Source organism: Helicoverpa armigera, chromosome 18, assembly GCF_030705265.1.
Source record: "Helicoverpa armigera isolate CAAS_96S chromosome 18, ASM3070526v1, whole genome shotgun sequence".
NCBI lineage: Eukaryota > Metazoa > Arthropoda > Insecta > Lepidoptera > Noctuidae > Helicoverpa > Helicoverpa armigera.
The window spans coordinates 2449292-2521380 of NC_087137.1; the positions used below are offsets into that span (position 1 = coordinate 2449292).

General features: G+C 35.0%; 4 protein-coding genes across 4 annotated transcripts; 1 reads left to right on the plus strand and 3 right to left on the minus strand.

The window, feature by feature from the left end:
- Positions 1 to 1514: 1514 nt before the first annotated feature.
- LOC126054897 (uncharacterized) lies at positions 1515 to 2270 on the minus strand. The gene has a single exon (XM_049841788.2). The coding sequence runs from the start codon at positions 2268 to 2270 to the stop codon at positions 1515 to 1517; it is 756 nt and encodes a 251-aa protein (XP_049697745.2).
- A 12396-nt stretch (positions 2271 to 14666) lies between these two features.
- LOC110375829 (zinc finger protein 277) lies at positions 14667 to 16798 on the minus strand. Its single transcript, XM_021334092.3, has 2 exons — positions 16457 to 16798; positions 14667 to 15966 (listed from the first exon to the last, which is right to left on the minus strand). Exons 1-2 carry the CDS (start codon positions 16704 to 16706, stop codon positions 14921 to 14923), a joined length of 1296 nt encoding a protein of 431 aa, XP_021189767.3. The 5' UTR covers positions 16707 to 16798; the 3' UTR covers positions 14667 to 14920.
- Positions 16799 to 17057: 259 nt separating this feature from the next.
- Positions 17058 to 47218, minus strand: LOC110375811 (uncharacterized). The gene is made up of 13 exons (XM_064039241.1): positions 46573 to 47218; positions 32167 to 32340; positions 30148 to 30260; positions 29550 to 29638; positions 27897 to 28015; positions 23092 to 23366; positions 22917 to 23008; positions 22462 to 22620; positions 22117 to 22228; positions 21680 to 21849; positions 21193 to 21338; positions 20835 to 20936; positions 17058 to 18080 (listed from the first exon to the last, which is right to left on the minus strand). The coding sequence occupies exons 1-13, from the start codon at positions 46575 to 46577 to the stop codon at positions 17942 to 17944; spliced, it is 1695 nt and encodes a 564-aa protein (XP_063895311.1). The 5' UTR covers positions 46578 to 47218; the 3' UTR covers positions 17058 to 17941.
- A 20228-nt stretch (positions 47219 to 67446) lies between these two features.
- On the plus strand, positions 67447 to 71741 carry LOC110375812 (trypsin-1). The gene is made up of 6 exons (XM_021334070.3): positions 67447 to 67750; positions 68787 to 68964; positions 69396 to 69512; positions 70348 to 70514; positions 70917 to 71068; positions 71523 to 71741. Exons 1-6 carry the CDS (start codon positions 67687 to 67689, stop codon positions 71736 to 71738), a joined length of 894 nt encoding a protein of 297 aa, XP_021189745.3. The 5' UTR covers positions 67447 to 67686; the 3' UTR covers positions 71739 to 71741.
- The last annotated feature ends 348 nt before the right edge of the window (positions 71742 to 72089 follow it).

The window sequence follows — 72089 nt, forward strand, 5'->3', positions numbered from 1 at the left end:
TTTCCATAGCAATTTGGGGTCCCGTGCCTGATGGTTGATATTGTGCGTGAAATAAGCAGATTTCTCCCGATATAATGACACATTAACCAGAGACTTAAGCTCACTGTAGCAAGCTTTCTTGCCTTCAGTTTTATATTCCCGGTATTCGTCATTAGCCTCGTTCCTCAAGCGAATCATTAATTTAATGGTGTCAGTTATCCAAGGATAAGAACGCTCTCTTATAGTACATGTTTTCTTTGGTGCGTGAACATCAAATAACGCAACTAGAAATGAATTAAACGTATTAACCATTTCATTAACGTCACGTAATTCAGTTATAGCCTGCCAGTTGAAAGATTCAAGTCTTGTTCAATTTCTTCCTTTGAAACTTGATTTAAAGGTCTATAACAGATTGTCTTAGGAAGTATTTTTGGTCTTTTGAAATTCATCTCACACGTCACGAGTGCGTGCGCACCCAAATCAGGTATAGCTTCCACAGCCACAGAGCGGGCCTTAACATTTGTGCAAATAACATCAATCAGTGTGTCTCCATGTACCGTGGTATGTGTCGGTGTAGTCACTAATTGTTTTAGGTTCATACAATCTAGAAAGGACTGTAACTTGCCTGTTTTTGGGTCAGAGTCATTTGTCAAGTTAATATTAAAATCGCCCATCAATATTATAAAGTCACACTGAGTTACACTATTTAATGAGCAAGATATGGCATCCAAAAATAAATCAACATCCTGCCAAGGCGGGCGGTATGCTGTGCCTATTGCGAGTTTAGCCCCACAAACGCTGAGCGTGAGCCACATTTGTTCCACAGAGGCATATAATGGATCAGTAGGATGCGTATGTCTACGCACAGTGAGACCGCGTTTGATATAGAAACCAACGCCTCCACCCCTGCCCCCCCTTACCGACAATGGTCGTGGTATATGGCGTAGTCTATATCCAGGAATCACGGGTGCACGCCCCTCTTCACCGACCCGCAACCAGGTCTCATTAATGGCCATGATGTCTACATCGCGCTGTAGCACAGCCACCGTAAGCTCATCGTGTTTAGTTCCCAAGGAGCCAGCATTCCAAAGCCCAACTTTGAGTAATTTTATTGTCATTTTATTTTTGCCCTTAAGACTGTAAATGTGTTATATAAATATATACAGATTTTGTGACGTGTAACTCTTAACATAAATATATTATAAATTAAATCAGAACAAAGAAAGCGATCAACACCGTGGGCTACATACAGTAATGGAAATACACAATAGTTAGAACAGACAGCAACAGCAAACATAATAATGCAACAGTACCTATAAGCAAATATGCGTGTACACACTAGGCAAATACAAAAATAAGTTATTTTGTGCACATACAATATCATAAAAATATCATTTAAAACCTAAAAGTAGCAAAATTCACGAAACATATTGCAAAGCATTTAAACAAAGTTATAATTCTAATACACTGACAATATTCGAGAAGTACCACATAACTATAAATTCCGGTAATTATGTTAGAAGATGATAGCCAACTTATTTGACGGGGAAAAAACGTTCAATGTCGGATTGCATTCTAACTTGCACCACCGATTTGCCCTCTTCCTTGCGAGCAAGTATACGCCCATCTCTTGTCCACGAATATTTCCATCCGCAACGAGTCGCAGCCTGACGTGTCATGTAGAACAATTGCCTGTTAGATTTTGTCAGGCGCTCGTTCACATAGATCCGTTGTGATGCCCCGGGCAACTCAATGTCAGCAGTGCATAGATTCCGACGAACACGCGCGGCGTTCAGGATACTGTCACGAGTAGTGCGCCTTGCCAACCTGGCAACAATAATGCGATGGCGAGAAGCATCCTCTCCCTCGACGCGGTCTCGCAGCACATTACCCACGCGCCTTACAAATACCACGTCACGCTCATCAAGCGACACGCCTAATTTAATGGCCAGGACGTTCAGTAGCTGGGTTGTGTTCTCCCCCTTAGTCTCCGGCACACCGGAAACTTGCACGTCATTGAGTAGCGACTCCTGCTCACGCTCATTGAGCTGCAGCTTAAGTTCACCAACAGTCGTTTCTAACTCTGCAAGACGAGGAGAGACCGTTTGCTCGATTTTTTCCTCCACCGTAGTAACTCGGACTTCCAGTGCGTCGACTCTGCCCATCAACTCCTCGCGGAACTCACGGACCTCAGTCCTTAACGCATTAACTTCGTTCCGAAGACAACGTATCTCTAAGGCAATTGAGAGTGAGTCTTCCAGGTTATCACGGCCTGGTGAATCACTCGCCATGCGTTTGTAAGCGCGAGATTGGGTATTTACATGCGTAACGTCAATCGCTGCTGGTGTAAAGATGGGCAGACAGGTGTGTTGGTGTTATGGAGTGGTGTTTTAGCCCAACAAGAAGGACAAACCCAGTTTTCATTTGATTTAGCGGAGTCTGGTGTTACATATACGCAGACCGGGTGATAGTTTTCTCACACCGTTTACATTTAATTGATCTGTTCGAAGATATATCTTCACTACAAACATCACAAATCATATTCATTTTGAATTATCGCAAAACAACGTTAGCGTTCGTGAACAAAGGCAGTGACTCAGCTAGCAAGCGGCACGGCGAGTACATGCGCCGAGTGAGTGGCGGTGCGTGATATATGAGCAAGCAGCGCAGCAATAGGCCGTACGTATGGAAGCGGCGGCGACAGCGATAGTGTGACCGGTAGACTGGACGGCGCGCGCGATGACTCACCTGTCACAAGCAGCTGATCACTGTTTATTAGATTTCGGTATCACTAAAAACAGCGATATCTTCGTAATCCGCTTTCGATTTAATTGAACAATATCACAGAGCACAGAACTTTGATCGAGCTTTAAACTTATGTAACTTTTGTCCATATAAGTACACTATAGACTTCTTCTATGAATTTTAAAGACGGAGAGCGTAAGTAGTAATGCACACACGAACGAGTCGAGCGAACGAATCGGAGATGAAAGATGGCATGTTCTTTGTTTGTTCCATGGTTCCTCTTTATGTTCTTTTGGGGGTAGTTCGCGGGAATTTATTGCTTCTTAAGTAGTGGGTAACGTGAAATTATTTTGGTATGGCACAATAATTTATCATTATCCCCTTGGATAGTTTTTTGCTCGAATCGGAATGTCCATTCATTGTAGGGTTAAGTGTCCACTTACGGCTAACATATTAGTGGTTTTACGCACTGAGTTACTTGCCCAATTCTGAACCACAAGAGAAAAACAACATCCAAGAAGCTTCCCGCTTTATAGTAAAAACAGTTGTCATTTCGCTGAACGATTACAGAAATCATCATCATTTGGACAATCCAACTTAGATTTTAGTTTAGAGACCATTGACCAATGTCCATAGCAAATACCCATAGATATCTTAATCACAGAGTAATTTCATCTCTTCGGTAGCTATCAAAATTAGGTGAGTATTGTCCTGGCGAAAATTACGTAGGCGTCTAAATATTTTTGTCATGACGTCAATATGATCCTTTGGACAGAGACGCATCATTGACCTGTTGGAGGTCAAATTCTTCGCATTTTGACCTTCGACGCAAAATTTATTTTCAGCAGATTTGTTAGGAAAGCCATATATTTATAAATAAATCTAAATAGAAGATTGAGCATTTATCGAAGTAAAAAGTTTTCTTTTTTATTAAGCTTTTGTGCTGCATAATAAATGAAGATGAATTCCTTACGTATTTTTTCTACTAGAATGTGATTCGGGATGAAAATAGCTTTCTAGGCATCGGGATTTAATATTAAAATTCTTAGATGGGTTCTGGATGACATACTAAGTAGGTACCAAAATAGATGAAAACTCGATGGATTTCAGATTGATAAATAAAGTATTGAATTGGAATAAAAATAGCATGTTTTCTTCTGTGCACTCGGCACATTTTGGTACATTTTGCCATGGTATTGAGACCATGGACTCTGTATCAAGGATCCTATTTTCATATTTTGTGCTGCAACTGTAAGGCACAGTTTTAAAGCAAATTAACAAAACCTAAGATACCTAAACATAAAAGAAAAATCTTAGGTAAATTATACGCAGTTAGGGACGGGAAATTCAAACAAACATTGGATTTATTTATCCAAACAACTTTTCATGTTAAACACGTCATTATCCTTTATATTTCAAAACAATGTGCCCGGGTTCCGTAGAATGTATTACAGAATAATATTAATGATACTGCAAAACATTTATAACCATTTTCGTTCACGTCAAGTCCTATAAGGAAATGCGGGATTGGGCCGTTTTTGTTTGTAATATTTTTTGTGAAAATTTAAGTAAGATAATTGGAGTTATTTCGTTTGAAAATTAATCCTGTGTATTAAGCAAATTGTGTATCTACATATGGGTGAGAGAGAAGTAGCTTTTTATTGTACAAAACTAAAACCTTAAATTGCAATTTAAGGGACTAGTCCCTTATACGCAATATAAAGGTGGACTCAGATTTATCCGAATCGAACGTGCTGCACGAAATTCTTTATATGAAAACTTATATACTGGCAGCGACGAATCGTCCGAACATGCCTTCTACTTTTCAAGTACGAGGTGCGGTTTTGTATAGGTACAGGTAAGTACCAAAACATTCTTAGTGTATCTTGGGCAATAAAAATGATTTTAAATAAATGGATGACAAGAAAAACTCATTAGACACAAAAACACAAAACTTAAAAATACAGGCTCAAGAAACCAATAAAAGACGATGGATAAATGTTTGAATGTTATACCATCATTTGTTAGTCTGGAATTCCAGTCTAGAATAATTTGGAGTGTCGCCAAAGCTAGCTGAAAGAGGCAGACTTGGAATGCCTCTTTAGTGTCGTTCCTTTATGCTATCTTTTATGAAAGTGTTACTGATACTTGCTTATGATAAATCGTTTCATTGGACTTGGCATAAAAAAGAGTATTTTCCTAGATGCTGAAAAAATGCTCAGTTTAACTATGTATTGAACTAACCGTTTTCCCGCAGTTTCACCCACGTCCTGTAGGAACTACTGCCCGTACCGGGATAAAAAGAAGAGTGTAGCTTTCTAACAATGATTGCATTTTTCAAATCGGTTGTTTAGTTTGAGAGCATCTACAAACAAATAAACAACAAAATGTTGCCTTTGTATTAGGGATTACATTAGGGAACAATTATCTAAGTACCTATGTATTTATTGTATATCAATATAAAAATTCATTTAACAGTGTCGCAAAAGTATTCTTGTCGCAAACAGACGGAATTCCACGTACGTTGTCCTGAAAGTAGTAGCACAACCTGCACGGTGTCTGCACTAATAAAAAAACAAGATTGTTGATGCACTCCGCATATTTTGCAGAGTGCAATCCTCGTTGAGAATTCTTTCAGTGACACTGCACAGTTCTAAAGTACCTTAGCTGTCACGACGTTGATGTCACTCCAAATTTTTAGAGTCCGTTCGTCTTTTTATTATTGCATACCTACATACTATTAGAGCTACAGAACACCTTTTTCTTTAACAGATATTTCAAAGCTCAATCTTAAGCTCGTCAAAGGACTCTGGACACCTAATATTATAAGGTCATAATTTCGTTAAACTTGGGTTGTTACTGGGTCACCATTTGCAAGCCTCATTAACCAAGAATGCAAAAAACCTACTCATATATTTTTGGTCATAATATACCGACTTCTTAGTTAATTATATTAATTAAGTATTCGACGATGAGCCGGAACCAAAGTCATATTTTTGTTTAAGACATAGACCTAAGATAGAGATAAGAGGTTTTAATAAAGCTGCGGAAGCTCGGTTCCAAGGAGTGGGTTTTTATAGAAGTGCCAGCAAGATCCTCCATGAACGCATTAAACATAGAAGCGCTTACTATGTTTGAAGCTACAAACTTAAGCAAGTGCCAATGTATAATTATGTATTTACTGCATGTGGCAAGCTCGACTTCACAAAACCAATCAATCAGTAACATCGTTAAAGCATAAGCGAACCTTCCCTATTAATCAAAGTCTTCAAAATTTAAACCCCATTCAGCATTCCATTGAAAAACGGGCAACTTTAAAATAAACGCCACATTACTTTCTTTCTTTCTTTCTTCGTCATTATAGATAAATGTTTCCAAAGAATTTGCTACAGACTTGCGAAAGGCGTAGATCACCTAAATAGCCTTTTTATTCCACGCTTCAATGGTAATGATGTGACGTATATTATTATAAAAAATCGACGGTGTAAATGAGTTTTAAGTATTTTTCTAAAAATATTCTCTGGGATCCCAGTTAAGTGCATGAACATTAAAAAATATATTATGATTCACTTATTTTCTTCTTTATCATTTGAGCCTTTTAGATGTTATAAAAACACAGAGTCATTTATCGTGAGTATTCTTTTATTAAATGTACACTAGAGGACGATTTTTCAAGACCAATGTTTACAATTTTATTTAAACTAAGTTTAAGAACATTGATAATGTTAAATATTTATACGTCTGCCGGGAATAGAAACTTCCAATGCAATTAATATAAAATAATGACACGATTAGTAAGCAAACGATAACGATTAAAATAATGTTACATTCTATTGTAATTTGAGACAAAAATAAAGATGTGATTATGATAAAAGTGATTACCTATTGTTATTTAAAAGTGGTCCAATTTATTGTTCCCAAGTGTAGTATCTTCCAATACGATGTTTTCATAAATTAAAGTTTTTTAAGTGTTGTAGCTGTAGGTACATAAGTACTTAGTATTTAAACTGCAAATAATATTTAAAAAATGCTGATGATTTACTGATTTATTGATCTTACACAGCACGTAGCCAGAGTATTTACATTTATAATTATGGCAACAAGACGTGGTCCCAAAGTTACTTAAGATTAAAATTTTACCAAACTGAGGAAACCAGAAACATTATAAATTCTCCATCTTCAAGCACCAATCCTTCGAAAATATCTAATTGAATTTCAAAACAGATTTTCTATGTAATGCAGGAAATACGAGTATCATTTCCTCGTTATAAATACGAATTGCCAATATTTAAATATTATCGAAGGAAAATTTGAAACAACTAGCTTTTCCCCGCGGTTCCACCCGCATCTCTAGAAAGCTACTTTCCACAACAGAAAAAGTAGTTTCTCACGTTCTAGACTACCTGAGTATAAAAAATTAGGCCCAAGTTGACCTACAGCTCATCATTAAAAATGTTCTCAAAACTTCTCTTTAATATAAACTTATTTTAAATTTGTAAAATAAACTATATTTTATGAAATACGGACGTTAATCTTGTCAGTGAAAATGTGTCTTAGTGGTTTTGGTGTAAAAGCGCAACAGACGGACAGTCTTAGTACTTTCGCATTATAATATTATTAAGGATTACCGAATCGAGGGAAAATATTAAACAATTTGCCAGAACTCGAATTTGAATTTATTGATAAATTATGCTTTATGTTTCACGAAAGTTATCTCAGCTTTTCAATACTGATGAATAATACAATATTACCCTGAAAATCGACTGAAAACAGTTTGAGAATAATATTTAATAGGTTTTTGACTTGTTTATAAAGTAACGTTTTCGTGATAAAATTAATGAAGCCACTTTCATAAAACTTGGTATCTATCTGTCTAGCCTTTTACCAACTATGTTAAGGTCGGATTCCAGTATTGCCGAATGTAGCTGAGTACCAGTATTTAACAAGGAGCGACTGCCTATATATGAGTTCTTCAACCCAGTCACCTGGGCAATATTAACAGGCAACAACAACATGCTCGGTATTATGTTGAGTAATATTGATTTTAAGTAACTTATTTTTTTACCGACTGCATATTATTTTATATAGCTACTAGCCGTTTTCCCGCGGTTTCACCCGCGTCCCGTGGTAACTACTGCCCGTACCGGGATAAAATATAGCCTATGTTACTCGTGGATAATGTAGCTTTCGAATGGTGAAAGAATTTTTAAAAACTTTTCTCTTTATAATATTAGTATAGATAGCATAGAAGTATGGCGTTTAGGAAACCCGTGAAATATAATTCAATTGCGTATTGCAGCCGGAGAACCTTAAACTTTTTTTCAAAAGTGTTTTTTGTTAAAAGAAGAAATGAAAATTGATGACATTTTTATCCAGGGAAAGTTCCTTTCTCCTATTTATGCAAGAAGGTCGCATTTTATTAAATTTTTCACCTTTTTCTGCAAACTTTTTTCTTTTGTGTTAAAATATTTTGAATTCGTTTGTGCAGCATGAAAAGCATAACTTCGGTCCAGTTTACAGAAATTTTCAGTAATTAAAATTGTTTAAGGTAGGTACGCGAAAATATTTATTTTTCAAAGATTTCGAAAAGCATTGTAGATTTTGTTGCTGGATTTAACCTAAATTGAAGTTAGAGACCAAGAGTATCTAAAGCTGAACGTAAAGCATAGTTACCAAGGTTAATTTTGTTTTATAGCTGGTAAAATGTCAATGCTCAATAATAAGGGCCCATAGTATAGATGTAGGTAAATGTATGTTCTCAGAATGACTATTCCCAAAATGAGTAATTTAGTAGGCACATCTACATTCAAATGTCAAACTAAGCAAGTCTAGCATTAACTCATGATAAGCCCTTGAGATCGCAACACACACAAATTGACTGAACTCAAGTTTCAAGTTGCCAAACATCTTGAACTATTATAATTAATGTCAAGCGCAACGTATTAATGATAACATATATCTGTGTTTATAGGTACTATTATTAGAATAATTATTTTTCTGTATCTAAGCCTTTCTTCAACATTGTCTCAGAATCGGTTTTCAATCTAGGTGAGTTTACTAGAACACGCGTATCTCAGTAACTCTAGCCCTACAGACCTTCTAGGCTAGAAGGTACTTTTGATTCAAGCAAAGTAGTTCCCAGGGATGTGACTGAGGCCGCTTGCCGCAGCTAGTTTACATGGTAAAATAAACATAATAGTGTTCGGGCTGGAGCGTCCCCGATAGTAGGTACAACTGACACCAAGCCAAGCATAGTGACTTTCGAAGATTCTATTACCGAAATAAAGGCTCCTTTTAAAAAACTCTGATTTCCTTCATCAAATGAGAAACGTGTTTTCGCTCCGTGACGTTATTTAAAAAGGATAAATAAAGCTGAAGTGACGCGACGCCTCGCAAATCAATTTGGCAAGCGGCAAGCCTTGCCTGAGGAAAATCGGACGGCAAAATAGCAATAAGCAATTTTGCTATTATGTTATTTTTTTGGCAAAATTTGCGGAGAAGTACCGGGTGTTTACCAGCATTGGTTTTGTAAACAGCAATTTTTGACCAGATTTTACCGAGTGAGAAGAATATTCTATGCACCCGTGTAAAGGAGACTTAAACCCAAGGATTTCCAATCAATTTTTTTTTCTTTTGGTTTTACCTACTATGTATTGTATAAAGACAGACAGACAGACCTAACTACTATTAATCAAGTATGGGTAGGTACCTCCGAAAGGATTATGTTTTATACCTTTCAGCAATCAAAGTCGAGTAATAGCAAGGGAAATTACTGTTGAGTGTTCCGAGCCGCTAAACAATTGACTGTTTTGATGAGAAATAATGGCTGGCGGAAACCACGCCGTTTATCCGAGCTACTTACTTCTTAAATGATTTGTTTAAGTATTCATCATCTGCATAGCCTTATTCCAGGTATTTAGGGATTAGTTTTGAGTCTAATCGGAGTCATCGAATGCAGCTGAGTAGGTATCAGTGTTTATTCCATATAAACTATTATCGAATGAAAATTTGATTGCATATAAATAAAGAATATTCCTACCTATCTGATTGCTGTGTTAATCCATCCAAAGGTTGTCTGTAAGAGATTGCTTTTGAGCGATAAAACCGCCTATTGTACTCACACGTATTTGTTTGTAATGTCCTTGTCTATGTTTGTTTTGGTGTACAATAAAGAATATTCTATCTATCTACTACGGCTGGGAACTACAGCTTTCGATAATCTAGCTGGATCTTGCTATTGGAAATTTCAAAACAACAGAAGTAGGTACTTGTAGCTTAATTGCTTTGATGCTTTACTCACGGCGAGTAACTCTCTAAAAAGTAGGTACAACTAGCTAGTGGATAAACTTCGCATCAAAACAAAGCAGAAACATATCCCCAAGCTTTTTATTTAACTTTCTATTCCGCGCATAAAATGTCACACATGAAAAGCTTCATATTAGTTTTGAAATGAGAAAATTAATGGTAACAGACAGATAGGAAATAGCATTTCCACCAAAACTGGAACAGCAAAACTACCTCTATATTGACTGACCGCAATTTTCAATAAGCACGTGCCAATTCTTTGTTTTTGTTTTGGCAAACGGAATTCACTTTGCACGAAGTTTCATTTTTCATTTATTGCATTTTCCGGAACATCTTCTACGTAAATGCTCGGTAAAAAGGATTACTTATTTATACCCAGTTAGCTATTTATTCGCTATCTCGACTTTAAAAATGCTTGATAGGTACCTGCCAACTTATAATTATTATTAAAGAAATTACATAAGTAGGTAGCTATATTTAAATGTAAATGTGAAAGGCATTTAAAACTTAACTGTAAGTAACAGATTTACAGTTCGCTTCGATGGAAATAAATCCTTACAGTCACTTCAACGAATAAAGCCACACTTTGCTTTAAAGCGAGCTTAATAACTTACTGATTAATTGGAAATCTGAGCCACAGAGAAGATAAGTAGCTAGGTTAATATAGCATTAATCAAAGGTAAGTAAATAGGTATAGTAAGTTCAACTCAGTCGTGCGCGCGGCCTTATGTGTGGGTAACCCTTGTACATATACAATGACTTTGTGTGCGTGACAAGAGGTACAGTCGGGTACAATACAGTTATTTAGGGGTTGTATACAGGTGTTTAAAAAAAACAGTTATTACGTAATTTAATGTTTATTTATTTATAATGATTATGAATCGCTACTTAAAAAATCAAATGATGAATTTTCGGATTCGCTACTCTCCAAGGTGAATTATATATTCTGACTCCATGTCAAAATGTCTATAGTATTCTTCTTTTTTCTTATGTACATGTCGATAAGTATTACCCCACATCCCTTCATCAATTTGACTTAAACGTTCATTTATGAGTTTCATTATTTCCGTCTTATTTTGGTCGACATTATGAGAAGCAATATATTTTTTTTAAATTCCCCACACATTTTGTTTACCTACATTATTATACTAGATTATACCTCTTTTTACATTCTTAGTCCACACTTTTATTTATTGTCCGCGTACCCCCGAGTCAGAAAATAGGTATGTAAGGAGTATTTAATTCTTAGATACTGTCAATGTCAATTTGAAAAGACGTAGGTATGAGAAAATAATGAAAAACTAAGTATATTTAATAATAAAAAGCTTTGAATGTTGTTTCATTTTTTCAAACGCTTTACCTGACTCCTTAATAATTTCTCCGCGAATAGCTAGTATTTTCGTAAACGACTGTACCCATAAGAAAAAGCGATAAGAACACGTCATGCTCGGACGACGTCACTGTCACACAAATGAAAGTTGTATATTTACAAGCCGACGCACACATAGGGCCGCGCGCAAATCTGAGTTGAACTATCTATAGATAGGTACCTACTCGTTTGCTTTAATCAGAAATATTCATCTGTAGTTTCAGGATGCCAATTTGTTTACCAAATTGAATTCCTTTCGGGCGTTTTAACTTTTTAAATGACGCTTCAGTACCTAGGTATGACCGATTTTTTCACAATTACTGTAACGGAATACGGGGGTCAGGGATTGTGAGATTTTAAAGGAACGGTTATCATGACTTCAGAAGGAATAACGTCAGGTCTCAGTCAGTCAGATCTTTTCTACCACTCCATCCACAGCGTTGGAGGGTCATTTGACGATTTTCCATTTAAGTCGCAATAAATGTAGGTAAAGGGTTCCTGGATTTGCGCTTTCAAGCAAACAAACATGATTACTACAGATTAGTTTACGTAAACATACAACAGCCCTACTATATCATAGTATGATAACCCGGAACATTTCCGTGACAAACTCATGGCCACATATCCTACAGATCTATCTCATTCTAACTTCTCTCCTAGAGTGAGGTTTATTTGTGTGCGTGCAACATTATACGGGGCGTAAGCAAATATCCTGTTCACTCTGCCAGCGTCCGGCGTTGAGTATCCTATGTAATACTACCTAGGTACAGAGGAAAGAAAGATAGCGGAGATGCCATAAGAAAGGTCAGGCGCCTTCTTGTAGGTCAAGCGACGTATGGTAGGCGTGATTAGGTAGTTACTAGAATTAACGAGTCGCTAAGAATGGTATCGATTGATAGGTGATTGTATTTTGAAAATAGTGGGCGGGTTCCATAGAAGGCTTGTAAGGGCGTAGGTAGTGACAGTCCTCGTCCCCCGAACAACCACATTTTGGCGCGATACTTTCTTAGAAGATTTTGCATTATGACGTCTCCACTAGCCGTTTTGTTCTCCATGACCTAAATAATATAAGGAAGGCTTTGTATATACAGCTAAGCAGATGTATGTGTTAACATTAGTTTGCTGTGTGAGTGGTAGCTTCCTTAAGGAGTGTTAGGGCCATATTTCAGGAATAGGATAAGTAAGTCGGACGTTGACTGGTAAAAATGCTTGGATCTTGTAGCAAGTCGAGCTAAGTATGTAGTAGGTCCATCTTAAAGCTTTGGAAAATGCAAAATATATAACGAAACCATAACGAGCCGTGAAATTGTTGAACATCGGCGATATGAGGAAAATGGTTCGATTATATATTTATTCTTAGATGGTCACCTCTTCGTGAGAATGGTAGATTATACCTTCATCCCCTTGGAGACGTTAACAAAATCAATACCTAAATGCTGTCACAAAACAAAAGAAAACTAAAGCTCGACAAAGATCATTATAGATAGATCAACTCAGATTTGCGCGCGGCCCTATGTGTGCGTCGGCTTGTAAATATACTACTTTCATTTGTGTGACAGTGACGTCGTCCGAGCATGACGTGTTCTTATCGCTTTTTGTTATGGGTACAGTCGTTTACGAAAATACTAGTTATTCACGACTCAAAGCTTTTTATTCTTAAATATGGTTTTTCATTATTTTCTCATACGTCTTTTCAAATTGACATTAACAGTATCTAAGAAATAAATAAGGTGAAATATCTAAGATGAATTAAATACTCCTTACATATTTTCAGGCTGGGGGTATGCGGACAATAAATAAAAGTGTGGACTAAGAATGTAAAAAGAGGTATAATCTAATATAATAATGTAAACAAAATGTGTGGGGAATTAAAATAAATTAAATTGCTTCGCATAATGTCGACCAAAATAAGACGGAAATAATGAAACTCATAAATGAACGTTTAAGTCAAATTGATGAAGGAATGTGGGGTAATACTTGTCGACATGTACAAAAGAAAAAAGAAGAATACTATAGACATTTTGACATGGAGTCAGAATTTATAATTCATCTTGGAGAATAGCGAATCCGAAAATTCATCATTTGATTATTCAAGTAGCGATTCATAATCATAATCATTATAAATAAATAAACATTAAATTACGTAATAACTGTTTTTCTTTAAACACCACACACACCCATATAACCCCTAAATAACTGTATTGTACCCGACTGTACCTCTTGTCACGCACACAAAGTCACTGTATATGTACAAGGGTTACCCACACATAAGGCCGCGCGCACGACTGAGTTGAACTTACTATAACATAATGAAAATGATGGGGACAAAAACGAAAATTATTTTCAAAAGGAAAAAAAGAAAGAAACGGTGATTTCGTACAGATTAGAAAGGAACTTTCTACCTTATCTATTCATCTAATAACTTTTATATGCCGAGGCACAATTTAAAAGTGTACCAATTTTTTGATTAATGTCGCAGATAATATCTGAGTCAAGGCGAATATTGATAAAACAAAGCTTTGCCATACTGTGATTTATGTTCACAATATTATGATTAATTCAATCAAGATTAAAGAATAAAAATAAATAATTTTATTGCGTATATTTTATTTAAATAGTTAGCAACTGTATTTTTTATTTATCAAGCAAAATTCTTTATCGTATTTATGATAGATTGCTTACGAATTCAAAAACCTCTGGTTCAACCATTTTTTTTTCAATTTTGTATGATCATAGCCTAATAAACTTCAAAGTTCGATTTTCACAATCTTTTAAACATTGAGCAATCTTACATATTATGTTTATATTAGGATAAATAACATAATATTACTCTATTACGGTAAAATATTATTATATCAGTATCTAAGCATAGGTATGAATTTAAATGGTAAAGTTCACAACATTATTATTATAGTTTATACAAAGAACAACCATACAAACTGTATTTTGTAACAATAAGATATTTTTATAAACATCGTTTATTTTCATATTATATCATGCATAGTTTCATTTGAAATTAACTATGTACAGAAGAGGTTCACTATAGCAAATTTTGCTTTTATATGTTGAGGGTATAATATCTTTAATAACGCGATATACAGAATTGTTAATTGTATATTTTATAATAAAATTGTCTATACATGTATAATGAGGTGGTATCAACCGTACTAATTCATGCTTTGATTTATACAACATTACAAATGCATTGTATATTTTATGCCAAACCTGTTTCAGTCACAAATCACGGTAAATTTTGCTAATAATACAAATAACAAGTTATTTCATGACAGTACATATAAAAAACAATATGATAATTAATATTATTTGAACACTTATAATATAATGGCCAAGAATTCTAACTTTTTATATTTCATAAAACTTAATTTAAACATTATAAAGCACAAGTATTATTGCATATAATTACTATATACAAATGCATATTGTATACCACATTTCACCAACTTTAACAAAGTATATCAGTCTTTCACTTGGAAGCCAGATCATTTCTACATAACCACCAATTCAATCATTTAGTACCGCCATGGCCATTTCTTTAGATATACTGTCCGACATGCTATTCCTCTTCTCAACATCTTGATCATCACCAGACCACCAACTTTCATCATCATCTTGAATAAAACATAGGAACAAATCATCTTCGTATGTAGGAAAATAATATTCCGGTTGATCCCATTTCTCTTTACACAATACCCAATGTTTCATATCTCTCAAATGTTTTTCTAAATTCTTTGAGTCATCGAACTTTGTTTCACAAGCTAGACATTGCTTCATATGTATTTGACGACGTATGTAATTAACGATTTTAACTTTGTGATAAAAATCCATTCCTTCCGTTGCTTTTGCGAATGAAAATTCGTGTTGCTTTTCCATGTGTTCTAAAATTTTGTCATATTCTTTCTCTGTGTGTTCACATAAGAGACATGTGATTAACGGTCCGTTTTCTTCGGTCCATTCTGACCATTCCGGATCACTGTCAACGTTGGAGTCGTTTTCATAATCCGGTGACTTCTTTGTGATATTATTTTTATTTAGCCTATAGTTCTGTTTATGTTGCTGTTTATCACTCACGTAATTGACTAGAAAGTATTTGTCATACTCCTTGTTTTCAGGATTAATTCTTTTGTGTCCTTTCTTACGCATGTGCTCTTTAAGTATGGTTCGGTCTTTGAAGTTGCCTTCACAAAAAATGCATTGCAACTTCTCCAGTTTTGTTGCAATAGTGTTTACTAGCTCATCAATGAAGATTAGGTTATCCGGTTTAGCTATATGAAAGTTGTGTTTTTCATACAGGTGGTTTAGATAAGTCGCTCTGGTTGTCGTCGAAATATTACGGCAGAAGAGACATTCTCTTATGTAGTTTTTATCTTCTCGTTCAAACTGGTGTCTTTCTAATAGCTTTTCTAGTCTTGTTTGTTGAAGATTCGTTCGTAGCTCTTTGTCTTCAGGGAGGACATCACTGAGTAGGTAATATTCCTCATTTTTAGATTTTGTACCGTCTGGCTTATTATCCAAGAGCATAGTGGTGCAGAAGAAGGGTAAGTTTTGATCTGAAATAAGAACATTTTTGTCAATTACACAGATTGATGGTTTGATAATTTTGCTGCAGATAATTTGCTTATTGCTGTCAAGTGATGGTGAGGTTTTCACAATTTTACTAAAGTAGCAGCCACTGTGTTAGTGGTTTGGTAACTTCTTGTTGAGTAACATTGAATAATAAGTGATGCATTCCCAATTCTGGGTTAAGCTCGTCATTGTACATAAACTGTCTTTATTATTTTTATATGTATTGTTATGTGAGCAATAAAGAATAAGAATGCTTTATTAACACACAAGAACTGTGATACAAACACAAGGTACACATAAAATTGTTAAGTTCAAAACATCATCAGACATTCCTCTGTCTGTTTAATTTAAAAGTTATTAACATTAGTCTTGAATTTAAACCTTCTTTTTAAATTATATCCCAATAACTAATAGCCCACACATACTTGGGCACTTTTGAAAGTCAAAAACTAAACAAAATCATGTCTAACTAACCTTTAAATCTGAGTCTCCAATATCGCAAGTATTCCTTCAAATCAACGATCTGGTTCACATCAGCTATAACCAGACGATGTTCCATAAACAAATGAGTAAGCAACTGTTTCTCATTTTCAGGCAATGTGAACTTTTCTTCACACAAAACACAAGAACATTCGGATAGCTCTTCGCTTTTGAAAATCGAAGGATTCTCGTCCTTTTGATGAAGTGTTAGCGGTCCGAAGAATTCTTTCTCTTTCACTGACATTGTGGCTTTATTTTAGTAGTATTCAGTTAATTGTATTTACAATAATTCACGTTTTTTTATTGTGAAATTAATTTTCACAGAGCTACAATGTACAATGTACTGACTGACACTGTCACAGCGCGCGATGACAGCTTTAGCGTTGACATTTGTGACATTTGTTACGTTTGGATATTTCTCTAAAAAATGGTTTTCAATCTTTGCAAGGCACTTGTTTTGTAATGGAATCATTATTTGCAGGTAGGTGGATAGGTAAGGTAAAGGCAAATAAAAAGGGTATCGTGTTCGTTACTTTTTATATTTTGATTAATAGACAAATCTTATTTAAATATTTAATTATATTTACATACAAATAATAGGAACTTACAGATTTCGTATTTATGCTCACCCAATTGCTGAAAACTTTGTTGTATAGGTACTTATCTTTTTGTGAAAACTTCCTGAAGAGGTCAAGCATTATTTAACACTTTAATAATGCGTTACAGTTAATTCCATCGTATGGTATAAATAGCATAGTGTTAACACAACAAAATATCGAATGACAATGTGCTTAAGTTTAGTGTCCTAATCACACCTTAACTTACAACTAAAACAAATTATAAATGCCACTTTCCTCCTTCCTACGAAATACTTATAAACTACGATTAAATTAATTGTCCTACGTAATATTAAAACAACATACCATAATAAGCTTATTAAGCAGAAACAATTACTTAACTATCTAATACATATTTTTAAAAACATCGGTATTTACAGTTTTATTTCAGTGGCTAGGTTGTCTATAAATATCCGATATCAATAGTAGATAATAAAAATAATGTTTCCGAATGTTGACCCGGGTAAATCGCTTGCTCGTTAGCTCGTGATTTTTTTTTATTAAAATATTATTACAAAAAATATTTGATTTATACTATGTTCTCAGGTTAATAATACAATTTTTAATAAGTCTGGTAGTAGGTAAACCATATCTTCATTTGCAGTGCAATGTTTTTTAAACTTTTTAACACAGCTTTTAATACAGATTTCAAATTTTTTCACAAGAATATAAATATGATTTTAAAACTATAATAAAAGAAACACTCGTATAGGTAATTTTATTCTACTAATACTGTTACGAAAGGTAGTTTTTGTTCCGCAAGAATTCATATGAAATACATGCAAGAATTTGTTTGTTGTTACAAGATTTTCTATAGCTGTCTTGCATTTTTTTTTCTTGCTTCACAAAACATGACGTCACATTAGTCCTCTTTACACGAGATTTTAGTGTCCACGTATAAAATGTTGTATGGCACTGAATGGCCTTTGTTCGAAGCCATTACTTGGATAGCATACTTCCTCCCAGCTTTTAGTCCTCCGATTTTTTGCACGATCACAGGCCTGAAAGACAAAATGAACATTAATTCAGTGTGGTAAATGCTTAATTCCAGGAGATATCTTTTCAGTTGTAATCGAAGTATGTGTGTTTTTTTTTTCCTAATAGTAATTTTCTATAGTTTTTCTAATAATAATAATGTGATTAATCAAGGTCGGCTGTGCAATTTCAAAACCTAGTATCTGACAAATTTAAAAAAAGCGTGTTTTTGCATTTTTCGACCTTATAGACCACTCTCCACATAGCAAATACTCCCAAAAACTCCCAAAAATTTGACAAAAACGAAGTTACACAAAGTCGGAAACCTAGTATCTACAGTAAACGTTTTCAAAATGCAAAAATTACAAGATTAAAACATAGTATCTAACATAAACCATTTTAAAAACCTAGTAAGTGCTTGTAGTTACTTGGATATAAAATGGTTCATGTAGATACTAAGCCAATGAAATGGTTGTAACAAACGTCAAAACTCCCGCGCAACTTTAGTATGTGAGAAGAAGTCGTTGCAAGTGCGTGTTTTTGTCTCTAAAAATGAGCAAAAATCAGTTTTTTAGGTCGAAATTGCTCTTGAGTGCTTTAAAAGAACAACATGGTGAAATTTAAGTACGCTTCAGTGTATAATATTGTCAAGATTGTTTGTTTTCCAAGGTTTTTTATGAATAAAAGGCATTTTTTTTAAACGACGTCAAAAATCATCAAATGACCCCTCCCGCTGTGGGTTAGCAGCGATGAGGGAGTGTCAGACTCTTACTGACCAAAAACCGTCGTGTTCCGTCGTGGGTCTTTTATTTGCCAGAGCCACGGTATCTCTTTCGAACAACCCGCAGCCCCGGCAGGCCTTGGCCCTACTGGGCCCCGCTGGGGTTGCTGACATCTCTTTGAGGAGCGCGTGGAACAACGCGCGCCGTCGATACGGGTCTGTCGTCTAAGCAGACAGAGGGACGCTGAGCCACCCGAACTCACCGCCCATAGACCCATGCCTATGGTGGCCGGGAGTCATCTCGCGACACCCGGCGCCCGTGGTGTCTACCTGGTCCAGCGTGGCGGCCGGGATGAGAGGTGCGAACTCTCTGACGTTCCGCCGCCTCCTTCTCGAGCATGACTGCTTTGCAGAAGGAGGCGAAGGCATCCCATTCCCTCTCGCTTCGGACCATGGCCTGAACCAGGGCCGGACGCGAGAAGTCGCCGTCGCCTAATGCCTCGACGAGTACCCGGCGGTGCCCTTCCCACGCAGGGCTCTCCTGGACTGTGTGGTCCACCGTGTCCTCGAGGCTGTCCGTACAGTGGTGATACCCGGGCGCCTCCTCACGAAATATTCGATGCAAGTACCTCCCGAAACAACCGTGTCCGGTGAGGACCTGCGTCATGCGGTACGTGAGGGCGCCGTGACTCCTGCCGAGCCACTCCTCAAAGAGGGGACTTACCGCCACTATGGTAGCGTGCCCTGTACTGGGTTGCGACAGTCGTTCCCTCCAGGCCACCATGACATCGCGCCGGAGCTCCGCCCGCTGCTCGACAACTTGCCGCGGCAACGGGGTTTCCCCCCCCGGCGCTGAGCCTCCTCGCGCCAGTCGTACAGGCACAAGAAGACTCTCGCCTCCAGATCCCACGGTGGCAGTCCGGCTAGTAGGCCAGCTGCTTCGCGGGAGATCGTGCGGTACCCCCGGATCAGCCTAATGGCTATCACCCTTTGGGGCACGTTCAGGTAGTGTACGGCCCGCGGCCTTACCGAACGTTATGAAAAAACACAATCCCTTGACCATGCCAACCTTAAAATGTATTCCAAGAGGCATTAAAGAAAGTAAAAAGAAAGGCATAGTAAAATCATTATTACAGCTTATGCCAATGAACAGAAGGGAGTTTTGGCAAAGTTTACCGATCAATAATAATTCAGTTGATTTAGTTTCTGGTGGACAATTTTTAATAAGCGAATAATTTATTTTATTTGAATATTGTTTTCAAATATTTTGAGTGATTATTTTTTTTTACTGAGAAAAAGAGTTTTTTTTTTAATCTTTTTCATTAAAACTGCTTATCACTATTTCGTTGTTTTATTCTATTGTTTCTTACTAGGTTTATAAAAGTGCATTTAGTTTCTACTCAGTAAATTCAGACCTAAATGAAAACAAAGCAAGTGATCTTACTAGGTTTTGAAATTGTCACACTCAAAAAGTTAGAACTAAGAAAACAATTTTTTTATTAGTAACTGCTCCTCTACGTACATACTTGGTGATAGACGCATTAAAACACTTTTTTTTAAAACCCTGTTATCTCCCTCAAATTTTGCAATCACTCCCAGGATGGTACGACTAATATTATTGAAACGGCAAGCTGTCAAAGATATGAAATCGTTTTTCGGCTCTCCTATAAAATTTGGTTTTGTGCAGATACTGGGTTTTGATATTTCGCAGCCGAGGTCGAGTTGTAGTTGTAACTTTACCCTTTCTAGCATTTTTAGATAGTTTTTTCAGAGCCTTTCAAATGTAACTGACATTGTTGTAATGTTATTATTAAATTCTTATTCTTCTATTGGCTTTATTTCGCGATTTTTCTTTGATTCGAGTTTAAAAGACAGGAGATTAACAAGCTCAATAATTGAGACTTACATAATATCATTGCCTTCATTTTTCAATTTCCGTCAAATCAGACCCAATTGCTTTGGGTAAGTGTTTCAATCAGTCATTTATTTAGACTTTTACTTTAAAAAATTGAAATAGGGTAGGTAACGGGAGTTTTCGAAATATTTTGGATAAACTTACGACTTCTCTGTATGAACGACACATTGGCCTTTTCCAGCTCTTCTGCCAAACCAGCAACTATAGACTTCCCCACTCACAGTCTCTCGGGCCATGATGCAGTATCTGTAAGAAAAAGAAAAAAAACATGAAATTAGACATGATCATCTGCCTAACCCTTTTTCCATGTAAGACTCAGCCTATCGGACCTTCAATCTCAGTCTCGTCTCAGTTACCCAGGCAACAGGCTTCCCCTTAATTGATACACAGCTAATAAGATATAATCCAAAGCAGCAGTCCATAGAGTTGAACCATCTGCATTGCATTTTTGACAGCTTCCTTTTAAAGTTAATCCAGACGAAGTTTTCTTTCTGAATCTTACCTGATGACATCAGTGGCATTATGTGTGGCAGGCAAGAATGCGACGTCTACGGACGTACACGATCTATTTGGTCTGATCTCTCTTACTGCTCCATCTTCAGTCAGCTCTGGAGTGCTGACCCCCCATCGCGTGGTTGATGCTATTAGCTGAAAGAAAATATACATTAATCAGTTCTAAGTAATTAAAATACGTACAGATAAATCCAACATCCACAGATTAAAGTTTTTGGTGTTTGGTTCGTCGTTAAGTGTACACCTATATCCCATCATATATCCCACCATCGAATCTATGTATAAGTTTAACTAAAAGGTAAACAAAATTGTAATTACATTATCATCAAAGTCTTGTCATTTGGCATATAAAACATCGATTTATATATTCAGTTCTCTTTGAGTACCACTGCTTGTCCGATCTTCTCTATAAAGTGACTTAAAAAAATGACAAATTGCGTGAGAGTCATAATTTTCGCTTCACAAGCTGTACTTACTTCTAATCCAACCGCCCGATCCCTATCCCATTTGCTAGGTATGACTTTGATGACGAATCTCATTCTAGCTTCCTCTGAACTGGAATCAAACTGTACGGATCCTTCATCACTCGTCTCTTGTATTGAAGACATTGAAATTGGTGCTGGCACGAAGAATTTGGAATGAGGGTCTGAAAAAAAATTAAAGAGATAAAGACAATCCTTCACATAGCGAGTCCTTGATTTCATTAAAAACCTAGTTCGGATTATGGCATCAAACGTTAGAAAGTTTAACTCTCTAAATGAGAACGTGTAGGTAGTATGTCGGAGTTTCAAAAACAATGTTTTTGGTCCTTTGAGACTAAACTCGAGCTCAAAGGATCAACATTTTGAATAGCTTTTGAGTCTGTTTAACTAATCTAGTTGCAGTACAATACGTTTCAGTTTAACTTGTTTACCTATGTTTCTAGCCATATGAAGTCTCTTTCCTCTGACCAGTACTTCAACATCAACTGCACCTCCACAGGTTGATAAAGTCAGCCAGAGGCCTCCGCCAGCACCAACAGTTGCCTGAAAATTATGTTCAATGTATGAAGGCGTTATTATCTCAAGAAAATTATATCTTAGCAGAGCTATAAAATAACTTTGCCACTCTGAAGTTGGCTGCTATAGACTACGAAAAAGTTATTCTTATAATTTGTATGGTGGCCAGTGGGGTACTAATATGGGTCTTCCAACGCTGTTGACTCTCAAAGTTTTTGGTCTAACTAGAGTTGTAAATTATATCAACCCTTATTACTCACCTTGAAATAAAATACATTTCTTCCTCGTATATCTGCCTTGATAGGAACATTCTCTTTCAGTCGCTTAGCAGTTGAAGAGCGCGGGCGCACACTGCCCGTCGCCAGTAGAGATCCTGATCGACGGTCCTTTGCTACGCCGAACACGCTTACGAAGTAGGTCTGTGTAATAAAGTAATTTCTTTTAGTATTTTTTCTTTTATTAATAATGGATATAGGGAATATGGAGACAAGGATTTTTTTCTGTGTCATACGTGAGCTCATTAGGATTCATCATACTTGCTCCTAACAACCAGATTTTAACAATTTAAGTTGACCTATTCGATCGACAGCGCTAAGGACTATATGTCATACATGTATGCCGAGTTATATACCTGTGGATCTTTATTTTTTATTTCTCCTATCTGTGCTACTATCTAAATTATCTACTAGTACTGCATATTGTAAATTCTAATTACCGTACTAGGGTCCAGATTTTCAATCAAATGGTGTGTTCTACCTCCCACGCACGCTATCACAGGATCTTCATCCGTTACTTTTGTGCTACGACCTAGAAAGGAAAAAGTCCAGTTCAATATTCCATTCCCAAGCTGCCAATGTTGTTTATTACAAGTTAAAGAGATATATCCTTACCAAACTTCTTCCTCCTAAAAATATTGTTAAAATTCCCTTCATAAATGTTCAAAGAATCTTCTATGTTAATTTTGTTGTCAACTTCTGTCAATATTTCCAGACGAGTTTCATTCAATCGCTCGTTTGATTTCGAACGATCCGGGTCTTGGTTCAAACGGTAAGATTTGTTTTCTAATCTTTTAGTTTTTATGTCATGTTGGGCTGCACAGAGTGAAGTGTAGTTCTTTTTGTGGGAGGCTACTACACAGTAGGTGGTTGCTTGAGGATCGATGGGGCTGTAACCAAAAATAATACCTTTACAATCGAATTATGTATTGAGAACATAAAGCTACTAGTTCAGTCTCCAAGTTTATGCAGTAGAATCAACATTAAAATTCAAACATTTTGTCAGCATTAACATACAATCCACAATAACGTTAAAAAGGCAAGATTCCCTTATAAAACGATTTGTTGATGAGATGATCAACAAACCGCTTAATTAACCAGCAATTCTCAGAGAAAGACATAAGAAAAGTAGACTTTGTATACTCATCAAGATAGAACTAGAAAGGGGAATCGCAACTTTCCTAACCAGCTTTATATGGAGTCAATTATTGAAGTTAAATTGACGACGCACGCTGGAAACATTGAAAAATCCTATTGAATTGCTTTAATGGTAGGATGGGTTAGCTTCATACGTGTTTAGTTTGTAAAAACTTGCTTGTTCATTACACGAGGCCGATTCTAAACATGCTGGATTGTATTTCATTTAATCTTTGTTAGGTAACAATGTATTTGACGCGACTGAGTAAAGGTACCTTTCTCTACTAAATAAGAAAAGTTGAGAGAACCAGAATACTGTATGCTATTATGATTTTGGACTTATTTGGACACAATTTTTTATTTCTCTCGTGTCCAGGTGACTAGGCTCTAAGCTGTGTAAACATATGCAAATACCATGTTAGTCGAAAGTGAACGTGTTAGGAAGATACTCATAAAATGAAAAGAAACATTTTGAATAAGTGATCCATATAAGTTTTATATCCTTTTATATTATAAAATTTCACCTCAATTTAATGACACTATAAAAAACAAGGAACAAGAGCTTCGAGAATACCCCCCAGCACTACTTAAGTAAAATGGTTAAGTTATCACTCAGTCCGACCGCGGTGGCATCCATACAATGAAATAGGCAAAAACTAAGGCATGTCCAAGCAATGTTAATCAAGACTAAGCATTCCGGTACGCCGTCTTAATTAAAATGTTGCTCCTGTCATAATTAAGTATTTTAATGTCCCAGACAACTTAGAAAATACAAAGAGAGAACTTGACAAAAACAATATTTCTTTTGGGCAAGTATATTTTGATTCTATTAAATTTTCGTCGTAAGACAATATTAGATTTAGGAGCAAGATAAAATATAAGTAAGACGTGAAAGAGAGCTTAAATATTAAAGTAGTAGGTACTAGATATTCCAAATACGGCGCTACTGTAACTAAGATTTATCGAAAAATCCGTTGCTGCTTGGAATATGTAAAAACAAAGCTCGTATTTTATTAAACTACCAGGAGCTTCATCTTTTTTTTATACGTACGTAGCTGAATGGATATTTAAAATCCTTTAATCTTTTTCGTATAAAGTATAATAGTCTTATAGTTTTCGTAGGATAGTCTAGAGCCTCACTAGAGAGTATTATGTACTTAACTGATTTTTATTCACCGCTGTCCTATTATTTCTCGTGATGATTTACCACCCCTGTGGTAGCTGACAAATGGATGATAATGAAATAATATCGCAGGCATGTGGCGCCTCAATGGAACCCGGACACGAAGCATTAGCTTTACAAATAAACGGATTTACCAGTCCAAGAATGAGGATCAAGTGAAGAGTATCTATGTCAATACGCATGGGATAAACCAACATAGAGATTGGTAAAGATTATCCAAGTCTTTTTTTTTCCAGGAGGTAGAACATTTATTAATACTAAGTAAGTATATAGTTTTGGAGAGGCCTATGTCCAGCAGTGGACTGCGATAGGCTGATGATGATGATATAGTTTTAGTTTTATAAGTATATTATATGTGAATGATGTGATTGCCCATGATTGGGAGCACACACTTCACCTATACTGTCAAATACTAATGTAATTGTGTAGCTTCTATTGGCAATCCAATAAATAAATAAAAGATTATTCTTTAATTTATGAGTGCAATAATCTGTATACAAAGTTCACTTTCTTAGCTTTTAAGAAAGTTTTGTGGATTCTAAGGAGTACTTTTTGATTTGAGTCGAATATATTGGTAGATGAAATGACTACATGAAAGAAATAGGTACAACAATACCAATAAAATAGATACTTTGTCATTTTTAAATGAGGTTGAATAGGATTTTTGTCCTTTCAAAAAGTAAATAAAAAACAAAATTCCTTTCAAAACCTAGAGCTTTTTATTAAAGCAGCTACTTATTGTATTTTCTGCTAGCTGTCTACCGGAGTTTCACTTGCGTCTAAAGGGTACTACTGACCACGCCGTGCAAAATTTTAAGTCCCGTCAAAAGTCGGATAAAACAAGTTGTTTTGGCATACTTAGGTACGTGCCGTTAAAATTACAAACATACACTCCCTTTTTATTCTGAACTGATTCTGAACTGAAGTTCCTATTCAGTCATATCTCATCAAAATTAGGACCCTGACAGCCCTGACACCATGGCTTTTAATAACGGGACTTAGGCATCTTGAAACAGCACATTGGTCCATAGAACTTATACAATTAAAACCAATGGAATTCCTATACTTATACAATGTTGTGAGACAGCTGCTATGATTTATAGTCTACGTGACGGGCAATAGAAAACCACGCTCATAAAAAAGACATCAGGAAATGTCTCTAACTGTGATCAGATAACTTTAAAATATTCGTCTGGTATAAAGTTTTTCCAGTACGATTGATGGGGAAGAAAGGTTGCAGATCTGAGCGGGTTTTCTGGTCCTTTCGAGGTGTGTTAGAAGGTGCACTTTTACTCCAATTTATATTTAAGTGAATCTTGGACGGAGTGGATATGAAGGAAGACCTCTTGGGCAAATCTGGACTTTAAGTCTGAAATCTCAAAATATCCTTAAGTTCTCTTTCTTCAGTAGTAAATCTCAGAGCGATGATTAATGTCCATCCCTTCTCTGTATGAGAAGAGGACTGTGCCCTAATCAATAAAAAGACTGATGAAGATAAGACAATGCGAAAACAAATATCCCAGCCTTCATAAAATTTTCATAATATTCTATTGCAAAGGTCTAAACGGCATTATAAATTAATTGGTTTTCTTGTGAAGAACACATGTATGCCAGACATTTATTTCTAACGGTCTCTGGTACAACATGTTTTTTATGGAGATATTTCGAAGTGTCAACTGACGAGGTGATTTAAGAGCTTGTTATATTGATCCTGAGGTATTTACCACCGAATTACGCTTTGCAGTTTAGATGTGACACTGATTTGAAATGGAATGAGATTTAGATAATCTTATAAATATAAAAATGAATTGCTGATCGTTAGTCTGACTAAAACTCGAGAATGGCTGGACCAACTTGTCTTTTTTTGGGTTTAAAATGTTTTTAGACGTCCAGGGAAGGTTTAAGCGATACGAAGTTTACAGGGTCAGCAAGTTTATGATAAAACTTATAGAGGTTGCATTTCTTATTGGGCGATAGTGTACATACCTTTCCAACAGAGAATGAATTGTTAAAATAGTTTCGGAGCCCATAGGGTACAAACAAACGAACCAAAAAATGTTTCCTCGGTATTTTATATTACCCTCTGTATTACAATATAGAAAAGAGACCTTTCGTTGGTTCATTTGTTACTTTGTATGTGTATGATTGATGATACGAATCGCATTATTTTTGTAATGCTAAGTACCCAATCCGTCTTTTTACTCATCTATATTTGAAACAAAACCATCAATAATTGAAATTCCTTAAATAAAACCAACTAAAGTAACTTCTAACTCGTATCCAAGCCAGTCTTCGACACAGTCCAAGATTAACCAATACTTAATTCACTTAACGGCCACATAGTTACTTTATTACGGGTAACAGATAGCAAACTCGATAACACATGACTTGTGTAACGAGGTATATTGGTAAGTAACAAGGCTTGGTTACTTGGAATTTATTAAGATGGTTTTCTGGTAGTTACGATTTTGGTCCTTTGAACGACACTGTTGCTTATTATTGTTTTACCTATTTCATTTTTTTTCTCTATTATGTATTTTCTCTTGACTATCACTAGTATTATTGGGCAATGTACAGATGAGAGTTGCTAAAGACAGAGATGGTTGGCGATCCTTGGGGGAGGCCTTCCGCAGTGGACGGCAATTGGCTGATATGTTGATGATAGTAGATCTTTTTTTGTTAATAAGGGGCACGCAATTGGCCATTATCTCACCTGATGTAGTCAAATGTGGAGGACACTTACCTAAGTAACCTACTCTTGACTTGAAAACTCCCCGTTGTAAATATTGGGAAATACAGACAGGGAAATCCACTCTTTAGCTAAATGCATAATAAAAGTGTGCTCTACTTTCATGTGTTTGAATTGAAAACGCACTTCAGCCTACTTTCTTGGTCCTTTGATATTTTTATTAAATATGTCAGTAACTCTTATATTGCCCGCACGCTGCAGACTAAATAGTTGGTCGACTATTGACACGATGGTTGGCAAAAAAAAAACCTACCATCGGGCCAAATTTCGGCCGACTCAGCGTCCTGTCTTAAACCTGTAACTAAATTCTTTCTGAAATTTCCCTTAAAGATAATGTTATCTCAAACTCACCTAGGTTCCCAGTTAGCTGCTAGCCTTCTTCGTGAACGCACCCTGAGTCGCATGCGCACTTGTCTCGTCGCTTCCCCTCTCACGCTGACCACGGCTGCACCACCTCGAGTTGATGATAGCTGGAAAAGAACAGTGGTATTAACGAATACTTCATCATCACCTTAATAATGAGGCATATTGCCTTCAACTGCCGAACGTAGGTCCCTCGTAGTGATACTGTGCTTGTGTTTTCTCATATTCTAAATACGGGTGATTGACTTGTGGCATGTGTGCATCATAATCTCAGCTGTAGGACATCTACTCATAAACATAGAACTCTCAATAATTTCCAAAAGAATAGGTTGGAATGGCCTATTTTTGTCTGATCGATTGATAATACATAAATATGTACGTCAGCAAAAAATATTTTCTTCGCCTCTCTATACGTACTTGATATGGCAGAGTATTTGTAGGTAACAAGATAGTAATAACTGAATTGATATCAAAAAACAAAAGTGAAACGCTAAATATTTACCTTGAAACATTGAGCCATAGTTCTATATATACCTAAGTTATCTAAACCCAATTTATGAAAATTTTCACAGATACACAGGATGTAGGTACATCTTTTTGTGATTCCGAATGCCTAAATAAATGCCTAAAAACGAAACGTGCCGCATTATATCTGGCTGCCTCAAGCCGACCCCGTTACAAATGCTGCACCCACTGGCCGGCATTGCCCCACCAGATGTTCGCAGAAGCGTAGCCTCTGGCATCGAGAGAGCCAAACTCGAAACAGACCAACGACACCCCATGCACAATTACACCCCTGTGCCACAACGGCTTAAAAGCCGCAGGGGTTTCTACAAAACCGTTGCTCCTGTCGATGGTGAGGCCTCTCGTGCCAGACGGGATCTTTGGCAATCGAGGAGTTTACTGCCCTCCCCGTTTGTCCCGCTCTTAGAAAGTCTCCCTCCTGGACACGATCTCCCGAGAAGAGCCTGGCAGTCTCTAAACAGACTCCGAACACGGGTAGGCCGGAGCAAAGATAACCGATCCAGGTGGGGTTTCGCGGGCGGGGCGGACCTTGGGTGCGAGTGCGGGGCTGCCGTGCAGACGATGTCCCACCTAATCGCATGTCCACTGTGCCCTGAAACCTGCTCGCGGGAGGACTTAATGAGCGCATCCGGCCGTGCTCTCGCTGTGGCGGAATATTGGGCTGACATAGTGTAGTCTCATATGACACGTCATCGACTCGAAAGAAGAAGAATGCCTAAATTTCTGATTTGAATGAATCAGTTTTGCATTCAGACAAAATTTTGAAGGAAATACAGAAAAATATTTTGATGAAATGACCTTCATCTTTATTAATATTTCCTTTTCTGTTTTGAAATGTGCATAATTTTTTGACTAGCTTCCACCAGGGGTTTCACTCGGCTCGTGTGTGAAATAGTTCACGCGCCCGGACAAAAATTAGCACACATTACACTGTAGTTTCTGAGATTAGCAAACAAACAAACTTTTCTCTCTTAGTATAGATAATGGTTGTTATTCATCGCTAGAGGAGAGGTCTACTTTCAGCTATAAGGAGGATGATGATGATGATCCCAAAGAAAGTTTTGTACAAAATAATATAATATGTGAAAATAAGAATAACTTAAAATAAATACTTACAACCATAATATATTTGTCTTGTTGAGATATATTTAAAGAGAATGTGCTCATTTCGCCGCTGCCACTTTCTTTCTGTAGAATGAGTTGGCCTGAAGACAAACAATATAACATTAAATAGTTATTTTAAGTATATGGGTGTGTTATTGTTAGTTTTATATCCTAGTAAACTTTATAGGCTATAACTTAAAATATTCATTTATCATTTTAAAAGCGAATTATTTAGAGGTGTGGTGAAGATCGAATAGGTACCGATTTTGACATTAAGTGGCAGTTCGTCACAGTTGCACCCATGACCCGTGGAAATTACTTTCCGCAACCGAAACCGCAAGTTGGTGATTGATACACACGTGCATCGGAGAACACGTAAATGTTGGTCCTGCGCCTGATCTCTCTTCGGTCGTGTGGGATTGCCGTCCAAACGGACTATGAGAGTGAAGGAATAGTGCTTGTGCACTATACTTAATATGTCCAGCGCAGTTGGCTGATCTCCATATATGAGAACAGCCGCCGTAGCCGATAATCAGCTAGGAGGACATCATACCTACATAAACGATAGACTTTCAACTGGTTCTCTCTATACTTAGATAATGAAACTTACCATTGTTATTGCCAGGTTTCCCATAGTACAACGCCCAATGGAAGTCTCTGGAACACGGACTGATGGTGATGAAGACTATGCTCTGCGATATGGAAGTCGTGTTCAGCTCCAAACTGCAAACAAAAATATTTATTAGGTAGGTAGGTAGGTATCAGTAAGTTTTTTAGCACGGTTTCAGCCGTGTCCCGAAGGAATTAGAACGAAATGAAGCTTATATTAAGCATTCATAGATGGCGTGGCTTGATGATGGTATTTTTTTATCAAAATCGGTTCAGTAAATGCTGAGTTCACCCTTTACATGAACACATATTTTACCTCTTTATAATAGGTTTATTTATGCATTTAATAAAATCTTTATTCGGCGACATAACTAACGAGCAAAAAGTTTGGTGTACGTAAATTGACCGTTTTGAGTTTGCAGTCTTTAGTTTAAATTAGGGAATGTAGCAAATCATTGGCAATTTTGTTATTAGTACTACATATTACTTTTTATGAGTTATCGAGTAAAACATGGTAAGCCCTTGAGAGCTAGATTTTAAACAGGCACCGCTAGGTCTTAAATAACTACAAGTTAACGTATTGTTCTAAGTAGTAGGTGTATAGGAAAAATAAAATATATGTAAGTATACTTAATAATAAGAAATTAGAGATTTAATCATATTTCGCTCCTTACCTTACATACCTTTAACGCTTATTAATTTTATTGTGCTATTATTTTTAAAATAACCTTACGCCTACAGTCTCCGCGCTATTTTTATCAAAGCTACAATGTATATTATCAAGTATCACTTGTAACGATCTCAACAAATAATATTTTCTTTAGAGTAGAGTGTAAAAATAGGACGAAATATGAATACTGGTATTACATAGTATATTATCTTTCTATCTCGTTTCGCAATTCAATTTGTTTATTAATATATATTCAATAAGCTACATTGTTCCTATAACAGATGATTCGAATTTAAAACTCAATATATGACATCGGGTAAAAGAACCAAAGTGCAGAATTAATAATAATCAAATGATATTTCAATGAAACTGTCCATTTTGTGCGTTTGCAATTTTTTGATAAAACCAAGAAAAGAAAAATTAAAGAGTATTCTCTATTGAAATTTACATAGACAAATGACAGTTTAACTAATTTAGTTTCTCGCCATATTGCTTTTCTATACCTAATACCTAACATGCATTTTAAGGCATAAACAAATGACAGTTTGACTGTTTTTGTTTGTTTTTACTTTACTACACATTTTTAGGCAAAAACAAATATTAATTTACTTAACTTTATTTCTCACTGGAATGCTAACTGCCTCACCCTATTACGGTTTATCTAAATGACACGCCACTAATTGTAGTCACAAGATGTCTTGTAACAAATGCAAATGGCGAAAAAATATGCACATTACTTGTAATTCATAGTCAGAAGATAGTCGCACACTTATGTATCACTGATAAAGATTGGTTATGAGGTGTTTTGTAATTGAATGTAGCACCTGCCTTATGGAATTGGCCATAATAGGCGCATCTTTGGTTTTACCTATACAATGTTATGAGATGACTGAATATAGTACAATTATGGTTTTGTAGTTCTTAAATGTTGCTTTAAAGCTTTGGAAGAGTACCTAACCCATCGGTCTACCGGGCTTTTTCTTCGTGTCTATTCTCAAATAGTTTGTTGACCCCGTACTATGTAAACTGTCATACTCTAACTCAGTAATATTCATGTCATCTTTCATAAGTTATATATTTATAGGTAGTATGTTTAAGTTTTTATAGGATATAGTATTGTATATATTGATATGGATAATTTTATGTATTAGTTTATAAGTATTGTTATGAATGATATAGGTATATGTATTTGTATTTTTATGGGCCCTAGTTGCCTGAAATAAAGGAATAAATAAATAAGATCCACTCATCATTACTTTCGCCGTCTCGACATCTATCTACCAGTTATTAAAACCAGCAATTGTTTAACTATGAGGATTTTTTTTTGTTAATTTCTCTAAAATAACCCACCTCCTACTCTCTCCTTCACCTAGCCTATAAACAGTCTGGTTGTCAATGGGCAGCCACTCCACAGGAACCTTGGAGACGGGACGGGAGACCAGCACGGTTGGTGAAGCTAGACCGGCCCCCGCTGCATGGAGGACCAGCAGGCTTGCTATCCTCATTGTGAAGATGCTTAGGTTTCTGAAACAAAATTATTACTATAAAGGATTTTTAGGTGCAGGGAAGATTTTTTAATCATTCATTCATTAGGCTGGTTTTATAGTTACAGAGGATTCCGTACCATTGTCTGTAGAACGAGAAAAAGTAATGTTTTTTGTCCTTTTCGGTACGGAAACCTACTTCTGTCCATTCTTAAAAAAGAAATAATTTCATTGAATAACTTGAACGGAGCAATATTCAGAATGCAGATTTGACTCAGAAGTATCATAAATGTTTTCACACCTGTCTACAATCTTCAAAATTAACCTGAATAAAAGGACCTGTTAGAGTAAATGCGATAGAATAACATATTACAGTACTCTGTATTGGTCAGTTTTTCACTGGACTAGAAACACAGTGCAAACATTGATATGCACATTTTTTTTTCTTTGACGTAAATAAGGCCGTTACCTCCATGTTTTTATCCCAAGCCCATTCTTAAAAAACAAAAACTGAATAGACCGGTAAACGCATAATTTTTTCAGCATACCTATCAATCAAAGTGCCACCACAAATTGTTTTGAACAAAGAAAATGTATTGAAAAAACGAAGGAAATCGTTGAAATAGATACCCATGTCACTTGTTATAAATCGATTATTCAATGAGTGTACCGATTATACAACAGGGATCGATTTAAATCGGTTCGATTCGAGTGTGGTTAGCTGCAACGAGGTCAGTGGTCTTGGCAATTATTTTTGCCACGTGTATCGAAAACGTGGGTAGGTGCTGTGGGAATAGCAAATCCCTTGACAACATGTTGTTCAGTATAAATGTTTCGTGTAATTCAGTAGGTATATTCAACCGTATTTTTTTCAATTTGGAGGTAACCTGGAGTAACTATGTTTAACATTTGTCATGTTGTAAGGCGACGTCTATATTTAAGAGGACCAACATTAAATTTTTGTCAGGCACTTGGTATGACTTAGCTGTAACAATAACTAGAAAGTAATTTACGATAAATATTTATAAACAGCTTTATAGTCCACATAAGCATATAGGTAACTACATATGTTAATCACTTACGAAAATTCGAATACAACAAAACTATAATCTAAATAGTTGAAATGAAACAATTAAATAAAGTGTAACTGGCAGCATACATTACTGAATTCGAAACCGTCCAATTTAAATTTTAAAATCCATAATCGAAATAAATTATTCAAAAAAGGAATGATAAAGTCTAATTGAATCCTATTATCCAAGGCCGTATTACGTACAAAGCTGAAGGTTGTTAAACTTTGTCATATTATAAAATACGATATCTTAACCTGGTATTCCCATATAGGTTTCCATAAAAACCACATGAGGTTCCTGTTCAGCAGTGTTTCGCCATATTTACTTCTGATTATATTTCTTGTGGAATCCCCTTCTAGTGTTAGTTTTTTGGTCTTTTGGTACTTAAGCATTGTTGTACTAATTGGTCCTTTTAGTTTATGTGATTTCAAGGGTTGAATTTGTTTGTATCTTTGAAGTACCTACGTCGAATTTTTGAAAGAATATTTGGAGTTAGTAGCTGCTAGTCCAGGTTAAGTTAATAATTCTTTAAGTCTTTCTGTAATAGTTTTAATTTTGCTGGTGCTTTAGCTATGGTTACGTTAAATATTTTGAGTTAAAGCTAATAAAGTTTAACTTTCAAAAATAAATAAATTATGATTTGTTGTAAATAATATCTCTTTTAAACAGTCCCTCATAAAAAAGGCGTTTTACCATTTAAAAGCAAACAATAACTAATAATTTCCCACTTAATAATTCATAATAAGTTATTGCATCGTCGAGTAAAAGTCTGAAAATATACGGAAACAAAGGAAGTACAATCAATTGCACAATTTTACTGCACAAACGTAAATATAAATTTTCTGCAAATGTTTGGTCATAATCATAACTGTTGTAAAATAACTGTTTTTGTTGAAAGAATAGAATTGTTTTAAAGAAATAATTTTACACGAATATGTAGTTATGAAAATAAAATTTTCTTTTTTAAATCTCTCTTCACGTTATTTTAATTTACGTCAACATTATACATATTTCATCTTCCAGGGATTATATGCATTACAAAAGTATGTAAAGCTTTACACAGATTGTAATAATATACATGCGCTCATATTTTGAATCGAAGCGGCAGCAGCACGTAGGTATAGTCGCCGTCAAATATGGACTGATTTCATGCAGTCACTGCAAGTGCGGTCGGCAGTTGCAGTGCAGTAGGCAGTTAGCTTTCAAAACGGGGTGCGTTTATAAGTTCATCTAGATGACAAATATAATCTATAGTGAATATTAAATGCATTTTTGAACTATCTAAATTTTTAAACAATATTAAAATAGTTTCGAAAATCATTTTGTTGTGTACCTTAAGCTTTATAAATGGTTTTGTAGAAGCCATTAATTAAGCCACATCATAAAATTAATTTCGTAAACATAAACTCTTTGAATCATTTTAATTACCATTAAAAGTACAATATTAATACCGAACTGTTGATTTTACACTAATTGTTTTTATTGAAGTAATTATCCGTAAAAGGGGAAATATATGGGACCTATAAAATAGCCGTAAAGATCGACCACCTAAGTGGTTTTTACCTACCCACTTTACGTTCACACACTTAAATGATATCAAGAGTACGTGAAGACTTGTTAGTATTTTTATAATATACTGCCTTTCATAATTATGGACTTATATGGGTCTAGTTTGTAGGGTAGAAAAGAAAAGACCCTATTAGAAATTAAAACTGGTAATTTCTAGGTAACTGAACGTGTTAAGAATTGAAGGAGAGCAAAATGTACAGCCTATCTCAATCTGTCAATTTTTTCAATAAATTTTCAACCTTATCACAATATTGAAAGGTTCATATTTGATTGGCTGATTTGAATTTGAATTCTGAATTTGACAGATTCCCGTGTGACCTGACTGATCTTGTACTTAGTGGCTGAAACCCCTCCAAAAAAGTTTTGTACATAATTTCCAAATACAATAATATACTACAGGAACAAAACCTTTTTTCTCCACAATATCATAATCGGCATAGTCAATGACTCACGTTGAACTCTGGGAATTACAATCGTCATACCCCTGGTATGGGCGCATAAATCGTATGGTCGTAAAAATATTTTTCAATAATATACCAAAGAAATGAACCTGTCGCCTCCACACAGTGGAGTATTTGTTCTGAAGGAAATATAGGCAATAATGTTTATTTTTAAACGGTCGGCTCTGATGATGTTTTTGAGTGGGTACTCGGTAGGGTGACCAGGTTGTAACGTGGTACTGGATAATTCCTGTTGTGGATGCGTCCTAAACAATCAACGATTCGTTGTGCTTACGGTTGTTGTTTTTAATGTCAAAAAATTAAAATCCATTAGTAAGATGAATTGTTTCCTAATGAAAGTATACCTATGCATTTGAGTCAGCCATTTGCACTGATTCGATAATTCAATTTCTAAAAAGGTCTCCTAATTCTAAGAATAGGATACTGTTATTTCTTTGTTTTGTAGGATTCAAATTGTAATTAGGATAAAATGAAATTCCGAATGGAAAATTCGCGTAATCTCTCAATGTTTCCTTTTTCAGTTAAATTAATATAAATGATTAAAAGGCAATGAAGTATCTGTGTTGGTCGTTCGCTGCAAACCTTTTGGCTTAAAAACTAATTAATTTATTACATTTCTGAAGTATTGCACCTCAAATTGGATGGAAATTATAATATGGGAATTTACAATTAGCATTAGAAAGTACAGACAATGACTATGAGCGTCTATCTATACTCATATCGTGTACCCTAGTGCAATAATGACTCCTAAACTACAGCACTGATTTGAAAACTGATTTCACTGATGGAAAGCTACATTATTCCCAAGTAACATAGTTTTTATTAGTGCAGGAGAAAAAGTTCCCCCAAATCGCGGGTGAAACCACTTGTGTGTCAGTCAGAAACCCGTAAAAGCTTTTTAAACCGAAAATAATGGGAATTATCCCACTAAATCATGGTCGTAGTAGTAAAAGAGATTGAAGCACATTACGTATGGGTAGTTTCTTTCGCCGAAATGGTGAAATAAATGTGCCAGTTACACTCGGTTCCTTATTATGTTTTTATGTTTGACGGTAAACCACAATGAGCAATTATCGACCATCAAATATGCTATTCTGGATAGGAATTTTCAATTTACATAAATGGTTTTGCGTAGAATACAAGTATTTGTTTGTGCTATTTTATTAATAGAATTTGTACACACGTGTAAAGGTAATATTTTTGATAAATATGCTTTTGTCGGATTCGTGGTGTTTTGATAATAATATGATCGAATACTATTGTAATAAAGAGGTTTTTTTCTTTGTTTGTTCTCTTAAGGCTAAAGGTAAAATTCTTTAACTGTTGGAAAGCTAGATTATCTCCAAGTAATATGAGCCATATTTTATCCCGGTACGTGTAATAGTTCCAATAAAGTAGAAATAGTAATTCTTTTTTCATCATCATCATCATCCTCCTGCCCTTATCCCAATGTTATTTGGGGTCGGCGCAGCATGTTTTCTTCTTCCATACTCTTTTGTTTTAATACATATACTAATATATTGTTTTCTTAAAACAATATATTACCACCAACACTACTAAAACTCTTTTAAGTCTTGAAACTACCAAAAACAATTGCCATTAACATTTAATTACTTTAGCAATGCGTGTTCTGAAACTTAAACGAGTTAATAATAAATTAAAGCTAATGATAGCCAAACTAACAAACTGCATGTGTTCGCAGATAAATAATTGAAAACTGTTTAGAAGTAATGACTCATTTAAACTTTGTAAGTGGTCGAATAATACTCTTAATTGTTTATTTTATATGTTTTTTCTTATTAGTTACTTCAAATCGTAACAAATACTTAGTCGGGAGATTTTGTAGATCCTGATATTAAAATGTATTGTGATATGAAATATGGCAATCTGACGAACCTTGGGGGAGACCTTTGGTTAACAGTGAACGTCTTTGGGCTGGCACGACGATGACAAGACGATAAAATATGGAATACCTAGCCACCTAGTATGAGTAGTAAATGAGAGGCAAGACACTAATGTTTGATAAGTCTATTGATAATCATTTTTATCGTCGCACAGCGGAGCACAGAACTTCTGTCACACAGAGAAGGATTGAGCGTTAATCACCACGAGTAGCTCAGTGCGAGTTGGTGGTTTCAGTCTTTACAGTGATCTTAAAAATACTTATAGAACATAAAAAGGTTACATAAACAGACTCAAAAACCCATACATCTGTATATAAATAAAAATATCCTAAAATAAACACTAGAAACATTGCAATAAAGAAGCTTCATCATCACCCATTTTTAGAATAGGACTCACCGCTAGGCCAGGTTACCGACCGCAGGGTCGACTGTACCGATCTGATGACGCGTCCAAAACTCCACACAATCCTTTCATCTCCCAGACATTGACACCCAGACACGTAGACATAATATTAATACAAGAAAATGTTACAAAAATAACTATCTAAAACAAAGAGCTTTGCCATTCAGTAGGAACTAAATCGTTACAAACCTTGGGTTTATTTATGTCCTGGAGACGTTTCTGAATCCGCCTGCATAAAGTAAAATACATCAAAACACAGACAGACAGAAATACAAAACAGTGGCGGACAGACGGACGGGCAGACTGTTAGTATTTATAGAAACGATAGCTTTTACTTGCTGGTTCATTTGCGAATACTTTTTTTGGCGGCTGAAGTAAAGATTAATGAATTAGGATTCTAATACTTGGAGTTCTTACCTTAGAATCTTACAAAAGTTGAATGACTTCCTCTTGTTGAATTTAGAGAACAATCAAGTCATTATCATGAAAAGAAAGCATTGAAAATCGTTCTATTACAAAACGATATTCTCGTCAATTCATACAAGAAGACAATGTGCGTATATATATATTTACACACACAAGCATGTCTCACCCGCTTTCATGAAATAAAACATCTCTACAAACTGTTGTGTTCTTTTCCACAACATAAAAGTTAGATATTAGCACCAAGGTCTTTATAAGTACCATAATTACCATAATACAATACAACGGGTCATGTTTTATGTAAAATGTAATACGTAATATTATTGCAGATAATTTAATGTTTATAGCTAGACGTGTCGACGAATAACTTAGAATCAATATCTATGGGAGCTTTTGCTGGGATTTCTTCCCATGGTTAATTGAAAACCTTGTAACCTAACAATGAAAGAAGTTACAAATTGTACCCTATTATCATTGAAGAAAGTCGTGGTGGACAAGTGGATAATGAACTAACCTCTCAAATATGAGTGTGTGGGTTCGATTCCAAATCAAACAAGTACCAATAAATGGTTTTTCTTTCTTTCTTTCAAGTTTGTAGGTACTTTCTATCTTGGATCGATTGAAGGCGAAGGAAGGATCTCAAGGAAACCAGGACTATACTATCTAAAATCACCCACCCGCACTGAGCAAGCATGGTTATTAACACTCAGTCCTACTCTGTGTGAGAGAATGTCTGTGCCCAGCAGTGGGATACAAACTGGCTAAAAAAAGTTTAAATTGAACTAAAGAATAAATCACACCTAAATATCTCATCACTTAACAATGGATAAGAAAATGAAACCGCACTTCTAAACAAGTAAACATAGGTTTTTCATTTATATTTTTCAGAGATTTCATTAAATGACTTTGTATTGTTTTCAGGTTAGAACAAGCGGATATTAGTTGTAACTATCGGGAAGTTACTTGTCAAGGCCTGGGGAGAATTTGTGAACCAATATTCAATGTCAGAGTCATTAACTAAGAAATAAATAACACAGCTTCTAGATAAGCTAGAAAGATGCCAGCTGACTTGTTAGTTTCTTTAGAAGTTCCCTCAGGACCTTCATTATAAAACATTATTGTGACATTATGTAGATTTCACAAAATCTAACCGAAACAAGCGTCATCAGTCATCTCAAGTGTCTAATAATCTATGAGCCGAACTAGAAAACTACAATACTGGCCACTTAAAAGTTTAGCCATCTTAGACATTATTGAATAAAAAGAAAAAAATCTTTAAGTATCTTCTAATAATCTATGAGCCGAACTAGAAGACACACATTGGCCACTCATAAGTTAAGCCATCTAAGATTGAACAAACAAAAAGAAAAAAAGTTTAACAAGGATTATAAGAATGAAGTGGAAATAATTAGAAAACTTGGCAGGGTTATAGGCCGATGATAGATTTACGGGCCAGGTCGTGCCGAAGACCGGTAGGCATGAGAATGAGGAAGCAATTAAGTTTCTCTTGTTAAATCGCTGGATAGAAAAGTGGCCTTTATTTTTGTGACAACACCCATATTGTATGTCAGTGAAACTGGAGAATTCTAAGAAAACTGCAGTCAGGCATTGTAACTAAGGCACCTTTTTGATTAAAGCCTAAATCAAATTATCATTATCAACTCCTGTAATAATTAACGATTACTTATTAAACTCAAAGCCAAATGTTTCGAAGGAAGCAATCTCTCAAAAGTTCAGTAAACTGTGTGAATAAAATTAGATTAGTAAACGTACGTAGACTTAATGATTAAAGAATAACAGAAACAGCAGAAAAAAATATAGACAAAAATTCCAAATCTAAAATTGGTTACAGAACTGATACAATTGATGGATACAAACCAACATTCAATAAAAGCAAATACTGGCAACAAGCATTCCATTTTCAAAACTTTCAAGAACACACAAAAAGGGCGTATATCCGAAACGAACAAATTAAGAACAAAAGAAAAAAAAGTGTCGTACAGTCATTCGGCTTAACCGTCAAATCCGTAGCGGACCCCAATCGGGGTCTGAACATCAATGTCACCGTAAGCTCGGTTTAGACCCCAATTGGGGTCTGCGAATCAGTCATACACTTTCCTAATTATTTACGCTCATATTTATTTTCTTTCCAATCAAACCACATTTGTGAGTACTAAATAAAATAACTAAATAAATTTAAATTATTTTTACGCATTCAAACCTTTCATATTTAGCATCCCGTTAGAAATATACCTTTTAAAAATCCAATCGTAATTACCGGGAATTCTGATCGAACTCGCCATGTTTGTTTACATTAATTGTTTTTTTTAATTTGAAGACGCATAGACAAGATGGCGACGGTGATAGAAGTTTTGCATCGAATGATCCGATTCGTTAAAATAAAGAATCGATTTAATAATTTTATATTATAATATTACTAAATTGCACTTTTGTATAGGTACTTACCATAATCTGAAAATAAATTAGGAAAAGTAAAATGACTTAATTTATTTTGAAAAAAATGCTAGAAAATCAGTGGTAGAAAATACGTTGTAGCCGGAATAAAAAAAATCTTCGGTTTTTAGGGTTTCTGAAGACGGCAAATGAAGACTTATTTATTTCTTTGGGTGTTTTATGTGCAGGATTCCTGTAGACCTGCCAAACTTAATGGCGATTCGTTACTTCCAACTTTTTAACTGAGCGGCAAAGCAATTTGACGAGAGCCGTAGTTAGGTGTAGTTATCGCAAAATTTTATGACGATTTCATTGTTTGAAAGGGCAAATAGTTCGCTGTTCATCGAAAGCTGGTCCAAGATGGAAAGATGGCCGCCGCCGACTTATTTTTAACCGACTTCCCAAAAGCGGAGGTTCTCAATTCGACCGTTTTTGTATGTTTGTTACGCGATTACTCAGCCATTTATTTATCGATTTTAATGATTCTTTTTTTGTTTGATAGCGTATACTTCCGAGGTGGTCCCGTTATCATCAGGTCAGGATCTGATGATGGAACCTTGAGAAATCGAGGGCGACTTTCGAAAGTTGCAGAAATACATAGGTTGAAATCTTATCACTCAGGTGTTTGCCTGGTAGCACTATTCAACAGTGAAGGTTTTGAGCTGAACTGATGATGGAGACCAGTGAAGTTCGAGGGAACTCGACAACTGAATATTTAAACTTTCTCGTGTTTGTGCTTATATAATTCGTATTTACGAGGCCTCTGCAACAGTGAAGGAGATGGAGACGAGAGAAGTTCGGTTGTCGAGATCCCTCGACCTTCTCTGGTCTCCATCATCAGGTCAGCTCCAAACCTTTACTGTTTCATAGTGTTATCAGACATACATCTGAGTGTCAAGTTATAACCTTATCTATGCTTACAATTTTCGAGAGTTGCCCTCGATTTCTCAAGGTTTCCATCATCAGATCCTGGACCTAATAACAAATATGGGGAATATACCCTTTCGACCAAAAACAAACATCCAAATTGAGAACCACCTCCTTTTTGGGATTCGGTTAAAAATATTTGGTGACTTTAAAATCAATCAATTATTATTATTGTTTCTCATCATCAAATAAGTACATTACTTTGGTAGTTACAAATTGCATTATATTTCAGAACACCAGGCTTACCCTCATCATCATCATCAGCCTATCGCAGTCCACTGCTGGACATAGGCCTCTCCAAGTGCACGCCACTGAGATCGATTGAAGTAGGCTAAATACAAATCTTAGAATTGTTCAGAAATAATATAAGAATAAATTAAAATTCCGTAATAGGTAATAAAAATTCAATTAAAGTTAAAAATTATTACGAATGACGCAACACCAAAATAAATAATACATATAAAAATTTAATGCTAAAAACTTTCATAAAACTTAAATATCTTTTTTCTTAACAACAAAAACAAATTGAACCTATAATTTAAAATTAATAAATAAAATTGAAATAAGTTGCTATTAAAAAAAAATATAAAATTGGTATTCGATTATTTATAATAAATATCCGATTTAGGTATCGAATGCACACCGATGATTGAAAAAAAAAATAAAACTCTATTCCAAACTCTACTTGTCTGTGACTTTCATCTTGTAAATATTGTTCATTTTTATTGTGTATTTTATGTGCTGATTTTTTAGTTATTGAACATAAATAAGTGCACGAAATGTATTGCAATGGATTGAAAATGTTATAAATATGACGTTTGTGTTGTGTTTGAGAAAGTGATGCGATTATTTATTGGTAAGTTTTCACCAAATTTGAAATGCCTAACTTTTCGATAGACTTAAAAAACCCCGTAATTATCATATTTTTCTGAATTAACTGACCCCATTTGACCTTTGCACGTTGTTGTCAAATAAGTGAGCTCTAAAGTTATAGGTTAAATACTTCTAATCAGGCATTACGGACTTAGAATTCATGTGTTGAAAGTTAGTACAAATTTTTGACTTCCATGTCGCGATTCAAAATATCCCGCCGAATCAACGGTATAGTCATATGTCAAAATCTTGTCGAGCAGAGGGGTTAAACATTTTAGTGATTAACTGTCGCACAGAAGCGACACGATTGAATTATATGCATTGCATTTGGGAGTGTCTTCTGTGATCGGTTCGTGATTTATGCATTCGAAACTGGCCATTTTTCTTTATTTTTCCTTTGCAAATAAATGGTGCTAAGTGCAAACTTGGTGTGACGTGGTGGGTTTAAAATAGGCGTTGTATGTTGTGCCTATTAGTAGATTCGATGTGAGCGTGGGTTTACTGTTTGAATTATTTACTCTGTGAAGCTTAGGGTAAATTATGACGTCTCACTCAGTTTTTGTAATTTTTCACGGAAGTGTTTTATGGAGAAGAATGACACTATACCTACTTGAGAAATAGACCAATGTTAGATTGCAGTATTTTTTAATTTTAATTGCTTTTTTTTAACTTTTGTTTAGTAAGACAAAAGACAGCATATTAAGCAGTAATTAAACTACATCAGACTTTATGACAAATATAAAAGTCGCATACTCACACTCCTAGAGAGAAATCACGACTGCATTTTTACGTATTTATCCTTAAGTAAATAACTATAAACTTCAGTAACAAAAGAACTTAGAAATCAATTAAAAAGAGACCAGAAATCTAGAATCCCCTTGATCAGTTTTGTTGATACAACAAACAGTATAAACAGGACGCACACACATACACATTAGTGTGTGGCCATCCTTTAATCAAATGTTTGTTAATCCAGTACTAGGAAAATTAAGCTTAGGGAGGAAGTATGTCTCTTCTATACTAATATTGTAAAGCTTTGTTTGCTTGAGAACGCTAATCTCAGGAGTTACTAGTCAACATCTCGTGATGGCTAGCCAAGTCAGCTATAGCTAGTCTCCATTAGTGTCTACCTCTATATGTCGAAAGAAAGAAAACGAACAGAATATTATTTTCTAATTGTGTGATACGTAACCACATAGTTGCTACAAATATTGGGGCGCTTCTGATTAAAGATTTCAAACTAGTACGACCTGATAGTATAATCTGTAATAATAAGTATAACCTCATTAGGGAAAGCTCAATCTTTATCGCATTTTTTCGTAATATAAAATACAATAATCACTTCATCCGGCTCTACCGATACAAATAAACATACCAACACTACAAGATTGACATTTCAAATCTCAAATATAACATAGATTTCAGCTGAATCGCTTAACAAATATAATAGCCATTGTTTAGAGTTCATTCTCATGTTATTTGAGCTAAACGGGGTTCGAACGTGCTACAACTTGGTATACTTCGCAAATAAATAACATTTAATATTGTTTCACTGGGCCGTAGTAATGTTGGTATTGTTGTTGCTGGGTGTTGATATTTTGTTCAATTTATTTGTGCTGTTTCATGACTGTATATTAAATATAAAGTACAGTTACCTTTGGTACGAAAGTTGGGTGCTAGTGACTTGACGATAGTCGAAATGTATAAGAAGAATGACACTGCGCAAGTGCGAGATATCAGGTTCAAATCAAAAATCATTTATTCAAACTTGGCTGCAAGACAGCACTTTTTGAACATCAGGAATTTACATAAGACAGCCCCCAAAACACCCACCCTTGGTTAAGTTTAGAAGGCAAAGTTATTTGCTAAGTCTGAATGCATCTTTGAGCTTCTTAACATCATCAGCTTTTTCAGTTACTGAAGAGAATAGGACTCTTTCTATAATACAGAAAAAAATGCAATATGGATTCGAACACTGACACTCGTTCTGACTCTCAAGCCAGGTGCTATGACCACTAAGCCACTACACACAGATGACGATAGAGAGTTAAAAAGTATTTGTTCAAAAATACATTATGAGAAGTGATAAATCTACAGGCTGATTTTTAAATACCAACACATATTTTTTTATAGCCAATTAGCATTAACACGAACCGAATCAATATTGTTAACCCTTCGTAACCCGATGACGAAGCCCCGTATGTGACCAATTTGTCCCGTAATATTTACACCATGTAGCTGTCAATACTCAGTTACAAGGGGCGATAGTTACCCCTTTTTTATGGGGTGAAGTGTATCAAAATACATCGTGTTACGGTTACAATGCTTGACGTGGAAAATTTGCGGTCGTTTTTTTGCACTGAGCCTTTTTTTCCTTCCGTTACATTGATTTTTTGTGTTCCCGTGTTTAGGAAGGCAGGATAAAGTGTAGGTCTCATCTGTTATTGAACATCTTTGGCAGTCGTTACGGGTAGTCAGAAGCCAGTAAGTTTGTTAACCAGTCTTAGAAGGTATTGGGTTGGCAGTAACCTGGAACTGGGTTGAGTAGGTCAGATAGGCAGTCGGTCCTTGTAAAACACTGGTGCTCAGCTGCATCCAGTTATACTGGTAGGTGACCCCAAAATAGTTGGGAAAAGGCTACGCAGATGATGATGGTTAATGATTGTAAGTGTGAGTTCTGATCTAAAGGTCGTGAGTTTATTTCCTGGGTTACAATTAAGTAGTGTGAATTTTCATTTGCAAGTCAAAGGAAATCTTAATTTTGTGACTAATTGGCAGTAGGAAAATGACATATAAATTATTTAACCCTTTTATGATTCTACAGTAAAGTTAAGATTGATATATTATGATATTAAGAAAGTAAGCTGGTACTAACAGAGCGTTTAGCACCTAATAAACACTTTTCAACTGCTAAAACTTGGCAAAGGATTTCCACTTAGAAATTGATATGCACGAAATACAGTAGGCAAATCCACGAGGTACCTACCCACATTACAGACACTAAGAAGTTGCCAGTGTTGCCACATAATATTTTATCACTAATTTGACGTTTGTGTACATTCTTGGTATTTATGATTATGTTCGATACAAACGATTATCTTTAAATTATTCCCTGGTAACTGAGATAAACTTGTTACATAATCTAGGCGATGACCTAACTGGCCACCAGCTGTCTATATTCTGACTGTTATTTTGGATTTTATATACAAACTGATTATTTTAACTAAGTTTAAGAATATTGAACCAAAACTGAGTTTGGAAATAGGAGCGTTACGCTACATCTAATAGAAATATTATTAATGTCTATCTATCTATCGCTCTTACACGCCAAAACTTTAGAACCGATTTTGACGTACTTTTGCACAGATATAATAAGAGCCTTAGAAAAGACATAGGTTACTTTTTATCCAGGTGCGGCAAGGAGTTCCCTTGGGATGCGGATATAACCGACGATAACTGGTAGTAATTATATATTTTCTTCGACATTATGTAGTAGTAAGTTTCAGTAAGATGTGAGAAATTATTTAGAAAGGTATGTATATAAATAACTATATACTTAAAGTAAATGTCATACTGGTATAAAAATAATTATGTACAACGAAAGGTAGTAGTAGGTAAGCAATACCCCACAGGTATTAACTTGTCAGTACTTGAAACTGTGACCTTAAGTGCAATCTGAGTTATCAAGTGTCAATTATTTAGTCTATAGAGAGATGCAGCCACTAAATAGAAGACATCTTCAATGAAGAAACGTTCTTCAGAAATCAGGTAAAACTACTTGTATCAATAATAATCCTATAAAAATTTGGCAAGTAAGGTTTGAGTAAGCAATTATTTTTTTCCACTACCATGTACCAAAACTATAATTGAATAATTTCATAAGTAAACAAATGTATGATCCCATGTCTAAAAAAGAGTAAACGTAAGAGGAACGTGTTTTAATGGTTCTGGTTAGTATAAAAAATATTTAACAACCATGAGCTTCAAATATCAGTAATTCTTATCTCGTAATCACATGGTGATTTTATCACAGTATTTTTATTATTTCGTTTATTTTTTGTATCGCCTTTTTTATTCTAATCTATTAACACTTACGGGTAGGTACACTTTAAGGGCTTTTAATATAAATAAAAGACCACCTACAAAAAAAAATCGAAAAAAATATATTTGAAAATAAAAACTTACCCCATATCCGGGTTTCGCGATGCACCTCAGAGATCAGACTCCACACAACACCCTCCCGAGACACACAACGGGAAATAGTCCACAAAAATAAAAACATTCACCGTTTATAAAGACATATTTGAAATTCAATGCGATCGTGAAAAATAGGATTGAATATAAAACCAAAATCAAAAACATGTACATGAATTATGCACTGCGCCTAGCAAGTGGAAGGTTGCATTTTTATTACGTAAAAAAATAAAATATATATTTCAAATAACCTGTTCTTTTCCAATATATTATTTCCCTAAAATATTTTCTTAGAAAAAAATCACATAGCTCCAAAAATTATAACAACTTCACACGAAAAAACTTGTTACACACATTTTACGATATGGAAATAGTAAACAAAAATTACAAGTGGCATTTAATTCAGTTCGTTAAGCCGAGTTCACACGTGTTGATACCGAAACCGATTACGATTGGTATCTAGTGAGCTTTCGGTGCTCATGTTGAACGCGCTGCAAGGCGACTGCAACGATCATGCGTGTGCAGTGAAAAGCTAGCGATGCATCGCTATCAAATAAACAAAAACTGCGGAGTCGCTTGGCGCGAGCTTCGAACGAAATGTTAATTTTATTAGCGATTTCATCAATGTTGTAATGTATTGGATGCGGTTTCGGGTGATGTGTTTATTTTGGGTATGGTGTTATGATTTGATTATATTGTAAGTATTATTAATTTGTCTTGTTTCAATGAACAAATGGGGTATTACTTTTTTTCACTCCTTTAAATGCATTTTTATTTTATTTCTTCAGTTGTCGGTTTTTACTAAATACCTATATTTTGTTTAATATTTAAGAAAAGTAGGTGTGAATAGAACTATCACGTAAAGCTAGGCCGACATTCCATAAAAAAAAATTCAGACGCGATTAAAATTGATCACCGCACTCTCTTCCACAAATAGACCAAAACGCCACCAAAAAAAAAAAACAACTAGGTATGTAGACTACTCTTAATGACACACACATAAATAACATTTGAGCAGCTACAGCCCTAACTACTTAGCGTTATCAGTTTTCCAATCGTCCTCTTTATGTGCCATTTAATTAATCGAACTCTAGAAGAAAAAAAGTGCGCTCGCGCAGTATGCAAGGAGCGCGTTCAGTTTTAAATATAAACCGTCCGGTGACAATGGATAGTCCGTCACCCGATCTAAATCAAGGATACTGTTTGCACGTGTGTGTGTGTCACGCTAATCGTTTATACAAATTGGCTTTCAGTAGCTTGTGTGTGTCACTCTGAATTCATGCTCGTGTTATTATGAATTGGTTTTTCGTTTTGTTTTTGGTTGGAACTGGATAGATAGTGTGATATGTGAATCAGCACAATATGAAGAATGAGTAATCCAATTATGAAGTAATTTAATGATTATAATCAATTGTTATGGTTTGATAACGAGAATCTCAAGTCGGAATCGAGCAATTACGACAACTCTTGGTACAAAATTATTTGGGTTACATCTTTGCTGCAGCACCTACTGAAATTATTAATCTGAATTCTACTTCTGAATATGTCTACTTTACGACTGTTTTTTTTTATATTTTAGTGTATTCTTTTTCATTTTAATCAACATAACACCTACATGTTTGGTCAAGTTTTCTTATTCATTCTAAAACGAAAATAAAAACTGAAAACAATAAAATTATTTTCTCGCAGAGTATATTATTAAAGAAATAATAACATACATAAATCTATGATGACTGCAATCAAAAATCAATAAGTTACGCAATATTGATATGACATTTCCTAAATGTCATTATTAAGCCCCATAAAACGAAATTATCTTTTATGACTTGTCACTTAATAAACATATGAATAAATCTTTTGTTAATTATTAATAAATTATAATATATGAGCTAAATCGTTTTATAGACTTGGTTCTGCTCGCGGCTACGTCTACTTTTATGTTCCTATGTTCAGCCTATGGCACACATGGTAATGAATAAACATATTTAATATTAAATTAATATTTACTAGCTTCCGCCACCGTTTCGCCAGCGTCTCGTGAGATTTCTATCACGCACTTGCATAAAGCGATCATCAATAAATGGGCTATTTAATACTTAAATATATATATTTTTAATTAGACTAACCTAGTAGTTCCTGAAATTAGGGCAGTTTGTCAAGAAGGCGTCTTAAACCATAGAGTTTGCATCAAAATTATATTATTGACATCACTTAAAATCAGCTAAGCAGTTCCAGTCAAGTATACATATTATGTCAAATCTGTAATTTAACATAATATGTATACTTGAAAAGGAAGAAGGTTTAATTGGCTCCAATAAGGGGGCCAAACATCATCTATGCAGTTGCTTGGTTTGTCGCAAAATTTTTGAAATAATTTAACGTGAGAGTGCCCATTGAATCATGAAAAAGATAGTATAAAGGAAGAAACGGCTAATTCAAATAAATTACATAAGATATGTATAAAAAATATTTTTTTCTGGAAGTAAGAAAAAGAGGTGAGCTTTTTCTATTACAGAGAAATTGCTTCTAAACAACATTCAAATAACCAAACACGTAAAAGTTCTTCCAGTATTTTGACAAAACGAGCGATCTAGCGACGAGCCCTTTAGCAAATACATTATTATTAATAAAATAACCGCGGCAAGACATTTATAGACTCACACTTGGATATAAATGGTTCAGGAATTTCAGTGCATCGACATTAAAGATATAAGAGAAAGATTAATTTGATATATGGTGATTTAGCACGCAACTCTAATGAAATGATTCGGATTGCGCGAATTGACTTCTTTATTTTGTAAATGTCATTTAAATTAAATAAGATTATGTTGTGTTTTTCTACGCTTTGCAAACTTTATTCGGAATGGTTGATCCTTGCTGGGGGAGAACTATGTTCGGCAAAGGACGGCAATTGGCTGGTATGATGATTAGGATGATCCTTTAAATTAATACATAGCTTTGTTTTAGTGTTCTGGTGTGCCCAGGCTGTCAAACATATTTGGCAGTGTTTACGGGTTTTAGAGGCCAGCATTCTTAACAAGGGATATCGGGCTGTCATGACACTGGTTCGAGAAGGTAGGATAAGCAGTCGCTCTAGGTTAAACACTGGAACTCAGCTGTTTCGGTTCGACGGAGCCGATTCGTAATATTTTATTTTAAATAGACGTATTTTCTTTCTTGCTTTATGTTCCTAAAGGCAGCAAAGAAGTCCTGAATTCAGGCGATTTGTCATTACAAAATAGATACTTACAGCTTTCATATTGTGAAAAAATCACCCCAGGTTCAAAAGTACATTTTGATTGAAAATATTTTTATAGACTGTAAATAGGAAGCTGATGAGGCACTTTTTTGTTGACTGGTTGGTATCTGTACCTATTTTTTTTAATCGCAATAAATATATTTGTTGTTTGATATTCAATAATAGTTGTATGAAATTAACTACTAAGGTACACTAAGCACTTTTGATAAAAGACGATTTCAAACTCATGATAATCATTACAATAAGTACAATATTAACATTTAAATATAGTTAGAAAATAATGTAGCTGCTCCTTTGAGGATAATATATTATAATGTATTTAATGCTTTTCGATTAAAATCTTGAATAGTTATTGAAATAATAAATGAAAATCAATTTAGCCAAACCCACAGCGTCGGAAAATCAATAAAACACATATTTTGTCTCACAATCAGTCTTAGTTGCCCATGTAACTGGGTTGAGGAGATCAGATAGGAAGATATAAGGCAGTAACGTAGGGCATTATGGAGTGACTCGGGAGGAGTCATGGCTCCCTCACCTTTCGCGTGACGCAGGTTCTCACCGGACCCGGTTGTTTCGGGAGGTACCTGTAAATGGGTGGGAGGTGGCGCACGGGTGTCAGCTCTGTGTCCTCCTTGGTCCTCGTGGACGCAATTGGTAACGGCGATCTCTCGCGCCCGGTCGGGGTTCAAGCCACTGGCTGAAGCGAAAGGAAATAGGATGCCGTTCACTCTTTCTGCGAAGCAGTCATGCTAGAGAAGGGGTCTCTTCCCAGCCGCCGTTGCACCGAGTGTGGAAGACGCCGTAGGCGGGGTTCTCTAGGCATTGAGTTTCGGGTGGCTCATCGTCCTCGATTCCTAGAAGATGACAGTCCCATGTAAGCGGCAAGCGTTGTTTCACGCGCTTCTCCAAGGAGTCGGCAAAACCCGTTGAGATTGTGCGAGCTAAAGAAGAAACATGGTGGGTTTTAGTCAGTAAAAGTCTGACACTCCCTCACACTGCACCCACAGCTGGAGGGGTCATCAAAAGGAAACCTCGACATAGTTGGGAAAAGGCAAGGCAGATGATGATTATTTCTATTTTTTTTGTTATTATCGCCGTCGGGGCAATAAAAGATATTTGCTTTCTCAGCTAACGATCACTGTTTGATTCCCGGAATATTTGTATGTCAGACAGTTATTTTGAATCTGGGTATATGGGCTGTCTACGATATGTACTGAAATAATTCTTGTTTACATTAAATATTTATAAACAATAGAATTATTTGACGCAATTGCTTAGAATATATTGGTACTGTATATTAAAGAAATCGATTGTTCTACTTTAAAGCTTATATTTCGAATACAGAGGAAATGAGATAGCTACCAGACGTACACATTCATGTACATATTTTTCCCTATAGCCTCCACAAACTGCTGACTAAATTGTCGGCCCATAGTTGACAGACAGCTTATTTTGAAGGCAATCGGACATCCTCAACATTGTAATGTGTGCTCTTCCTTTCATCTCCATGCTGATTTATGAGCTAAATCAGACTATCGTCCGACTAAAAGTTTGCAGTATGCAGAGGCTTTAACTTGTTAAAAAAATAATAAAATGTCATCTCAACTAGTTCTTAGTAACTTCATGCTTTCTGTTCAGTCGGTTAGTTAAGTACGTAATAAAAGTCTGTGATTTATGACACTTTTATTTTTTACATTCTTGATTTTATACCAGTATCGTAAGCAATGACTTTACGATTGGGCTGCTAAGCTACTCAATTAATATGTGCTAAGATGTTTTAAAACTAGCTATTTTACGCGGTTTCTCCTATGTCTACTTTCATACTAGAAACTATCTATCTAATGGCCACTCATCATCACCCTTTTATTACCTTGAAGACATGATACCTACTGTTAATGTGGGTGAAGTTAGTACCTTCCTTAGAAAATGGGTAAAATCGGAGAAGAGAAACAGAAACAGAAATACAACCAAAATAATTAGTAGCGACCTATGAAAAACAGAAACACGGGATAAAGAAGTTTCTTGTGGAATATAAAAAGTTCTTTATTTATGGTGACAGATAAGTTATAATAAGTACCTAAGCTTAGATAATAATTGTTACGGTATTGAGACATTTTAATTGGCTATCACATTTGACTCGTTACACGCTTAGTGGTACCTAATGTAAAGGTTGGTACAGATCAGACCATAATCCAATTTACTGTAAGCTGTAAGTAACTTTATCTCTCATTTATAATTCACCGGGGCTCTTGATCGTTTAGCATTTAGACAGATTACATGAATATGAAAAAAGTTAAAGCATTTTAATACGCAGTAATGAAGCATACATCGTTTAACACCCCTTATCACTCCATCAATAATTTTAACACCAACTTCACGAAAAAACGTCAAAAGGCGCCGCCTTTTCGAAATTCATTTACTTCAACCGAAGTCACTTACACGCCTTCAACGAAACGATTAATTTATTATTTTAAAGCATCCCTTCTCGGCTATCCAATTTAAAATTTGACGTCTTAAACAGTCTTAAATTACATGTGAAATTATTTCATTAGCACTGAAGTACCTCAGGCTAACCATGATATAATCGGGACGAAGTTTTTCGGTACCGAAAGTTGTAATCAACACGTCAGTGTGACCACGCCCTAAGCTCTTCGCGTTAATAGGCAGATCTCGATATCGACTTATTCTGCAAATCGGGCAAACTTACATTTACACCTCTTGTTTCACCATTCATAGGAATATGACCTATATTCTTTGTTCAATAAGGTTCAGTTGTAACTTTCCTAGCTGTAGGTTATCGTGGTAAGAGTTTATAAGTTAGCATTTACGGTGTGGCTGAAGTTTTGTTTGTTTATACATTACGCTTAGACGAGGTGTATGTTCGCAGCCTTATGTGCGAAGAATAGTAAGATGATAGGCAAACTATTAATGTGCTTATAACATTTAGTGTTATGACTAGTTGTAAAGCTGAGCTGATTATTGGCTGTTAATTAAAATTAGCTGAAAATCAAACAGTGTTGATGAGTGTTTGGTTGGTGAAATTTTATTACGCTGTTAACATAGAGAAGTAAGTGAATGTTCTAGTATGTCTGACGGAATTGCCATAAAGTGAATAAGTCTATGGATTTTAGGAAGCTGCAGTCTTTCTGAGCAGGCACCTTTGCTTGTGGAGAAGTTCTAAAGTACTCTGTTATTTTAAGGCTTTCATTAATTAAGATTTGTATCTCAAGGGTCACATGCTTCCAAATCAAAACTATCAGCTTTATGCTTGATAACATTACTTCAATTTGTCTCCGAATCAAATCTGTGGAAGGCACTTACGTATGGTATCTGTGATACGTGTCCAATCACGGCACAATTCACCAAACGTGTTATCCCCAAGAAATTTCGGCACGTGTTCCCAATTTATTATCGCAATATTGCCGAACAAAACCCATCTGTTATCTCAAGTATCACTTGCAACTAACGTCATTAAAGACGCACCCACAAAACTGCCAATACACGAAAATGTCACCAGGCTAAAATTGTTCATTAATTTATAATTACAGATTGATAAAATACCATTCATGTACGAGCCGTGTTTCATTAAAATCAATGGCGCCAAACCTGAAGGGTATACCCACAACAAATGTCAAAGTTAGCGAAAATAATTTGACATAATCAACGGCTGACACGTTTAGCGCGATCCTTTACCATTTCAGATGCGCGGGCGCCGTTCAATTTGTAGCTTTGAGAGACGCCGCCACTTATGAACTGGCAAACGTAACTTGACCCTCGCAGCACACTAGAAAGTTCGACGTGCTTAAGGGTCCAGGGGTCATTGTAAATTGGAAACTTATAATAGGGGTTTGTAAAGGTGAATTAATGCGTGGTAAAATTAGGTTCTTAAGTTCGCGTGTAAACCAGGTACCTATTCTTGGTTAAGTGGATTGTAAGTTTTATGTTTCATACAATTGGCTAGTTTTAGTTAGAATGATTGGAGATAATTGTTTTTATTAATTAACTATGTGTTGGTTTTAGCGGTATTAAGGTGTGGTTCTGATGTGCACGACAATTAATAATGAAGTCATATTAAATCCAATCATTGGTCAGCCAAGACTTTTGGATGGCATTTGGTGGAGAAAACCTGTGAAATACCTATAACCTGGATGAGTGCAGAAACTATCCTCAGCATATACCTAAGTGAATTGATGGAAAATATCAAAAAGTAAGAGAAGATCTTAAAACTGTTGTTGCACATTTTTTAAACAATGTTAAATCCTTGTACCTTATAGAAAAAAAGAACTACGCCCATATCAAGGCATGCATGTCCCCGTTAATATAAGTATGGGAAGCCATAGAAGTACACACCAAACTGTTATTAGGAACGGCCTAGCAATTTTCTACTTACCATCGGCCGTTAAACGTCCATATAACATTAGCCTCCCGTGTAGACCACCACTGAAGTTTCTGGGAAACTTTTGCTATAACGTAAGGGTGTGTCTACACGGTGCATGTAGCTGGAGCAAGTTAACATGCGCAAGTGACCCGTGCGCGCAACAGAGCACGCGGGTGGGTATTTCGCTTTGGTACATGCGCGAGTCGCTAGATCTGCACGGTTTTAAAATGCACGTAACCTGCGCATGTGCCTCAATATGCGCAAACTACTTGCACCGTGTAGATGCACCTTTAGTATAAGATTTGTATCGACAAGGCCGAGGTTACTAAGTGTTGGTGAAAGCTTTTGAGGTAGTCTATTGGCTGTGATAAGAAGAGATATCAGACAAAGGAAAATCGTTGTCGTGAGTCTGTTTTGTACCTAATGTTAAATTATGAAACGAAAATAGTCAAGCTAGGTAATTAGGTAAGGACAATAATATGCTTTATTTTTTTTAAGAGCTAATTGGTAATGTTAGAAACTGTAAAGCTCTGAAAGTTAAGCTTCAAAAAGGTGCATACGTACAATTGCAGGTACCTATGTATTAGATTTCAAGAAAATACTTATCCTACACTCCTAACATAGTGCAATGTCTTCCTGTGCTAGAAAACTACCTAAAAGATCCGTACTTAAAGTAAAAATACGTAAGTACTATACCTACTTATTATACAATGTACATTGTACATACAATGTATCAAAGTTCCACCTTTTTTGCTCTCACACACAAATTGAGCCTTTTTATACGAAAAAAAAGAACAAAAACGTTAACATTCATCCAATTATAGTAAAATCTCAATAATAACACATTATCGATAAAATTATGGAAACGTCTTCATAAATACATGATTATTTTTGCATTAAAATCGACACAGATGCGTATCGTATCTTGTTTCGTTGGCTTATGTTTTGTAGCCTGACTTCGCCTGCATTATTTGGTATTCCAGTTTTGGTTCTAAAAATATTTTTTTTTGAGTACCTACAATTTTTTAAATATTTTTTATTTTTATATTTAAAATTCGAGATTATTTTATTATTAAGAGAAAATTATGAGCACGCCCTTATTATCACTTATTTTTATTTCAGAAAGTTTGAATATTAACTTCAAAATTTTGAGCATTTTAAAACACCGTTGTAAATAAACCACAATACACATTACCTACTAACAAATTGCCGTAAAATCTTACACCTTTGAGTAAAGCTCTATTATTTTATAATTCGCGTTGGTGTAACGATAAAAATATGCATCCGCTGGTTCGCCTTAAATATTAAGTTAAAACGTTTAAAATAATTACGGGACAATTTAGTTAAAGCGCTGTTTCATTGTTGCGTATATTTGACAACTTTAAAAAATGTTTTCAGTCGCTTGAAATTATTTGTTTCCAGCAAATTTTTCTCATCATTTATTAGTAAAGTAGTAAAGATTTACATTATTATTTCCCTCTCCAAACGTCTTTTGTTTCTTTATTTGGATTAGTAGGTATAGGAAACTTTACATTATCGTAATTAGGGCTGCCATTTCGAATTTCGCCAAACCCGGACAACTATTTAAAAAAACCCGGACATTTGGCGTAAATAGCATTTTTTCCCCGGACGAGTCCGATTTTTTTGTTTAACAATACAAGACCTAATTTTTTATATTACCATATTACTTAAATTCAATGAGGTCCTTCCTTACATGATAAGTCAGGGCCGTCTCTAGCTCATGTAGTACCTAGTATTGAAAGATTGTGACTTAATGTATTTCGAAGGTCATAATTAAGAAAGCTCATATGGACACTAGGAGTTACCTTCTTGATAGGTTAGACAAAAAAATGTTGAAAAATACAAACAAGTGTAAAGTGAAGTCGCCGCGAGCGCAGCGAGCGCGAAAATTTTTGAGTTTTGGGTCACTAAAGCACCTAAACTTGTATAATAAAAAAATCCGCAAAGTGAAGGAGCCGCAAGCGAAGCGAGCGCAAAATTTTTTGAATATTGGGATATTAAAGTAGCTAAACGTAAAAAAAAATGTGTTAAGAAAAGAAGCCGCGAGCGAAGCGAGCGCGAAAATTTTGGAGTTTTGGGACACTGCGACTTCTGCATTATTAGGCGCCCGGGTAATTCGCATACCCAGGCACCATAGGTTAAGATGGCCCTATGAAAAATGTCCGGGTTTTCCCCGGACACTTCTTGAAACCCCGCCCGGACGGCCCCCGGACGGCCTCCAAACGAGGACAAATCCGGGGAAACCCGGACGGATGGCAGCCCTAATCGTAATACATGTTGTCATATTAATTATTACACGACTTTAAGGTTTTTGTTATTTCATAAAAATAAAGTATAACACATACTATTTCTCTATATCACTATTCTTTAAAAAGAAACATCAGGATAGTTAAATAAAATAACAATATAAAAATAATCGCGCTAAAGAAACCAGACCTTAACTTATAAAGAGTTGATCGGGAGGTATCGCAAAAATTGCGTTTCTCGCGACCAAAGCCGCTTGTTGGAATGTCATTAAATTTTACGACCTACTTGTGGAGCGGTAGAATTTGCAGTCAAGTAAGTCTCTACACGGCTTGTACGCAAATATGCTCTACTTCACAAAGGAGGTTTGTGTACATGGAGTTTTAGTAGAGTATACTTATTTGTTAATCTGGTAAAATGAATGAGATTTCAGAATGAAAAATAAGTTGGTTGTTTATTGGCATAATTGCAAAAACTGTATTGTCATTTAATTATTTTGTTTAATTTTTAATAACTTTCGGAAACAGGTTATAGACACAGAAATACAAAAAAATACAAACAGAGCCACAAGATTTTTTCTAGACATGATTAAACTAACTTTTAAGTTTACAACTATGGTCTTGACTTCCACTGGACATGAAACACTATCATTTTCGCTGATTACTGTTTTGCAATAGAAGCACCGTTGCTGACACACACAGTTGCTTTTACACGATTATGAAGTAATTTTGATACATTTATGAGTCAAATGCTCATTTTATCCCATACAGGGATAACAAGGCTACCTTCAAAAGAATGCTTGTTCAAACCCTAGTTTTTTATTCGTTTTGTCCAAATACACCCGTAGTTGAAGATGGAACTTCAATTGACTTTTGAAGGTAGCTCAGGAGGCAAAGTGTTCTTTGTAGAATTATTTCGTGTCCTGTGATTTACGGATCCAAGCATACCACCAAAGACTATAAAAAAAACTGGACTGCGCATACAGTGCCCCGACGCTCGCCAAAAGTTAGTGATTTTGCGCGTACTATAAGGCTACGATCAGTACGATCCTTTAGTAGCGACCTTGAACTGACCAATAGTAGCCGCGGATTATGTCGCGTCCCCCCGCCCGCAGCGGTGAGTCGTGTTCTTAGAAGAAATTGGCGAGTGCGCTCTCTAGTGGTTATTTACTTTATGCATACCACCCATTAAAACCTATTACAGATAAATGTGTCACATATATTAGTTTGTGAAGTTAATGCTTAACTTGCACACTCTATATTTAAAATGTGATTACTCAAGAAAATCCTCTAAAATAAATGATATGCAATAAAGTAAATATTTATCATTTGCAAGGAACGCCCGGTTGTTTTAAACAATTTATTTAGCATTACTGGCCGTGCCTACTTTGTTGAGTTATGACGTAATTTTTTAAATAATGAAGATTTGTTTGTTTGTTTCACTGAGATGTATTTTTTTATAAGGGGATTTACTTTTGAATTGATATTGGTATTTTCTTTGCAAATCGCGAGGTAAGGCTAGTTAACAGAATGTCTAGCAACTCTTTTATCAATGGACATTTTGGTAACTATATCGACTGACAATGAAAAAACAATTGAATTAATGAACTCAGAAGACAAGACAGAGCTTAAAACAAGACACAATAAATGCAACCAATAAATTGCAAGACTGAAATAAATATATGAATCAAACAAACCATTACTTCATATAACTCCAGTACCTTACAAATTACGTCTTGACGAGCGTTTTCAAATTAAGGACGCATATTATGGTCCAAGAGTCCAAGATACAAGATATAATTGGGAGTCAACCTTGAGAGAAATTCTTCGCCTTGAGCTTATTGTTTTAAATTGAATGATTGTGATTTTGTTTCCTCGTCTTTTTGTGATCTTAATGAATAATTAACGTGTGTACTTACTGAAGTGGATGTGATGGAATAGAAAAGCGATTAATTTTGTATAGATGGTAATATATTAGCTTGATTTGGATGAAGCACACAATGATGATATATGTAACTCTTAAATGGAAGAGTTGCCAGTAGTAAGTGACTTATAAAATCCTATGTATCACAGAACCAGAAAATGCATTTGTTGATTGGATTAAAACTGTTGAAGAAATCTGAGAAGCTCTAGAACAGCATCATGTAGTACTAAATAATCAGTTAACATCAAGATCATCCAAAAATAGCTACACTTGCTGAATCGAAATCTAAATACAATAGGATTTTCAAACGCCATCCCGTTCAAACGGTTTCAAAAGCAAAAAAAAAAAGAATACGCATCTGAATTTGGTTTCCATATGTACTTCGATGACATCAATCGCATCTATAAATGTAGATTTTGTATACATTTACACGCATTATACTGTATGTCTATGAATCTAGATTGCAGGATGACGTGACACCATTAATTTGCTGCTTCTCGAATTGAAGACTAAGTTCGATCTTGAATGTGGAATAATTGTCTCGTCTTTTTATATTTGTTTGAAGGTAAGTTCAATTCACACAGCTTACTATGTAAAAGATTCTTTATCTATTTCTGTATCGTATTTTCGCATGTGGCCTACGTGCACTTTAAAACTTTTTTTATCTAACTTTGATTATTAATTAATTTGAAATCCCAAAGCTGAAAGCTCCTCAGGATTGTAAAAAATATGTACTTAACAAAATTCTGCAGCTTATTTATGTTTAATTACAAAATCCGGTGTAACACACCTTAATACAGGAACACACGCATTCGGCATATCACAAACGTATTGCCGCTACTTCAAAACGATTCCGAAATCTGTAACTAATATAAAATACAGGATTCACCTGCCAATAACGTTTCTTTGTCCAGTAGACGTTGCAGGGGAAAAAGTACAATTTACATCAGTTCATCGAATCGAAGCTATAGGAATACCACGATATAAGAACGTCCCAAAAATAAAAATCAATGAGAATGCAACTTTATTCCATGTTGATAAGGCAGCAGAAGATTTTGAAGAAAGCAAAGAAGATTTGCAAGAGCATAACATTGATGAATCTCCAACCGTTTTAGGAACAGTCGAAACTGACATAAACATGAAGCAGAATTAACATTTCAAATAACAAGACATTGTTGTCAACGAAACATGAGAAAAACGTCTGAATAAAATCAACCTGCTCTGACAAAAGTTGCATTTCGTATTCTTCAAGAAAAAAATATTAGCCTTGTTTCGAATGAAAAACCGTTCAAAAATCAAGAAGTGATGCGCTGTTTCCTTTTTGTTCAATTTCGTGAATTGATTGGTCCGCTTTATGGTAATGCTGGTGGCTAAAGATTCTTCTACACTAGCCCCAATAAAATATCTATGGCGCCAATTTGCAAAATTGATCCATAGACTATGTAATAGCAAAATATGAAAAAGCATATGGATCAAACAATCATATTATTTTTTACGAGGACTTACACCTGTAGCTGTGTGTCATTGCTGTACAATGACACACAGCTACAAAAGGGAAGAATATCTTAAAGGGATAGCATTATTTAATCCAAATATATTGGAACACCCTAGCTAGATGAAGATAGGAGGACCAAGAAAACAATTGTCAATTGTAAGATGTCCATAGCAACATACAATCTAAATTATAATTTTATAACTGTACTAAATGTAATAAAATCTGCAGATTGATTTATAGCAAGTCATTACAATGCTACTGAAGTTTCGATAGTTAACCAAGGAAAAGTACTGTCTGTGGCCCTTGCCTCGGTTAGCGAAGGGCTCACACGTGACTAGGTACATAATTATTTATGCGTTGTTGTTATTTGTTACACGTAACGTTTGATCATTGACAATGAGCTGTGCAATGACAATGATGATAGTAGATTAGTAGTAAGTAAGTAGTGAAGATATTTTAGGTGCAAGATACTTCGTCGACAGCAACCACCGATAGCTTTGCAAGAACCTATGACTTTAAATTCTGAAGTGTTATCCTATCTCATTTCATTCGTCCATTTTCATTTCGTAATTCAGTTAGTAATTTTGTTAATTACTAGCTGCTTTCCAAGTTTAAACCAAGTCCCTGGAGAACCACTTTCCATAATAGAGTAAAAAAGTAATCTAATATCCTCTCTCAATTTCTCTGGAGCTGTCTGTGTACCTAATATCATCTAAATCGGATAAAGTGCTACAATACACTGACATGTTAGTCTGCATTGTGCGGGGGCTCTAAAAGTGTGAAACATTTCAAATGATTCTTGTACCCCAACTACCAAAGATAGATCTTTTTTCCATTTCTATAAAATAGTTCATTCACTTGCGAAATGTTTGTATAAAAATGCAATATTCTCATTTGAATTTCTAATATTATTACACGTGTACATATTTAGTATGTCGTTCCCGTTTTTACTAGAATGACGTTCTTCTCGTATTGCATGTTTTACATAAATCTTCAATTTGACACCTTCTTTGCATGCTGTGGCAGGTGTCTTAGGATGGTTAGATTCAGTAACGGTATAATGTTTAGTGATTTTGTTTCTACCTGAATCAGATTTTTTTTTATTGCATCGTCATCAGTTCTTCTTCTGTCTCACTGCAGGGAACGGTCTATTCTCATACAGAAATGTAATGAGCCTGAGAATGAAACCATCGTTTTTGAGAGGCTGGTGCGCTTACCATTAGGCCACACAAATGTAAATGTAAATTCCGACATCATTAGTAGGTATATATTAGCAAAGCCTAAATTGACGATCTTAAAACGTAAGACTTCCCCAAGAAAGACTACTACCTACTGTTTAACCGATAACTATTACGTGCAATAGTCGGCAAGGAAACTACAATACTCGTATAAATAGTACAATATATGTAGAGTTAAATCTAATCAGCTCATGTCACGCTGCACATCTGACATTGTCCTAATTGTTCAGCCTCATCCGTGACATTGTAACACATTTATAAGTAACTACTCATCTTCAAGCTAATTATCGTAGGTTTCAATAGAAATACGAGTATATCTACTTCACCCACATGTAACGCAAAGGTCTGCTTTGATTTACTTGGTGCAAATATTTTTATCGGTAAGGGGAGATTCCAACGGTCCTACTTACTCTAGCAAATAGGAAAACTTGTGCTAATTCTAATAAATAAAGCTATTGCTTCATATTTCTTTTCTGAAATCTGGATATGGATATTATTTTCATAAAATTTAAATTAATCGTTTTCAACCAACGTCCTGAAAAGAAGCAGGTTATTATTGATGATATACATAATTATTTTATTCGAGTTATTCCAAAGTGTCATCATAAATACTAGGTAGTTTAAATGTTACTAGGGTAATTAGCGGAAAGCTTTAATTGAGACTAAAAGACCTTATTCACACATCACTAAGAAAATCTACCGATTTAATCACCAAACAATCTCTAGGGTCATAGTTTTCTCAAAATCATCTGATCTTGTAACATAACTGTGATTGGAATACCATAATTCAGTCACTAAAGTCAATGATATGCACAAATCTAAACAAGGCGCGGCAATGCACATTTGACATTGTCCCAATTGTGAAGCCTCAGCCCTGACATTGTACCACATTCGGTAAGTTGTTCGTAACATATTCACGGCGCGCATCGCCAAGGCGCATCGGTAACGTTACGTAACTAGGTACGCATCCTGGCTTTGGGAGGATGCATGTTTGTTAAATGATAAATAATGGTAAAAATGGAGTATTTATGGATGAATTAGGTATAAAAAGCCTTAAGAAAACATTACTTCGTGATTTAAAAATGTACCTAAATGTACATAATTAAGCACTTAAACTCGAATCAACAGTAATGATTACTGGCGAAATAGAAACGAATTATGAATGATGTTATTAATTGGATTACAAGAAATAGAGCCCATGAAGGAAAAAAATTACTATAGAAAAGGAAGACAAAATAAACGTAATTAATTAACAATACATACATTTTCAATATTTTTTATGGTTTTCAATAAGTCCAAAATACAGAGACCTATAAGAGAGGCCAATAAGATCAAAGTGCAACAAAGCTTTAGCATATTGTCTACGTATAGATCAAATTAATTATTAGATCAGTAGTGACACGCATTAGTAAGGATTACGGACCAGGTCACGGCGCTAACAATTTATTTATGACCATTGATGCACTACGACCTTTAAACTCTAAGGCTCAGTAGCGCGTGATATGAAGACTGATAGAATGCACATGTTCATGCAATTCCGTAGTTAAGGCTATTGCTATCTGCAGTACACTGTAATCATTTATGTATTACTGTGCATATTTTTACTGATAAGCAACCATCCTCCTTGTTTCATAATCTGCTAAGCACAAGGTCTCGGGTTCGATTTCCGAGTTGGAATCGCTTTGTGAGTTTTAGAAAACTATCACAAAGCAGCTTAGAAAGCGTGGAAAGCCTGCACGCTGGTGATTCATACACCCGTGCATAGGAGAGCACGTAAATATTGGTCCTGCGCATGTTCTCTCTCCGGTCGTATTAGTTTACCGTCCAATCGGGCTATGATAGTGAATGAATAGTGAGAGCACCTGTGTCTGCACAAATGCTTGTGCACTATAAATGTCCTTATTGTCTTCTGCATCATTCACCTTTCTTGAATCCTTTCATAGTTAACGTACTCATGTGAGTACGTATGTCCTGTTTCTAAGTGAATAATGGGTATGATAAACATCAAATTCTCACTGTATTACACGAAAATAATGTTCTTCAGTGTCACTGACATGAATGCATTTTACGCACACATACTCAAGTTTCTACGTATCATAAAACTTTTAATTTGAGTGCCAAATTTTCAAGGTTTATTTTAATTTCCTTGGTCGGAGGATTAACCTAAATTGTTAGTGTCATATTTTGGTTGTGATATCGTATAAAATTTATGGGTTTGCGAACTAAAAATGGATGATAAGGTTATTTATTTTTACATTCATTGAAGTTTAGCAATAACTTTAGTTCGCGATTTTATGTCCTTTTCTTTATGTATATGGAAATGTACACGATACTGTTGTTTTTAATTTTATTGCATTTTTTTGTGATCAGAAAACTGACATATTTTTTTTTGTAGCAGCTTTTGTGATGAAATAGTTTAGGCATGGACAGGCACAGGAAATAGAAATTGCTATGAGTTATAGGTACCGATTTAGTTTTTTTAGATTTAGTCTAGCTTATATACTTGCCTCATGTGTTCCCTTATGTAGTCGATTTATGTACTCCTTTATAAAGTTAGAAGTACTAAAACAATATTTTATACGCCTACTTAATAATCAATTCCTGTATTCTCTCTTTATCTACAGGTTTCGGGCCAAATAATTAATGTTCCACAGAAGTTTACAGTGAAAAGAAACATATCCAAATTGTGAACACTTTTTTTGGGAAGTCTGTTGGTAAATAAAGACACTTTGCATAATTCGATACATACATACATTGTTTACTGGTACTACAATTGAAACATACTTATAGTAAAATTAAATATCCCGAAGGCTTAATAACGTAGATTTATTTAAATGAATTCAGTAGCTATAAAATTGAATGCTTTTATGACTTTATTTATGTAAATACGGCTCAGTGGTTTTACAGTTGTAAAAAGGATAATAATTATTTGATATTTAATATTTTGTAGATTTTATTGAAATTCTCGAAATGTTGCTTTTTCTCGTGATTGTATCTGCATGAAATTTAATACGTGTGGTTATACCAATTACCAATATTAAAAGGTTCTTAAAAACATTAAGTTTTATCTTAATTGGGTAATTAAAACGAAATGTATCTAATTACCAAATACATACAGTTTATTTTTTATTAGTAAATAGAACTTATTTAGCATTTTCCAAAACTGTCGATTCGTAGGTATTTTATATAGGATATCTCGACATTAGATGTTACCTAAGTAGACCCCAATGAGCCTGTGGGATACAGATATCACAAACACAATTAAAATAAAAAGTTCCCGTCATTCTCCCCAAAAAGACTACTCAGCTTCAATAAATCAAGAACAACAGCTAATAAATCATTAACAATCCACTGAATGAACCGACATCACCAATGCGGGTGTGCCCAGACTGCTTAACTAGACGCTCACCTTCAAACGACCTCATCTGTATCACCCACATAGAGGATTCTTTCCGCAAATGCAGTTCCGACTTTGACAAGACTATTTTTAGCAGAAGGACGAAGTGATAAAACCTTTTTGGTCGTTTTTTGTCGTTTATGATAGTTATGGTTTACTGTTGTGATTTTTTTTTTTGGTGGGAACTTAATTTTTTGGTGCCATATTCACATAGTTATTTATGAATATGACCTTTGAGAGAAGCCGGAAATTGTGACCAACTGGTATCAGGTCTCCCAGTGGAGCCCACCGGGGCTGCGGGATTGTTCAAAAGACTTACCACGGCCCTGGTATATAAAGGGCTTAAGAAGGAACATGGCGGGTTGTAGCCAGTAAGAGTCTGACACTCCCTCATGCTGCACCTACAGCAAAAAAGAGTGATCCCCAGTTGATGATTTCCCGTAAAAAGTGGTGCCTGTGTCACAGGGTTGAGGAAGTCAGATCTTATGTGAACTATGTGCAGCTCATGTATAGCCTGAAAACTGATCCTTACATATTTGGAAATAAGCTAGGCACAATGACAATGTACAATAATGCTATAACGCCCAAAATTATTGTTTTAATAATAAAACAATATTATCCAAAAAGGCAGCATTATCTCTCCCACGCTTCAACCTTCAAAACAGTTCGCGGAGGCCAACGATCTATAGTGGAAGTTTACCTGTCTCTGATAACGATACAATCGCCATTCTACATGACTAATCGTTTGTCATCGAGTAGAGTAATCGAGTCGTTAAGGATAATAGAATCGATTATCGTCCACTGTTGGATATATAGGCTCCCTCTTATGTGTTCCATTTCTATTAGTCTTCTTTTGTTTCACGTGTTCTACTTTAAATATTTTTTCAGATCTTTAACATCTTAAAGAAGTTATACTTACAAATAAGTCATCATCATCATCAGCCCCTTTACTATCCCACTCAGGCACGGGGCGTAGGCCTGTTTTCATACAGAGGAGAAATGAGCGTTATCCACTTGTACATAAGGCAGACTTGTGATTTCAGACTTTCAAGACCAGGCTTCCTCAAGATGTATATCTTCACCTTTACTCAATCATTATTGTTCAAGATATTCTTAGAGAGTTAATATAACTGTAATTAAGCAAAATTATAATAATATTAAAACTCCTTTTCACTCAGGAGTGGATTTTTTGGGGATGTAGGAAAAACTGCGGGCAGAAGCTATTAAAATAATATTTACTAAGTTGTTTACACCATAAGCCCTTACCACTAAGTGTAGGAATTGTACTGGGAACTGATATAATAAATCAAGAATGCCGCTTATCGTAATATATGGAGCAAGATGTGTTCCACTTAGCTTTGCACTTGACCAACTGTTCACAAGTGTGTTATGTTAATGAGTTTAAGGTTACCATTATTTCTCATTTGCTGAAAGAAATTTTTCACAATAATTCAAAATGAAAAAATAAATTATACGATATAAAAAAAAAAACTGTCAATGTCAAAATATGACCTATGAAAATTCATAAGACTATTGTTTAATTAAAAATATTTTTTTCTTCAATAACAATTGAAATGAGAATGGCTTCTCTAGATAAATAATGTAATGACTTTATAGGGTGACTATGCAGTGTTCAATTTATTTAGATTTCCTGTTTTATTAGCTATTTTTTTATATATTTTGTATGAGTAACTAGAACAATATGACAAAAATCGGGAATTAAATGCGATGTCCTTAAAATTCAGTAATGAAAAAACGAAACCACAAAAGATAACTTATTTAACATACTTAAAGGAAATAACATACGTTAAGATTAAATAATCAGTTCACGTAACGTACAAGGAATACATTTGAATTGTAAAACTGTTCCATCATTGATTTCATTGTTTTGTGTCTCTTTATTTACATTTTTCATGGTTCTAAGATTTTTTCTCAGAATATTGAAGGTAACAGTTTGACAAGGTAAGGATATTATTTTTTTAGTATTCCGGTTAGTCATTGAAGCAGTTTGTACTAAGTATTTACTTAATAATGCAGGCATAGAATCTAAGTTTTTTCCGCATTTTCCGGAAGTAGTACTGCAGACACATTCTTATTATAATAGTCTTACGTTTCGAAGCATCCACATTTAGTTAATCTTTCTTCTTTTTTTCTTTTTGTTTTATATTATTGTCTTCTTTATTTAATTCATTCTGAAAAAATATCGTATAGTGTCATCTTTTTAAACCATATTTACGATTTTTTTTCCAAAAAATATAAAAATAAAATTAAAAAAAAAACATAAAAATTAGAATGATTGTCACCATACAACAACTGTCAACAGAAAGATGACATTGCATGTAAATATTTCGATAATGCCATGTTTATCGTAACGACATGCGGTTCCGCGACTCTAATCGCTATCGCCGAGGTTGCGGCGAACCTGACAATGAATTTGTGCTAGTGATGCGCTCGGCGCGACAGGTGTTTTATCGATGTATTGAATTATGTTTTTTTTTTACAATGGTTTACTGCAATTCTCTGGTAATTATGTAAGAAAATAAATGTGAAAGCTTTTTGGAATATTATGCCCTTTTGGTGCTATCGGGGATATTGAATTGTTCTTGAATATATTTTAGTTGCATTTATGTTAGAACCCATTTTTGTGGATTGTAAAATGATCATAAGGTTTCCAAATGTGCTAAAAAAATTAGGAGACGTTTATTTAATAGTCCTTCCTATTATTTTTTACTGGCGGTAATTTATAATTTCAAATACTTAGAATGCATATATTAATTTACAACCTCAAATTATTATCAAAGATGCAAAAGTAATACCAAAATCAAATCATCGGTATCTAAAATAAATTGCAACAAACAAAATTATAGATATCGAAAAATGCTGAGCGCATCACTCAACAACATAGGGGTCAGGCCTTCAAACATGCGAAGGAGGGCCAATACAAATCATAGAAGCCTTAAATATCCTTATGTTAATCGCAAACGAAGTAGTGAGTGCACGCACTTTGACACTATATGACATAAATATATTATCTCACATAACTTTATATGAAGTTTTATAGTTTAGTGATGTCCTAGACCTATATTTTGTCGATAAATACATCGATGTTAACCGGCAATCTTCAGATAATTGTGTGATTTTGACAAAATGTGTCGTGTTGTTTTCGTGTTTTTTATTTTTTGTTTCAGTTATGGATTGTGTTTTATTAATTGTAAGTATTTTTATTTTGTCTAAGTGAATAAGAAAATAAATTAAAATTTCTTAATTTTAAAGTAATTGTTATATAAACAGAATAACTTTAAATTAGAGCATTTTTAAATAGAGATTTAAACTATTAAATACTTTAATCTTTTTCGTAAATAATTATCCTGGAATACCGTACCTTAAATTAAAAATTATTCCAGACATAACAATACCTATACAGCTTCTTTTTTTTTTCTTTTTACGGAAAAATATTTTTTTTAATCAAAAAATATCTAAGAAATTAATTTACAAAACAAATAAAACCTTCACCGAGATAAAATCACAACAAAAGATGGCCGTGACCGAAACTCTGACCCACAGACCTGATATCTATATATAGCCTTTTTGAATTATGTTGGCTATTACGAAATTATCGGCTATATTTAGCCACACAATAAAATTATGAAGGAAACAAATGAATCAACTTTTATGCCCGTGAGGTTTCTGTAATGACGTGTATCAAAATGAATGTAGTGGCTTATTACATTTTAATTTCAAAAATATATCTACTGGATTGTGGATTGTGGTCTTATTTTATTTAAATTGTGTTCACAGAGAATATAATTAATATTGCGTCGAGTAGGAAGTTAAGGAATTCGAGGTTTTTTTTTCATGCAATTAGAGTTATGTTTTCAATTTATCTATTTTGATTCATGAAAATTTTAATGTGTGTCTTCTTCATACTTTTACAGACACATAAGTCTGTTACATTCGATGGATTTTACCTGACACAGAAGACCAACTTTTAATTATTTTACTATGTGAAACCAAGAATGAGTGAATTTTTCTTTACAGTCCAAAAGGTAAATCCATTACACAAGCTTGTGCTAAAATAAACAATTACACTCTTTTTTACCTCGGAATCCAAAATGTCTGAATTATGAGTTTTCGTAAGAACTTACAAGACGATTACTGTGTTTTCATTTTGCTCTAAATCTAGATTCATCTCCCTCATCTCACTCACCACCAATTCCTCACTCAAACTTCTCTACTTCTTCTCTCAGTAGCGGACATAGAATGCGGTAAGAACGTCGCCCGTAGCGCTCGCATCGTCGGCGGCGAAGACAGCTTACCCGCCGAGTTTCCCTGGGCTGCTAGTGTATGGAGGCAGGGGGCGCATCAGTGTGGGGCTACCGTGTTGAGCGATAGGTGGCTACTTACTGCGGGACATTGTGTTTGCAGGTAATTTGTTATTAAGTGGTGTAGTAGGTTGTTATTAAGCCAAAGAATCTCAATTTTGTGACCTATAATTTTGTGAATTTTAATTTTGATTTTGTGTAGGTACACCCAAGGTTGGGTGAAGTACCTCTACAGTACATTGAATTTCATAACATTCTTTAAAAAATATAAAAAGCATTGAACGAAGTTGATAGAAATGGTAGAAGTTTGCTCAATAATGAGAAAATTATAATTGAAAAGTCTTGATATGTTTTTTTTTATGAAAATTTATCCCTGGTATCTTTGATAAGTATATTTGTATACAATATTCTCGTGTTATTTAATAATTTTGATAATCGATCAGCCATCTATAAACTATGTATATTTTAACCGAGTCTCTCGTTTTTAATTAACTTGTGGAACTCTTTTAAAAGTTATTTCAAATGCCTTTTCAGTGTGTTCGATGAATTCTACAAATCTAAGCAGCTGACCGTAGTTGCCGGGTACACAGACATATCAGCTAGAGATGAGAATGAAGCCATATCGAGGATCATTCCCCATCCCGATTACAAGTAAGTTTTATTTTCAACACATTTCTGCGCGTAAAGAGAACTTTTATTGCACCGCTTTTTATATTTTATAATATTGTTTATTTACTGACGTGTTTTATAACACGTTCTGATTACTATTTTATCTCTTAAAACCATGCACATGTTAAAAAAATAGCTTTTGCCAGCAGTTTCACCGCTTCCTTTCAATAACTGACTATTTGTTTCCGTATATAGTCAATCTGACGTATAAACTATGCTACTGCCGAGTTTCATCAAAATCTATTTAGTAGTTTTTGCTTGAAAGTCTAACTAACATCCGTACATACATGTTCATTACTAGGATGAAGGTTTATGCATAATATAGGTAAATATTGATTAATAGAGCACTCAACAATGTTTATCTGTGAATTGAAAATATATTAATTTATCTATTAGTTTTACACAGTGCACTTTAAAAAGATAACAATTGCGTAGGTTTTATGAAGTGTCAACAATTTTAAGTACCAAGTCCTTGGATTAGTTAAAACGCTTTGAATAATAATATTCGTATTCTTAAAGAAGTTTAAATCCATTTAAAAAAAAAGCTTTGATGTTAAATGCATAAAAGTTCTCTTTAATTCAATTTTGTTTCAATAAAAAAGTTATTTTTCATTATTCAAATCGATAACTTTCAATCTTTTAATTCACACAAATATTATAAAAGCTTAAGTTTGTATGTGTGTGTACGCGCATACGGTTGAATGGATTCTGATATAGTTCATGCATCACAATAGCATACAGACTACTTTTACCTAATCCAGGTGAACGTAAGTAAGCGGGTGAAACTTCTTTTATAAATGGTTAAAATATTTTCCAGATGCAATAGAAAATCAAATGACGTAGCCTTACTGAAGACGGCTCGGCAACTGCGCTGGTCTACTGGTCTACAACCAGCTTGTCTGCCAAACTCACCAGCTCAGGACTTCAGCGGTACTTCAGCTACGGTCGCTGGATGGGGATTCACGAATGAAGATAGGGAAAAAGGTGAGGAATCATATTAGTAGTTTACTCATTTACCTATATACATATCATTTGCATGCTAACAATATACTTATTAATGCGAAAGTTACTCTGTTTATCGCACTTTGATGCCAAAACAACTTAATCAATATAAATATTTGGTACAAAGGTAGTCCAAATAGTAATGCAGATAATAAATATAGCAGAAAGTGTCCTGTGAAAGCAAAAGAAGTAAAATTTTATCCATGTGGTTACCTCGGGACATGGTCCAAACGGCAGGGAATAGCTATATAGTTAATGATAAACATGGCGATGCTGAAGGTTTTGGCTCAATAAGGTACACTTTGGTGTTTAATTTAAACAAGCAACTCTTAGAACTAGTAAGAAGGATACTAATAATCATAAATTAATCTTATATCTTTACAGGAGCAAGACCCAACGTCTTACAGAAGACAGAAGTGACAGTGGTAACTAATGACGAGTGCAATAGCTGGTACAAGTCCCAGGGGAGCAAAGTGAAGGTGATTTCCACTCAAATGTGTGCAGGCCATGAAATAGGTGGACGTGACTCTTGCTGGGTAAGTATTTCAGTATCAGTTAACAAAATAATATGCTTGCAATATTAACTAAAGAAGTGAGAACTCACAATTTAAAAAATCTTATTGACAACTGAACTAACATGAAAATAAATGATTAAAACAAATCTGAAAATTTTCTGAAAACTGTAAACTTACAAATGCCGTTTGTGGTATATTTTATCAAGACAGGATATTATAAAAAAAAAAAAACAATAGTTAGCTAGCTTAACATGTTGCATAGAGGCACTTCGTACAGTTAAACAACGTCCACCGTATTTCTTTCCTATAGTTACGATCAATTGTCTTTTGATCTGAAGACAAAAAAAAAGCAATAGTAAGTAGTAGTTTGCTGACAAGCTGGGCAAGAAAGTAACAAAAACATGACACCGAATAAAAAATTCTTTCGGTACCAACAAATACCATAGCTAAACTTAACCATACATTTATCCCTCAGGCTGACAGCGGTGGTCCTCTCATGATCAAGGATGAGAAGCGTCATGTAATGGTCGTTGGAGTGGTTTCAACAGGCAGCGGCTGTGCCAGACCAAAGATGCCTGGAGTCTACACCAGAATATCAAGATATACTGACTGGATCGTCCAAAGTATTAATGGTGATAAAGCTAGAAGTGGATTGAATTGGTATCCAAATTTTGCCAGCTTTTTTGGATGAAGATACGCAGTTATTAATTATGGTAATGTCTGTACGGCTGTAGAAGAAAATTCTTTTGTGAATGTAAGGCATTGAAAAGTTAATGATGTATACATACTTCACGTGGAAAGTAAATGATAGTAAACACTTTCAATGTTGATTTGTTGTGTAGGTTCTATCAGATCAATGTCGCTTTATGGGTTTCACAAACTTTGTCATAGTCTTAGGAATAATTGTAGTTTTAGGGATATTGTTAAAAACTTCGAGTTTTGTGATACTTGTTTTAATAGATTTTAGGATATAATTAGATAAAATGTAAATAAAAATAAGTAAAATGAAATTAACAATAGTATTAGATAGCAAAAAGAAGTT

Excerpts from the sequence above, each read along its gene's own strand:
- LOC126054897 (XM_049841788.2), bottom strand. The coding sequence starts at position 2,270 with ATGGCGAGTGATTCACCAGGCCGTGATAACCTGGAAGACTCACTCTCA.
- LOC110375829 (XM_021334092.3), bottom strand. The coding sequence starts at position 16,706 with ATGTCAGTGAAAGAGAAAGAATTCTTCGGACCGCTAACACTTCATCAA. Across the intron at positions 15,967-16,456 it reads TTGGAGACTCAGATTTAAAG|ATCAAAACTTACCCTTCTTC; the intron begins GTTAGTTAGACA and ends TTCTTATTTCAG.
- LOC110375811 (XM_064039241.1), bottom strand. Across the intron at positions 23,009-23,091 it reads TTTTAGGAGGAAGAAGTTTG|GTCGTAGCACAAAAGTAACG; the intron begins GTAAGGATATAT and ends TTTCCTTTCTAG. Across the intron at positions 22,621-22,916 it reads AAAATCTGGACCCTAGTACG|ACCTACTTCGTAAGCGTGTT; the intron begins GTAATTAGAATT and ends TTTATTACACAG.
- LOC110375812 (XM_021334070.3), top strand. The coding sequence starts at position 67,687 with ATGTGTCGTGTTGTTTTCGTGTTTTTTATTTTTTGTTTCAGTTATGGA. Across the intron at positions 70,515-70,916 it reads GAATGAAGATAGGGAAAAAG|GAGCAAGACCCAACGTCTTA; the intron begins GTGAGGAATCAT and ends ATATCTTTACAG. Across the intron at positions 71,069-71,522 it reads GTGGACGTGACTCTTGCTGG|GCTGACAGCGGTGGTCCTCT; the intron begins GTAAGTATTTCA and ends TTTATCCCTCAG.